The sequence below is a fragment of the Acipenser ruthenus genome, unplaced genomic scaffold, assembly GCF_902713425.1.
Source record: "Acipenser ruthenus unplaced genomic scaffold, fAciRut3.2 maternal haplotype, whole genome shotgun sequence".
In the NCBI taxonomy this organism is placed as follows: Eukaryota; Metazoa; Chordata; class Actinopteri; order Acipenseriformes; family Acipenseridae; genus Acipenser; species Acipenser ruthenus.
In genome coordinates this window covers 1-72089 of record NW_026708178.1, presented here as the reverse complement: position 1 = coordinate 72089, position 72089 = coordinate 1, and the positions used below count along the sequence as shown (strand labels likewise).

General features: G+C 38.3%; 2 protein-coding genes across 2 annotated transcripts; both read right to left on the bottom strand.

The window, feature by feature from the left end:
• Positions 1-20063: 20063 nt before the first annotated feature.
• Positions 20064-37356, bottom strand: LOC117409049 (cytochrome P450 4V2). Its single transcript, XM_059020184.1, has 11 exons — positions 36903-37356; positions 35461-35573; positions 34638-34723; positions 32560-32750; positions 31884-31953; positions 30875-31001; positions 30494-30685; positions 24333-24435; positions 23762-23896; positions 22657-22836; positions 20064-22071 (listed from the first exon to the last, which is right to left on the bottom strand). Exons 1-11 carry the CDS (start codon positions 37093-37095, stop codon positions 21899-21901), a joined length of 1563 nt encoding a protein of 520 aa, XP_058876167.1. The 5' UTR covers positions 37096-37356; the 3' UTR covers positions 20064-21898.
• Positions 37357-39176: 1820 nt separating this feature from the next.
• Positions 39177-71845, bottom strand: LOC117409048 (protein FAM149A). Its single transcript, XM_059020185.1, is given in 15 exon segments — positions 39177-44396; positions 44899-45051; positions 47743-47821; positions 51401-51529; positions 54934-55051; positions 55269-55496; positions 55819-55922; positions 56992-57146; positions 66643-66697; positions 66699-66825; positions 67158-67328; positions 68745-68867; positions 70702-70844; positions 70944-71076; positions 71715-71845. Coding segments are annotated over 13 exon segments (1602 nt in total). The 5' UTR covers positions 70788-70844; positions 70944-71076; positions 71715-71845; the 3' UTR covers positions 39177-44322.
• Positions 71846-72089: the final 244 nt, after the last annotated feature.

Here is a 72089-nt window from a genome sequence, read left to right as displayed (position 1 = left end):
GTACTGTAGTTAAATGGAAATGGTCTTGTTTCCTGCTATAATTACAAGTTGCTGTTGCCTGTCATCTTAAAATGGTATTCTCATTAATGCATTTACTGATTTCATTGAGAAACAAGCAGCAAATAAATGAACAGTTATTTAGTTACAGTATTCCAGTCTATTCCAACAGTAGTTACAATGAACGAAGGGAAAACAATTGGTATTTACCCAGTAAACTGGATTATTACTGGATTATTACCATAAAATTACACAGTAATTACATGGTTATTTGTGCACTGTAATCTAAATTGCTACCGAATGTTCTTCATTGGTGCTTCTTAGGAAGTGCTTGAAGCCCTTGGGGTTACAAGATTAACCAAAGACTAGACATAACCAATGGCAATTTTTAGTTTTTCAATTAATTTAAATGATCTTGATTGGGGCAGAACAGAGACAATTAAAATGAACATAGAAAATATTTCAGAAATACTACGTAGAAGAAAAAAGCTTGGTTTGGTATATGGCAAAATATTATTATTATTATTATTATTATTATTATTATTATTATTATTATTATTATTATTATTATTATTACCTGAGTGTTAGTATAGGCATATGTTTGAAAACTAACTGCAGCTACTGGGCTTGTGTGTGTTTCTGAAAGGCAACAAGTGCGTGTTGACTGTAAAAAGGGATAGACAGCATTGTAAAATAAAGCACTCACGATGACCAAGCCAAATCTCAATTAGATAATACAACCTTTACACAGTACCATATAGTAAACTGATATCTCTGAAACAGCAGCTCATAACTGCAATATTCAATATTTTAATATTGAAAATAAATATTAATGAAACTACAGCAGGGCTTGTCTGGAAATGTACAAGCAGCATGATAAAATAGTAATGGAATTCTTAAAGTTGTATATATTGATGTTGGCATTTGTACAAAAAAAAAAAAAGTTTTTTACAGACATTTCTTTGGTTGGCAAAAGCTTGCTGGGAAGGTTAAAGTATGTTCTGTAAAATAGTTAACTCTAAGTTCATGAGCTGTTTAATTCAATTGATGTGTGCAACAAAATCACCCCGCCAAACCTGCATCCTTTTAAAGAACTTGGCACAACCACAATTAGCTGCATGTTATGCATGCAGTGCACGTGCACAACAGCTTGTGGCATTGCCTGCACTTGGAATAGTCACCTAAACTATAATCAAAGGCCAACTGCCTTGCCTTACACTTACTAATGGTAGGAATCTGGAAATACTTACATCATGGAACAAAGTGTCTATATGCATTTCATATTACTGTCAGATGGTTGACATCTTGGATAATTAGGTTTCTGATAGAAGAACAATCTTTCATTGGCAAGGACAGCTATGATCTGAGTGAAAGCTATAGTCTGGGATGTGTCTTGAGTGACAGCTGCTAAATAACAAGCTTCTCTGTCAACATAGCTTCTTTCCCTGCTATTTCTTATTGCACCCTAAGAGGCCTGCTGCAGTAGAACTTGACTTATTGCTAACCTCACATCTATTTTAAACCTGTTGTTAAATGTGTTTTCTTTCCCAGACTAAGATAAAAGCAAACCTTGAAGCTAGCATTGTTTACTCTTATTGATTTGTAGAAGGAGGACAATATGTGGGAAATAAAACATATTAATGAATAATTCAAAACATTGTAGTGTCTTGGTAAAAACCAAGTATAAACAAAATAATTAAATGTCAATCATAAATAAATAGCACAGTATTTATTCTACTGTATATAATATTTAGCAAGCTTGCTTTTTTATATGATCCCAATACCAATAAATGTTGGACTCTCACCTAATGGCCAGAATGGGCTATTTGGCACCAATCAGCATCAGTATTTTGTCCAATAGTAGCTTTTTTCTCAACCCAGATTGTGGAACAAAGTACAAATTTGCAGCATTGCCTGCTTGCTGAAAAAAAGGACCCTTATAAAGGCTTACTATACTGTAGTGAATTGCCATGTTATTTTTGCAGTTTGGCCATGCTTTTCCCATGGTTATACTATACATTTAACATAGGTTACCATGGTTTGCCATGGTTTTTAATATGCTTTACAATACCTCCCAGGGCTTTACTATGCTATCACTGTGCTTTATTCCACTTTCCTATGCTTTTATTATGGGAAACTTATAAGGGGAGATTTAAGTGGGAACCATAAACAAGGTGACTGTGATGCATCACACCTGCATGTGGAATTTGGAAAATCAATTAACTGCAATTACCTCCCCATTAAACACCAGCAGGGGAAGATTACCTGCTGTTCCCACTATCACCAGCAAGGGAAAATTACCGTTTGGTTTTGCAATAATTACACACAGAAAAAAAGTGGTGAAAGAAAGAAAGAACCAGAAATCAAAAGAAATTATATCTCAGGTACAAAAACAATGTCACATTATATAAGATACCATAATACCAAGTGAGACAGAAAAGAAAAATGTGAAGCAATTTCTAAAAGATGATAAGAAGCAGTATTAATTGGTAGTAAATTTGAATTCAGAAACGGTAAGCCATAAGCTGTATTTTGTTTTCTATTTTTTCAAGTATTCCATTTTTTCTTTGCGTTTTATACAAAAAAAACAAACAAGACATTTTTTTTTTTTTTAAATATTCATGGAACCAACCAGTCCTTACATTTATTTTTAGTCCTCCTATATCTTCTACTTTCCCATGTCACCGTTTATCAGTAGCTACTGAGTCCGAAAATGCGCAAGTGCATTAATAAATAAATAAATAATATATTTAAATATATTTGCTTGCTACAACTTCGATTTCGAACACTGTTGATTTTTCGTTTCTGTCACATTTTCTGTAAATATTAAATCGATTTCTACAGTAAGTTAGATTTTTTCTTTCGTTTTTAATAGTTTTTTAATTCTGTTAACTGTTGCTTTATTAAAATAAATGCAAATAACAATACTTAATGTATTGGCATTTACTTGAACAACATATCTTGACATTTGGCATTTTCTTTTTTGTATTTATTACAGTTACTTTTTTACTTTTACGATTAATTTAGGAAAGCCGCAAATCATGTCAGAGGTCATCATTCACATGAATGTTTGGAGTGATACTACACTGTAGATTTTTAAAAAATAGCTAATAGGTAATATTTTCTGAGTTAATTTTAGGTACATTGAAGGGTTACAGAAAGCAGGAAGAATCCATAACCTTCTTTGAAGGCTGGGATATTCATTTGTTTTGGGGAAATGAATAGCGCTGCCAAATTCCTTCCACTTCCTTGGACACAGTGATATGGAGAACCAACGTACTGCAGCTGCATTTCTCTTGTCCACATTCCATCAGTGGTGGTAAGAAGCATTTTCTAAAAGTACAGGGGCCGGTTGCACAAAAAAAGTCTTAACTTAAGTCTAAGACTTAGTTCAAGTCCAGCGAAATTGGTTTAACGTAAGACCTTGAGATAAGTCTGTTGCACAAAGCAATACTTAGCAGGTCTTACGAAGACCGGACTTATTTTTTCGAGTCTGTTTGAAAAAAAAAAATGGCTGGCGAAGGCAAAGTGAAAATTAATTTTGGCAAAGAAGAACAATTGGCAATTGTAGAAGAAGTAATTATTAAAAAAGAAATAATATTGGGGAGGTTAGGGGTGTCATTAAAAAATTCGGACAAAAATAAAGCCTGACAAGAAATTATTGGACGGGTAAATGCCATCAACCCAGCCGTAAATCGCACTGTAAATGAAATTTAAAAAAATTGAAAAACCTGCTGGCTGAGGCCAAAAAAGAATATTAAAAAAAGAAAAAAAAACTGGAGGTGGCCCTTTTGAAAAACGTTCCCAGTTAACATCTTTAATACTTGATATTTATGGGGAAACATTTCACATTTTCAAAGGAATTGAAGGGGGTGCAGAGACGGGAATAGAGGATGCTATGGTGATGGTAACAGCAGGTAAATTAAAAATAAGTTAGTTAGTGTCTATATTTTCAAATACCATTTAGTATTCCTATATTCAAAATCCCACTCTGTTCTAGTGGAGGTCTTGTGAAAAAAAAACCTGGTAATCACTCACAAGACAGTATAAATCTTGTTTAGGTAAATACAATAAATACATAAATAAACCAACGTTTTTTATAGAACCGTGCAGTAAAATCATATATACATTACCGTGGCATCCTAACGATTCAGTGGAACTGCAGCAGGAGTCCTTTGAGATCGACACTGTGCTAAGTAAGTTTTTGTACAATACAAAGCACACGTATCCCAAGAAACGAATTGCTAATTTTGACAAAATGAATATTACAACAACAAAAAAAATACCGCAACATATTGGTACTCACGTTGCAGTGATGAAACCCATTCAGCCTTATGAATACTATAGCTTGTGGATTAAAAAAAAATACTTTGTATTTTTTCTTAATTGGTAAAGTTTTTTAAATACACTTTGCCGATGCGTCCCCTTGTTTATCAACAGTTAAACATTTCCATAATACAGGCTTTATGTTTCAGTTACTCGGCACCCATTTACAAAATAAACAAATCACATGAAATATACATACAAAAAACAAAATATTTAAAAATAAGTTATTTATTGATTTGTTTATTTACAGATTTTGAAGATGACAGCCCTGTTCCCACCAAAAAAAGAAAAACCAAAGTACAAAAAGAAAACATTTTTATTGAAGTGCTGGAATTGCAAAAGGGAACTCTTTTGTTGGAAAGGGAAAAACTCGATTTGCTTATTTCAGGCCTATGGACCCTACACAACAAGTAATACAGTATATGAACAATTAAAAGAAAGTCTTTGCAGTCCATTGCAAGATTCACAATGTGAGGGCTTAACCTTCACATATCCCCCTCCTTAAACGTTCACGTGTTCTACAGGGACACGAGAAAGAAAGTCTGCAATTTGGTTCTGGACTACTGCCCTGTACTTTACTGTATAATGGAAAGTTTGCATTGCCAGGTACCACCGAGTGATACGAGCACTGGAGTCTCTCATCTTCCCAAACTACTGCAATGCTCGCTGATCTGTCTCCAACGTAAACTCATGGCCGATCAGATCCTTCTCAACTACTGAATACTGAGTTTCTGTGGGAAACAATTTACAGCTAATGTACACCACTGGCCTCAAGTTTTCTGGCTCCCTTTGCAGCAATACAGCTCCAGTCCTGCATTGGAAGCATCTGTTTGGACAACAAAGGGTTTAGAAAAGTCCGGGCTCTGTAACACAGGTTCAATACACAGAGCTTCCTTTAGATCTTGGAATGCTCTGTCACAGGCCTCAGTCCAATTCACTTTGTTCGGTTCACTCTTCCGGGTCTGCTCTAGTAGAGAAGTCAGGGATGAACCTGCGGTACCATCCTATTAAGCCAAGAAAGGATCTCACTTCCTTCTTGGTCTTGGGTGGACCACAGTTCTGAACCGCCTCCACCTTCACCACTTGTGGTTTGATGACCCTATTACCCAGATGGTATCCAAGATACATGACTTCCCTCTAGGCAATGTCACACTTTGCAGGATTGATGGTAAGTCCAGCTTATCTGATGCTCTTAAACACAGCTCTTAAGTGTGTCAAGTGATCTTCCCAGGATGTACTGTAAACAACCACATCGTCTAGATAGGCTGCTGCAAAGTCTTGAGTGCCTTGAAGAACTCGATCCATGAGCCTTTAAAAAGTTGCTGGGGCCCCACGGAGCCCAAACGGCATAACCGTAAATTGATCTAAGGGAACCTGCCAATATCCCTTGCACAAGTCCAAAGTGGTAATGAACTTGGCTCTCCCAAGCTTCTCAATCATTTCATCAATTCATGGCATAGGATAAGGGTCAAATTTAGACATTGCATTCACTTTCCGAAAATCGATGCAAAATCGGAGGCTTCCATCTTTCTTTGGAACTAGTACAATGGGACTGCTCCACTCACTGCTGGTAGCTTCCGTAACACCAGAATCAGCCTTTCAGACACCCGATAAAACTGCTGTTTGAAGGGGTTGAAGTCCTTCAGTGGGATCCAATGTTCCACAAATTTAGTGCAACCTGGTCTTTCTTGGAACAAGCCAGGCATTCAACAACTCGATATCTCTCTCTGTTGATCTGCTGTTAGATGGCTCTGGTCTGGGCCATGTGATTGATCATCTGTAGGAAAGTATTGCTCAGCCCGGTCTTCCTTCTCCTCTACAGCTCATCTTCTGCAAGACCTTATATGGACCTTGCCATTTAGCTAGCAGCTTGTTTTCTTGAGATGGAAGAAGCAGCAACACATCTTGACCATGCTGGAACTCTCTGGTACGTGCAGATTTGTCATACCAGGCCTTCTGGGTTTGTTGTGCTTGCGCCATGTTTTCTTGTGCCAATGATGTCATCTTTTGCAGCTGGTCGCGCATTTGAAGAACATAGCTGACAACAGTTTGGTCTTCCAAAGGGCTTGACTCCCAGGTCTCTTTTAGAATATCCAATGGCCCTCGCAACTGTCTGCGATACAAGAGTTCAAAAGGTGAAAACCAATTGACACCTGAGGGACTTCCCTATAGACGAAGAGAGGGTATGGTATCCACTGATCCCAATCTCCTCTCTTGGACACAAAGTTCCCCAGCATCGCCTTCAGGGTTCGATTTAAATGCTCTACCAGGCCATCTGTCTAAGGGTGGTAAGGTGTGGTCCTAATACTTTTAATACCCATCAGCCTGTAAACCTGGTGTAATAGTTTCAAACTAAAATTTGTGTCCTGATCCATAAGAATTTCTCTTAGGATCCCTACCCTTGAAAACAACTGCATCAATACACTAGCTATCGGCCTGGCTTTGACATTCCTCAAAGGAAACACCTCAGGATAACGAGTTGCATAATCACATATGACCAGTATATATTTATGTCCTGATCTAGTCCTCTCCAAGGGGCCGACCACATCCATTGATATGTGTTCAAATGGTGTACTGATTATAGGCAGAGGTGAGAGATGGGCCTTAGTCATTTTTCCTCCTGCACATGACAACTGACACTCAGGACAAGACTTAATAAAATCCCCAACTTCTGTATATAGGCCTGGCCAATAAAAGCAACTTGCTATACGGGCAAGTGTTTTCTGCTTCCCCAAATGACCTGCCCATGGGATTGTATGCCCCAATGTCAAAGTCTTCCCTCTCTGTGCTTTGAGCATGACCAATTGCTCTCCCTTCTTACTCTGATGGTACAGTAGGCCTTTAATTAAAACAAACCAAGCATCGTTTAAATTATGGCCTCCCTGCTCTCCCTCAATACTAGACAATCTAGTATAAAGAGACTTCAGTCACATCAGCTCTCTGTAACTGTTCTAGGTTGTCCAGAACTTCCCACTCCACAGACACAGGAGGTTGGTTCTGACTCAACTTTTCACTCTGAGTTAGCCAATTGCCAATAGTCAATTGTCTCATCGGGATGCATAGCCACAAAGGCACTTCTGGCCTTCCCTGTTAGAAGTGTAACCAGCCTCACGGCCCAATTAGTCTTCTCCCATGTGCAAGTCACAGCCATACACTCAAAGGTGGTTAGGAAGTGCTCTATGTCATCTAAATCTTCTAGTTTCTGCAGTTTGGGCTCTCTACAGCCCCTGGACTAACCTTGTTTAACATCAACAGAAGTGTCCTCTGCTCCCCTGCCATCACTGCTGCTCTCAGGGTATCCTGCTTGAAGGCTGTGATGTACTTCTCCTTGAAGCTGAGGAAACTGCTGTTGTAAACATTTATATCGTTCATTTTGTTTGGCACTTTCTCTATACATTCTTCTCTGGCTGTCTGGACTTCTAGATAGCTTTTGAACATAGAGACTAGTTCAGTCACCACTCGATCACTGCAGATACTAGTTGCACTGCAGCTTGGGAAGTTGCAATCCCACTTGCCATGGCTCCTTCGTCAGACTCCTCTGGTCTCTCCCTTCTTTGTTTTGCAGGCATGTTGCAGACTTCTTTCCACTGCTTTTCAACTTTTCTTCTGCTCTGATGGAATTGAGAGTGCCTCCTGCTGGCCACTGATGCATCTCCCCCCGCCACCAAATGTTGGAAAGTGCAGCCAGTGGCTGGTGTTGTTGTGCAGGGAAACACTCAGGAACAGGTGAAGTCTCGTGCAAAACCAAAGTATATTTATTTAAAAACTAAGAGAAAAAAAAATAATTGTAATTTTTTGATTTTTTGATTAAAAGAACAAGGCGCAAACAAACAAAAAAAATATTTACATTTAAATAGAATTCACCTAAAGCAGGTGCTATACTCAGCTCCAACACTGAGGTTATTACTGGGCTTCAAACAATCCCCAGGTCTAAACAAAGAGAAGGCAGCCCCTGAATGAAACCAAACTGCCAATATATATATATATATATATATATATATATATATATATATATATATATATATATATCTGTGCAGGCAGGCAAAACCCCTCCCCTAGACTGAACCAACTACATAGGTGGTTATAGAAAAATAAACCAAACATTTTATAATCATAAATAAATACAAACGTATTCAATAAATCAGTGAATACCTAAATAAACATTAGCAACCATGTGCATTAAAAACTACAACTTTAACCCTTTGCGGTCCATTTATTCAGCGCGTCTCAGGAGAAGAAAGGACTAGAGACCTGTTTTTTTACGTCTTTTTGATGATGTCGGACAGGGTCCGACATTGGACCGGAAAAGGAAAATTGCAATGTCGGTCAAGGTCCGACATAGGACTGCAAAGGGTTTAAACAAGCAGAGGGATACTTAATTAAAATCAGCTACCCCCTCTCTACATTCTCAATAGTACTGCCCTGACTACAGGAAGTCATTACCCAGGGAAGTTTAACCTTTAATACTGCAGGAGTTCTGAATTTCTCTTAAAAGTGGGTCAATAGCTAAAACATATAAAAAGAGGACTAACGGACACTCCTGCTTTGACATAAAATGGTTATCCACAAAGCCATTAATGAATAATCTACTAAAAAAGAGCTTAAGAAGAGCTTAAAAAGAGAGTGTAACATTTTCAGCCAATTGATAAAAACTAGGGGTGGGCATCGATATGAAAATTGTATATCGATATCTTACACATATTCTGATATCGATAATATCAAAGTCTTCCAAAACACAGACAAATATAATAACACAAATGCAATATGAAACATATATACATAGTGGTGCTTTGCTTCACAATATCCATGGAGAATCATTATATTGTTTTACTATTCCATGCCATCATCAGCTACCTCAAAACTGAACTATTTCTATACTTCACTGCACAGGCCGGCCAATCTGAAAGTAATTTAATGTTCTCTGAATATAAATGCACGACACATCTAAAAAGTATGAAGTACGGCTGTAACGATCCACCCCCTGATAAGCAGGTGTTACTGGTCACAAGTGAATCAAAATAAGATTATTACAATGACCAGGTTATCAAAGTGAACTGCACAGTGAAAAAAGAACAAAGGACTTATGCCAATAACAAAGAAAATACAGTTTACTGCAAAATATGGTTTAAAGGTTGGAAATGTCAGAATAAATAACAAAAAAAAACAGAAGAAAAATAAACAACTAGAATCATTAATCTGGCGAATAAATAATACAAAACACTGAATTTATAAAGAAAAATGAAGTTAAAAAAAGTATCAAAAGAAAATTAAACAGTCCCAGAAAAAGTATCAAATGAAAAGAAAAAATGCAACAATGTCCAATTTAGAAGATCAGATGAAAAATCCAAATGGAACTGGTGAGAGAGAATTACTGTCAGGAACTTGTGAGCATTTAAATAATTGTAATCCAGTTATAGAAAGTTGATTTAAAAAATCCAAACAGACACTAATAAACTGAAAACAACAAACTCTCGGGCCATGAAACTATTCTGTAAATCAAACCAACAAACAATAAATTAACTTAAAAAGCTTAGGAATACAGAAAAATAAAAAAGCCTCTGTACTTAATGAATAAATCAAAAAAAGCAAAGACAAAGGCCTGATATAAATTGTAAACCAAATAAAAAGTTGCACTGGTTTTAAACAAAAAATAGCCATGTGCTCCCCCTTCTTCTTCATCTTCTTCTTCTTCTTCTTCTTCCTCTTCTTCTTCTTCTTCGTTAATGGCCACCAAGCTTCTTCCGAAGCTTATTGTCGCCACCTACTGTTTGTTTTGATTATCGTTATTGTGAGACCAACATTTTTTGATTCCTGATTTTTTTTTTTTGACTGGTTAAATCTCCCTGTTTTCCTAATGAATTTCCCTATATACCTGACTATAACCCTACCTATTCTAGAACCGATACCGATACAGTCGCTAAAGAAATTATTCTGAATATTCAAAGCCCTCAACTATTCCCCTACCTCTAATCTCACTTCCCTATGTCTAGCACATTCAATCATCAGGTGTTCCACAGTTTCCATAACACCATATCTCATACATAACCCATTCTCATGCGCTCCAATTCTATATAAATGTTCATTTAAAGCTGAAAGTCGTATAAACAGCCTTATTAGATTCCTCCTGTCTATTCCCTCCATACCATCCTTCCCGCAAACTGACTTTACTTTGTGATATATATAATTTTCGACCTTTTTTTCCCTATTCCACATATTCTGCCATTCATTCACTATAATGTTTTCTATTATTTTATAATACTCCCTTAGCCCATAATGAACATCCATCCTCACACTCACTTTCTTCACTGCCATCTTTGCTAACCCATCCGCCCTCTCATTCCCCTCTATTCCTATATGCGCTGGAATCCACACAAAAACCACATATTTGTGTCCTTTGGGTCGATTTTAAATCATTCTAAAGTATGCAATTTACATTTTAGAAGTTTTTAAATACATTTGGCAGATCCAGCAATCTTCCTCTAAGGGAAATTTTTTTGCTCAACACATTTTTGAGAATCTAAGTTTGTTTCTTTATGCACAAGCCGCTACCTACACTCTATGAAAAAAGGCTGTACCAAATATAAAAAAATGGTAGCACATACTTTTTTTTGATCAATGTGCAGTCCCTCACATGACTGAATAAATTGGTATGTAAATGGTACCCCTGACATGTACTCTGTAATATAGCTGATAATGATCTACAGATTTTTAACTTCTTGCAGACTCATTATGTCAAATCTGCAGGTGTTTCTGTTTCTCAGTTCAGGCTGTGTATGTTCTGAATAGAGAACAAGGGTTGTTTGAAACAAGAAGCCCTTACAAAAAATGCATGGATCATGCTAGGGTCAAGAAAACATGCAATACCATAAATATATGTTTAAAGCAAGAATTGTGCAAGATCGACACAGGAAATGCTTGCTTTTTCCAATGAGAGTCCAAGGTTATGCCTTCTTAGAAAAAATACAACTTAACTGGAAGGATTGTGTAAGTTTAATGTAAGGTATGCATGAAAATCATTCCTTATGCTTGTATCATAGTTGAACAGTTCTTGCTTTCAACTTGCTTTATATGGTCTTGCATGTCTTGCTTCATCCTTGCATTTTTTTGTATGGGAGATCATGGAAAGTGACATCTTAATGAAACTAAACTATGAATGAGAGATGTAATTAATCTTATTTCCTTTAAGTAAACACCCCAGGCATGAATAATAAATAGAAATTTCTAGTAACCTTATTGGTAGCAAATTTCACAAGCTCCGGGGCAGCTCAAGCTGTTCCATGGATGGATGGCGTGTTAAGAATAAATTAAGATTCAAGAGGAAAGCTGGTGGTTTAAATGCCTGAAGTAACTTCTGTGAAGTAGAAGTACAGAAATGTATGTGTTATTTCTAGTCTAATTATTTACTTTTTATATCATTGCAGTTACTAGAAATTGAGCACAGTCGCTTTAAGAAGTGTCACCTGAGCCTTTGAGTTATCTAACCTCGCACTGCCTGTTGTTAGCTTGGTTCAAAAGTATGTAATGGCTGCATGCTAAAATGGACATTATGACTTTAAGATCCAGACAAGTAAATACAAAAGAATGTTTAAAAGCCTGTGTTGTGTTGAATGCTTTAAATATGTTACACTTATTAACTGTCACTTTAATATGACGATTTTTGAAACAAGAACATTGTTTTGTTAAAAATAAATAAATAAATAAATAAATAAAATAAAATAGTTCTGCTTTTCAGGGCAGCAGTGTGGAGTAGTGGTTAGGGATCTGGACTCTTGACCAGAAGGTTGTGGGTTCAATCCCAGGTGGGGGATACTGCTGCTGTACCCTTGAGCAAGGTACTTTACCTAGATTGCTCCAGTAAAAAACCCAACTGTATAAATGGGTAATTGTATGTAAAAATAATGTAATTGTATGTAATAATGTGATATCTTGTAACAGTTGTAAGTTACCCTGGATAAGGGTACCTGCTAAGTAATAATAATAACAAAGAAACTATCAAGATTTTTTTTAATTAGTTTTCATTACTCAAACACAAAGAACTGGAGTTCACCCATAATGTGATTGAATGGGGGAGAAACAACACACAGTACTGCATCAACTAATGCAGTTAGAACATGGCTGCATTTTTCTTACACCGCTAGTGCAAAAAGCCTGTATCTCAGGCCCCCCCCCCCCCCCCCCCGTCATTTTGTTTACAGTACATTGAAGGGAACTGTGTTTAGAAAACAGCACCAAACCCTTAGCATTTATATTAAGAAGAAAAACATCAGTGGCAGATGTGCTCCAAGATACCGCAACAGAAATGAGAAAGTGGAAAATAAGGTTGTTGTCAAACTGGATTATAATTGCTTGAGTAGTGTGTATTGCGTGCAGAGCTCTTGCTCAGTGTGGTACAAATTCCTATGTTTCTGCTCAATTGAGCTACCCAAGATGCCTTACTTACAAAAACTTTTGGTAATACTGAAGTTAAAAAAGGTTTTATCTTGTATTTTGTGTTCATTGAGGTATTTGTATTATAAGACAGCTCCAGAGAGCTAGAAATAAAATGCTTTCAAGGCCCAACTATCTGTCCTAATGCATCTCAAATCCAAGTTCCTTAGGGAACCATCTGGTGTGACTTTATATTTAGGCTGCCCAGTTTCTCTGTCAGATACTGCTCCAACAGAAATAAAAGGAAACTAGAATCATGTATTCCAGTATCTGCAGACATTACTATTTGAAAACCAGTGCATAAGTGAAAGATTATAATGAAATGCAACCAGAAACACTAGGATTGGTGAAGATTGGTGCGTAATCAAGGCAGTTATAGTGTTCATCATGTAGAGTGTGACAGACAGATAGATGTGGGTCAGGTAAACAGTTAAATTAAATGCATAATGTACATTATAGTAATACTAAACATAAGTCATACTAGCCGACTGTACTTTATAGAACACTGATTCTCTCCACATAATACCTTCAATTTAGATACATTTTATTGTTCATTTGTAATGTTTAAATATTCTTTTCCACATTTAAATATATTTTGCTGTACATTATTATTACACCATGACAGATAATAAAGTACTTATAACAGTTCAGGTCAGAATTGAAAGAAAGGCTTAATGTAGAAAATATATAATTCTGATTTCCATGTTATGCATTGGCCATAGTGCTTTAAAAAAATGTAACTAACCCAAATGTCGGAAAAAGAAACCATTACGATGTAATCCGATAATATGTTACATGTAATGTGTTACTCCCCAACATTGGAAATAACCATTACAATTGTATTATTATTTGTGAAAACATGTATTTATGTATTGTAACAGGGCAGTGAGGGGGTTAAAATCCTCCCTGCCAAACACACATGCAAATGTGTGTGATTTAATTGGTTAATTGTTTTGGCAGTTGGCCCTGCCAATTGTAAATGGGCGCCAGCTGCCTATATCTGTTTCTGTGGGGAATATAAATCCTACAGCCAAATCATTCGGACATCGTAGGACTAAGCGAAGTACAGCAAAAAGACGAAGGACTACTAGAACTCAAGAGTGGACATCTTCTCTTCTACCGAGGCACTACAGATGGATAAACAGGAGGCATTGGATTCAGTCCACAAGAAAATCAAGAATAACATAATAGAGATTGACAGTGCGTCAGAGAGGTTCACAAGACTGATAATGAAAGTTTCAAGGAAGTATGAACTTCAGGTCATCCAAGTATATGCACCAACAACAAGCTATTCAGATGAAGAAGTCAAAGATTTTTATGAAGAAGTACAAGAACTACACGAAAATGGGAAGAGCCATCATCGGTGAGTTCAACACCAAAATAGGTCAGCAAATTTGGATATGGCGACAGGAACGAGAAGGGTGACAAATTTGCAGGAAACTTATTCATCATGAACACCTTCTTCCAGAAGAAACCCATCAGGAAATGTACATGGAGAAGACCCAACGGAGTGAAGAATGAAATTGACTACATATTCTCCAACAAGAAGCACACCGAACAAAATGTCTTACTAAACAATTTTAACACAGGAAGTGACCACAGACTTTTAAGATGCAAGTCTTGGAGAGAGCAAAACTCGTGATGACGAAATCCAACACAATTGAATCTAGAAGCAAAGCCTGTTGTTTCAACTGAACCTGAAGCATATATTCAGCGCTCTTCAAGATCTGCAAAAAGATGAGGTAAACAAAATCTATGAGGAAGTGACACAAGAAATTGCAGAAACAGCAAAAAACATTGCTGGAACACAGTACAAAATGCGACCAGAAGATCACGCAAGAGAAAAGAAGGGAAATGAAACAAACAGTAGCTCTGAAGTCAAAGATTGAATACATTGAGCTCTGCAAGACAGTAAGAAAGCACATTACTGAGGATATATGGTAATTCAACTGTAGGTTGGTAGACGGATAGAAGGATATTACCACCTCCATGCTTGACAGTAAGTATGGTGTTCTTTTCTTTGTACACCTCACCAGACTTTCTCCAAATATAACGACTATCAGCGTGACCAAATAGCTCGATTTTTATTTAATCTCGCCACAGAACCTTTGACCAGAACTCATATCCATCATTCAAATGCCGTTTTGCAAACTTTAAGCGATTGTCCTCGTGACGTTTTCCTAAGAGTGGCTTTTTCCTTGGTCTGCGACCATTGAGACCTTCACCTTGCAATACTCGAGCTATGGTTGAAATGGAAACCCCAGTCTCACTTGCAGCCAGTTCACTTTGAATATATTTGGCAGTCAATCTTGGATTGTTATTAACCTTCCTCACAATTCTTCTACTTGTTCTTGGTGAAAGAACCTTCTTTTTTCCAGACCGAGGGAGAGTTGTGACAGTACCATGAGTCTTGTACTTCTTGATAATAGAAACAATAGTTGAAATTGGGATACTCCAATGCTTGGAAATCTTCTTGTATCCTTCTCCAGCTTTATGACAATAAATAATTTTCTGCCTAAGGTCTTCAGATAACTCTTTACTTTTTCCCATATTGACTTACGGGTAATGATAGCAATCATCCTATGCCTAACGCTTTTATACTCTCTAAGAATGTTCACCTACAATCCAGCATTTTCTAGACTTTTCTAGAATCAGGTTCTGCATTATCATATTGAAATTGATAGCACCTTGTAGACAATACTATCATAGCATCAAAGGGTATGATTACTTTTGAATTAGCATTTTTTTTATGTAAATATCTGTTTCATATGTAAAATATAGGTCAAGTATATGGATTTGTGGTTATGAATAGTTCAGTTACATAAAAGTTGTCAATACATTTGGGATTTTTCACATTTGTTCCAGTTAGTATGGTACTATAAATCTTTAGTCTATAGAAATTGTTAGACTAAGTTAGTCCTGTGCTTTAGTATCCTCTAGAGGGCAGCAGCAGTTACTTTGGGTTTGTTGTATTTGAGGACATTTTTAGTATGCAGCTGGGGACTATCGTGAGCTGCACGTTCGTTGCAATTGGTATTTAACTTGCGTACTAGTTTAGTACGGCCCTCCATACTAACCATGGGATCATCCCCAGTTAGTACACTGCTTTCAGTTCGTTGCAATTGACCCAGAGTGTCCAACTGTATTCAAACTGGCCAGGAGGACTCTGAAAATGTTATGAATGCTAAGGTCTGCTTAAAAGTAAACTCAGCAGGAACTAAAACATTTAATCTGTTTTCCCCATTTTTCTAATATATTATTCATTAATGAAACAAGTAGGTAAGATCTGCAGAGTTGAAAGTTCACATAGCATTTAAAGGTATTCATGGCACCATTTCATTTTATAATGTGAGTTATATGCGAGTCTCAAACAAGACGATTAAAACATTTCATAGTAATTTGTTTTGTACGTCACCTGGTTTGTACAGCATTTTATTTCATTTTTATTTATATATATATTTTTTAATTATTTTACCGAACATGATAGATTTTTAAGAAGAAACTACAGAAAAGGGGCAAGAGTATATCCCAGTTGAGAAAAGTCATTTTTCGCACTTCCTTTATGTTTCACAGTTCTTTTATCACAGGAACATTTTAAATGTAATTCAATGGCACTTTTCTCATGTGGGATATGACTTGTAGCCAATGTTTTTTTGCTGTATATTGATTAAGCAATATAATCTGCAGGGTTTTTTCACAAGTCCAAAAACAATGGGAGTTTGGTCACACAACATACATGTCTAAGTGGTTCCTACTTTTTATGAGTCAAATGGCAATAATTTGAAACGCTGAATCAATCACATAAAAAACAAAACAATGGAGAGGTCTCTAAACCCCTTGTACTGTATGTTTTGCTATTTTCCTAAAATTTAGTGATGGGTACAAAGCCTCACCCGCTTCGACTCGTCTCGAACCATTAGAAGCAAACAGTGTTGTGAATCAAAGGTTCAATTGGTTCGCATGAAGCAATACATCACGTGACACAAACGGCAACAGTTCTACGGATCCTCTGAAGCTGCAGACGCTCAGGGTATTCAGTCACGCCGCTCACGGAGTAAAATCTTGCTGACGGTGTTGTAGGTGCACTATCGAAACGTTTTAATGGTATATTTACAAAAGAAGACACAAACCACTAATACAACGCTTTACTTTGAATCAATAATGCTTTGTTGACATAGGTTAGAACTGGAAGGAAGAATATACCGTTTGTCAAATTACATTTTAAAATATATATGCTGGCTACTACTATATGAAATTGGGGGAGTTTAATTATTGTTAATTATTATAAAAATAAATGTAATGATTATTTGAGATGTTTTCCAGAAATAATTGTTAATAAAATGTCTTTTCAAACCTTTGTCAAAGAAGTCTTTTATTCAATATTATTTCATTGTGATACATCAACAAAATAAATATAATTTATAAATATCAAATTGCTATACTATTGAAAAAACACCATTACACCTTAAAGCACCATATGTTGTTGAATGTTTGTGTTATTAATGTGGGATCCGTGGAGGCTCTATGAGATTAGTGAGATGAAGTAATCAACCTCAGTTCAGAGGTCTGGGTTCACGTCTGCCAAGTCATATATGTAATATGCTTTTTTTTTTTTTATAAAAATATATATGGATGTATATGTAGAAATCTTTGCGTTCAAGTATGTTTTACTGAAATGTAATAAAATAAACATTATTATTATGTTATGTTTCTATATATTATGCACTTTAAAAACACTTTTTTTTAAAATGTCCATTAGGCTTTAATTGACTTGGGGTTACACCTCAAGTATGTTGTATGCTTAATAATAATCTAGCCATCCGAGAGACACCGATGTGACACTGAACTAATGACCCATTAATGCTATGCCTAATACTAGAATGCCTATGAGTTTTGGAGAGGGTCTTCAACTGATTCAACTACGTTAGTGCGGAGCTTCAAATCATTCACGAGGTTCATTGCTTCATTGAGGCTTCAAATCATTCATGAGGTTCATTGCCTCATGAGGCTTCAAATCGCTCACAGGAGCTCATTGAGGCTTCAGATCAGTCACATGATTCAGTGATTCACTACTTCAGGTGATTCAAATGACCACTGCTTCATGTGAAGCAAACAAATGACGTAACCCGCTTCGAACCATCTGAAGCAAACAGTGTTCCGCATGAAGCAACAGACCACGTGATCTGACTGAACCAGAATCAATACAATGCTTCGTTGAAATATAGCCTAGATTACTCCTGGAAGGAAGCATTTATTATTTCTTTCTCTTTTTTTTCAATTTGTTTATTTAAAAAAATATCAGCAAATATGATTCTTTTAGTTTTGCATTTTGGAAAATGTAATTATTATTATTTTTTAAAATCTAAAACAAGTTCTCTACACGCACACTTCCTCACAGGAGCAGGGATTCGATCCTGCGCTTGACAAGCATTTCTAATTATATGACTTACTAACTTGTTGCGCCACCGGCAAACTTGCTAACAAATAAAATATCAAATATCTTACTCGTTTCAACACTAATTTTCCAGCCGAGTACATCTGAGGTCAGATATGCCTGCCTTTCTAAAGCAACATTATCGTGTTTTCGATTGTACAACAATTTTACATTTCAAGTATGATAATGCATATGCGTGACTGGCTTTTTTTGGGGTAATCACATGTGTGGTTGATATATAACCAGATAACAGAGAAATTATAAAATGTAACTTTATTTTGTAAGTCACAAATAACACTGACAGAGCCTGTAAAAAGCGTGCTTTACGGTGTCTTTCGTGTACATTAGGCTACAGATCATTATTTCTAAATGCCAAGTTCCAGGCAATAGCAGCCTGTGTGTAACTCATATGTTCAAGTTCAAGTATGTTCAATGACGCGGCTCTACCAATAGATGTCACTATGGAGCACGAAGCGCTTCAAGTGATTCGGCTCAGTGAATCTTTTATGAAGCAAATGGTTCAGAGGGTTCAGTGGTTCAAGAGGCTTCATTTTTCCCACCACTACTAAAATTGCAAAACAGTACAAAATCACAGCACAAACACTCACCCCCAAACTCATCCTTCAAACAAAGGATTTCTAACTATTTTTATACATGTGGCCACTCCCCAATTAGCACTCAGTTACCTAAATGAGGAAAGGCCACACCTGTGATTGTTGGCAGGGACAGCATTAACCCCATCCCTGCCAACTTTACATTCCCTCACACACACACTATTTACAATTGAGGGCCTTCGCCCTGCCACAGTGAGGAATGTGCACAGTATGTGCATGCTACTTCACAGCTATGACGGTGGAGAGAAAGACTTTCTAAGATGCGTGGAATCACCACCAATGATGCAGTGAACAGCTTTATGTTTTAACATACAGCTGAATGTGAGGAAAAATTACGTTTGTTTTTTTTACTAAAGACATTTTTATCTTTTATCTGTTATTTCACTTAACAGAAATTATGGAATAATGGAAGTTCAGAAACGAAAAGTAAACTTTCGGCAATAACATTTCAAACACATCTTCAGAGTGGTAGAAAATGTTGGGATACAAAGGGGAGTTTTATTGTAATTTTACAAAATCATACACATACTTTAAATTACTTTTGGTACATAGATAAATATGCTTTTTTATCTTACCCTATTTTACAAAGTGGTTCTGAATTATGTTGATCCAGTAGAAGTGTATTTCTCTTAGCTGCAGCTGTATTTTGCTGTCTTTAGTGGCATTGAATTGCTTGTAGCAATGCGTTTGGCCATACATACTCTGACACTGTGACCTTTCACCTCTGTTGTCTCCATCTGCTTCTGTACTGGGAGCCAACAGAGTGTAAAGTCCAAAGCATACTGCTTGTCAAAGTTGGCATATGCCTACTACCAAAGTCAGCTGGTTAATATAATAAAACTAACAAACTGAAGTTTGATACTCTATGGCAATTTCAAGTAGGCTTTAACAGTAGAATGGAGATGTAGTATGGTGCAACTTATCCTAGTTCTCTATTACAATTAGGGCAAAGATTTTGCTTCAGCTGTAGAGATCTACTGACATGTGAAATACTGCATTCAGCCTTGGGCTCTCGTTTCAGCAATACTGTCCAAGAGTAAAATACAAAATCATTTAAGTGGGCTCATAAATCACCCAATGCCACTTTAAATGTGCTCGGAGGCTACGGACGAGTGCAGTTCTGTACAATGATTGTACCTGTACCTGCTCTGTATTGTACATGCTGCTATAGCGTAATTATACTGCCCAGCAAACCAAACATATACATCATATTATTACCATGTTTTCCCTTCGGTCCAAAAATTAAAACAATCTGAAGGCACTGATAACTCAGGCAATATTTATTTTTCTCACACATAGCAAGCTGACACAAATTATTATTATTATTTAGTTATTAGCAGACGCCCTTATCCAGGGCAACTTACAATTGTTACAAGATATCACATTATTTTTACATACAATTACCCATTTATACAGTTGGGTTTTTACTGGTGCAATCTAGGTAAAGCACCTTGCAGAAAACAGAGGTTTTCTCCACAAGTTCAGGGACAGGCTAGGCCTTGGAAAGTGTGATGTGCATCACGCTGAGCTCCGAAAGCCAAGGATTATCAAAAGATAAGGGAGCTGTCGCCGAGAACTGGTTCAATCCATTTGAAAGTCAGCAAGAAATGGTCAGTTTGTGAACTGCAATAGCTGTGTCTGAAGATATAACTGATGATCTTCTCAATGTAAAGGCGGTTGGAAAGAGTAAATATCAGAAGTTCCGAGAAGAACGACTGGAGAGTGTGACTCCAAAGTACACATTTCATGACAAGCTGACAAAACAGGAGTTGAAGACATTCTCAGATATGACAAAAAAAGAAAATGAAAATGAAAGCAAAAGGGCAAGGATCTTATTCTCAAAGCAGACAGGAAACTCTTTGGCCAAATGATCCTGATAGCCCAGACCAGGAAAGAGCTACACATGAAGAATGTCTTGTTAGCAGCCCTCAGAGAAAATGCCCAAAGTTCAAGAATTGACATTGTATTTGACAGACTAAACCGATGTCAGGACTTAGGAATTTAGTACAAGAACATAATTGGGGGCCAAATGGTTCGCAGAGATGTTATAAAATTACAAAGGACACCAGTGAGGAGATGCCTGATTTAGAGTCGCACCAAGAAGAAGCAGATAGAAGACTTCTACTCCATGCTTCTCATGCTGCAAAATCTGGAAGCAGAGCAGTTGTCATTACTTCTGAGGACACGGATGTGTTTCTGCTCTGCCTTGCCTTCAATTATGTAATTCATGCACCTCTCTTTGTGAAATGTGGAACTTGCACTCGCACAAAATTCACCAGTAAAGTCTGCAGTGCCTGTTCTCCAAACTGGACAAGTTTACCTGTCAGTTGTATGGATCTAATTCTGAAGACATCAAGGTAAATGACTTTCGGTATCAGCTATTCTGCAGCAGTGAGATTGAGTCGCATCAGTTACCCCCATGTGCTGATTGTTTAAACATGCACAGACAGCCAATTATCAAACAGCCATATGGAAGAGGTGCTTGGAAAACAGGCCTGACATTCCAAGTCCCATTGGATTTGGGTGGAAGCTTGAGTCTGGATGGCCAAGATGACCTTACTATCGACTGGATGGATGGTCCTCCAGCACCTGAAGCAGTGTTGGAACTTCTGGCCTGCAAATGTGCAAGATCCTGTCAGCTACCAGACTCCCCATACATGAGCAATAGAATGAAGTGCTCAGACATGTGCAAACTCAAGACTTGTTGGTCTCTCAAGTGACAATGAACTTGATGAATTAGAGTTCTAATACAAATACAAAGCAAAAAAACAGGATGTATCTAGTTAAAAGTGTTCATTTTGATATAAAAAATAGTTATTGTAATTAACTTTGTCATAATTGTTTATTAAAACTGATTTACAATGATTCTCTGTTCATATAATGAAGAGTATTTGTGTAGTATTGCTTTTTCATCAGTATTAGGGGGGTGATTGTAAGTGATGGATTTTTATATAAGCTGCTATAATACCTTTTTATCATCCACAGGTATAGGGCTTTCAAAAATGCATTGTTAGAATTTGCCCCTCTGGGTGGTACCAATGAGTCAAAATTTAGGTACCGGGCTCATGGACTAAAAGGCATGTGTGTGGTAATCGAATGATTACATGAGTTTCTGTGTTCTCTTTGTTAGCTGAATCAAGATGCCACTCTCTGGACGAAGGATGAGCTCCCCGACGAGGCGCAGCTCATCTCGTTGCTGTTTGGCCTCTACTTGGAAATGGCGCAGTATCTTGGAGAGAATAACTTTCTCCTCCATCAGTGCAAAGCGTTGACCTGCAGCCGGGCAAAAAAGAACACCATAACAATTACTTGTCTTTTTCCTTCAATGCAGGTAATTAACAAGTTCACAGAGCAGTCTTTATGCCTAATAATCCAGACTCAATTAGAGAAGCAGACATATGAAAGTTAATACTCAACTCAGTTAACTGCCAGAGAGAGTTCATTCCATTATGTCAATAGTTTAAACAGTAAACATGATCTATATTTGAATAGATTCCAGTGTGCTCCAGTCTAAAGAAGAGTTTTGATACATGGTATGTTATGCTTAATGGAGATTGTGCTGTAGTGTAGGGGATTTTTAAGAGTTTTGAGAAAGCTCGTAGCTCTGAGTAAGGGTGAAGAAAAAAATACTAAAGAAAAAAAAGAAAACTCATAAAGACCTGCTGTTGCCTGATACTATATTGCCGCTAAATAAAACTAATAATATTCTTAACAGCATCAAAAATAATATATTAGTGCAATGGTGCCCCCTTAAGGAAATTGAGGATTAATGTATTTTTAAGGGACCAGTTCAAAGTGGAAAGTTGCAGATGAAAATGTGATCCAGTTCTACCTCATACAGTATTTCACTGTACATACCTATGCAGTTTCTTAGCCCTGCTGAAAATGGAACAAATGCAAAAGGGTGTCTCTTGGAGGAATTCTCTGGGAGGAAGCGCTCTGGTCTGAACTCCTCAGGGTCTGGGAAGTGCCTGGGGTCACGGTGCAGAGCATATGGGATAATGATAGCATTGGCTCCTTTCGGCACTTTAAAACCATCTGCATCGAAACAGCAAGAGGTTCATAATTACAAACGTAGAAACAGAGCTAGGTGATGTAGTCTTCTAACTCACTAGCCATTTCACATCATACCCAGAGTCCCGGGGCTGAATCTGTCTTAGGTTACAAATAAAATATGTTTAGGTTTCACAACTCTCTGCACTGCTCTGTCATATTCCGTAGAGCAGGGATGCTCAATTCCAGCCTTGAGGTCCACAGTCCACTTGGTATTTGCTTCACCTGTACCCTAATTTACTTTACTGAACCAAATGAACCTTCACCAAGAGGACTCTGGACCTTTAGGACTATATTTGCACACCCCTGCCATAGAGTGTACTGCTTTTATCATTCAGTTAACTCCCCTTACTATTAAACACAAGTGAGAAGTATAATGTTTTTGTATTATTATTATTATTATTATTATTATTAATTCAACTATTTTCCAAGAAAACACAATCATATATTTTTTGTGCTTTGTACAGTTTAAACCTTACATCTACATCTAACTCTGTGATCTGGGATACAGTTTGAAATTTTAGATAGAACTGACTTCTTGAAACCAAAGTCTGTTCCATTCCTATCACACATCTTGTGACTATCCTAACTGCCTCAACCTTAAAGTTGTGCTCTTGCAAAGGAAAGTAATAACATGTGCATGTTAGCAGTGGCTACATTTTACATTGGTACCTTGTTTACAATTCTGTTTCACATATATTTTTCATTCAACTGAATTGAGAGTCAACTGAATTGATAATTACTTCTCCAAAGCAACTTGAGGTGGGGGATCATTAATGAATATTTATGCATCCCATCACAATTAAAACACCTCCCTGTCTGCCCATAGTGGCCCAATACCTTAGTGACAGTGTTTTGGCAGGTACTTCCATATTTTTGTATATCTATATGTACTTGTACTGTTACTTACTTATGTTACAGTCTTCACAAAAGGTACGTCCAAAAAAAGGAACTGATGGGAATAAGCGGAGAGACTCCTTAATAACACACTCGAGGTATCGCAGCCTCTTCAGATCTTCCATGGATACAGGGCGGTCAGAGGTACCTGATACAAAACATAAAAATATATTAATCAATTTTCCTGAAATGACATTACGAAAACAAATGGAAATGCAGAATTCGGCAAGTATAATTTGGTCTTTAATATTAAACAGACCAGTCTAAAAATCCATACACAGAAAATTTCATGAGTGTCCCCAGTATCGTAAATGTAAATACCCAGATATAACTTGGGCATATCGTGCAATATGTGCTGATGGAATATTGGACTAGATTCGCAAACTTTTTACTCCAAATCACTGTTAGCATCAGCAAAGTAAAACACCAGTTATAGTTCTAAAACAATTTAAGACTAAAACCAAGTCACTAAATTTATTCCTGCGTTAGTTTATTTCTGATTTGGTATCTTTATTGTGTGTGTTCTTTTTTAAGTAACGTGCAAAGATAACCTAACTAGCACACTGTGGTATACAGAAACTTACCAAACACTTCGTCAAGTTCTTTATGAACTTTTCTCTGTTCCTCTGGATGAGAGCCTAACAAATGAATTGCCCAATTCATAGCAGCGGCTGTGGTATCGTGTCCCTAATGCGAAAACAGAAACAAATAAAAAAAACACATACACCTTACAATTAAAAGCCGATTCAAATCATAACTAGATATTCACATACATTTGTCACACTATAGTGCACTGTCTCATTGTGACCTATTCTGAAGCCAGTGTAAAAGCATAAGGACATTTTCTGAGAAAAATAAGACTTCATTAAAATCAACGCTGTATTTAAAAAAAAAAAAAAAAAAAAAAAAAGGTAACATTCCCACTCGTGGATCATTTTAATTAGTAGTTTTTAAACTATAAATAGCCTGGCTAAACGGCAGTTGGGAATTCAATTCGAAGCGACAGAAGAGGGATTGGGCTCGCCCCAGGTTCGGCTGCCGGAGCGGGGCTGAAGCGTCTCATCTCCCGGAGAAAGCTGCAGCTCCTCTCGCGCAAAAAAGTAAATATATTAAGAAAGATAACCACGTAATAGGCCTAATATTTATTTAGTTATAAAACAAATGCTGAATAAGATGTCTGTGTTATAAAGTGCCAGCGCAGCTTTTCTTCAGTTCAGATACTGTATCAAAAGGGAGAGACAGAAACAGAAGTTAGACTGAGAAGTTGTTTACAGTTTGAACACCGGTACTGTACTTACTGTAGAAATATTGCATGAATCACTAGTATAGGGAATTGGGGGACATGCTGTAGGAGCGTTATATGTGAGGCGCATTATAACCGAGAGCCTTATAGCCAGGGTGCACTATATATATATATATATATATAATGTCAAAAATACATAGCTGAGTTTTAAAATAAGTAGGCTTCCATTTAGATGTACTGTAGTTTTTGTTGGTACAGTACAATATTTTTGACAGAAGTATTTTAATTCAGAACAATATTACTCTGAAAATGTCACTTGCCAAGAGATGTCTGTGGACACGTGAACTGTAATACAGTGCATACTTTTAAATCCGGTACGTATTGTGGCAGTATGTAAAATTGCGCATTAACAACCAAACAGCAAAATGAAATTAATGTGACCCATGCACAGAACTGCGTAAAATGTAAAAGGCAATGCAATTTAGCAAAAGATTAAAAAAAACACAACACCAGTTCCCAGAATTAAAACTGTATCCAAAGTCAGAATTCTAAATTGCGTAAGTTGATAAGTCTCGATAAGGCCCCAATGTCACAGTTCACTTGCAAATGAAAATGCACAAAAGCAACTAAAGATCACAGATTAAAATGCATCACTGTATCTAAAACTGTTTAATGGTTAACTTTTATATTATCATAGCTTATCTAGTTCGCTTTGTTTTTGCTGCATTTTTGTCATGTGGAATTGGAGGAAGCGCTGTGTAACTGCACAATAAAGACAGACTGATTTGGCTTGAGAGAAAGAAAAACTCAGGCTATGACAGATACACAAGTACATTTGTAACATTGAAGAGATGGGCTTTGTATCAGAAAAGTGGTGACAGAGTCGCAAATCGCGTGTGATGGGTTAATTTTTTACATTATATATATATATAAATAATGGGGATTGATTTTATTGTTAATACAAGGGCGGTAAAACGCGACTGACATGTAACAGGTAACGGTTATCCGAGTGCTCTGTGTGTGTGTGTGTGTGCGTTTTAGAACAACCCAATTTTTCCAGTTTTTATTGAAATTTAAGCAGTTCAAGTCCAGTGAATAATCTGAAATGGTACAAAGGTAAGCGGTAAACTGCCAGAGGTTAAAAAAAAAAGTTTAGGTTACCAAAAACTGAAAAATAATGTACATTTCAGAGTTATACAAAAAGGCCTTTTTCAGGGAACAAGTAATGGGTTAACAACTTACAGCTGTTCTGCAGCAATGGAAGTAAATTAAGCCTTGAAAGTTGATGCTAACAATTCCTACAGGTGTCCCAACTTTTGTTGATTACTTACAAACCCTCTGTCTGTATAAAAGCAGTGTTGGAACAGACTGTGTTATCACACCCTCTTAAGCATTATTTGGACAGTATTGTACTGCAGGAAGTAATATATTGCTCTCATAATGGCGAGAAAAAGGCAATTAACAAAGGAAGACAGACAGACTATTATAACCCTTAAAAGTGTAGGTCTTTCCTTTAGAGAAATTGCAAAGAAAGCCAAGGTGTCAGTGAGTACAGTTTCCTACACCATCAAAAGTCACTTGGAAACTGGAGGAAACTCTGACAGGAAGAGGTCTGGCATACCCAAAGCCACAACAGAATCAGAAGACAAGTTTCTGAGAGTCAAAAGCTTGCGTGATAGGCGGCTCACAGGACAACAGCTTCAAGCACAGCTTAACACTGGTCGAAGTAAGCAAGTCTCAGTTTCAACTGTGAAGAGAAGACTTCGAGCTGCAGGTTTGACAGGTCGAGTGGCAGTAAGAAAGCCATTGCTAAGATGGCAAAATAAGAAAAAGAGGCTTGCCTGGGCCATGAAGCACTGCCAGTGGACTACTGAAGACTGGAAGGTGGTCTTATGGAACGATGAATCAAAATTTGAAATCTTCGGTTCATCACGCAGGGTTTTTGTACGCTGTCGAGTAGGCGAAAGGATGGTTCCTCGGTGTGTGACACCAACTGTCAAACATGGAGGAGGAAGCGTGATGTTCTGGGGCTCTTTTGCTGGATCCAGAGTCGGCGACTTGCACAGAGTGAGTGGCACCCTGAACCAAAACTGCTACCACAGCATTTTGCAGCGCCATGCAATACCCTCTGGTATACGCCTAGTTGGTCAGGGGTTCATCTACAGCAAGATAATGACCCAAAACATACCTCCAGGCTATGTCAGAACTACCTTAGAAGAAAAGAACAAGACGGTAGGCTTCAAATCATGGAATGGCCAGCACAGTCTCCAGACTTAAACCCCATCGAGCTGGTTTGGGATGAACTGGATAGAAGGGTGAAAGCAAAGCAACCTACAAGTGCAACACATTTGTGGGAACTTCTGCAACAGTGTTGGGAAGAACTTTCCGAACAATATTTGATTTCCATTGTAGAAAGAATGCCACGAGTGTGTTCGGCTGTTATATCTGCAAAAGGTGGCTACTTTGAGGAATCAAAAATTTAGATTAAATTTTGTTAAACAAAACGATTCCATGATTTCTTTTTTATCTACAATTGTTTATTTGTTCTATGCTTTAATTTCAGAGTGCATTGAGACATTAAACTGCGTAAATTTCAATAAAAACTGGAAAAATGGAGGTGTTCTAAAACTTTTGACCGGTAGTCTGTAATATATATATATATATATATATATATATATATATATATATATATATATATATATATATATATATATATATGTATATATTGTAGTTTGCGTAAGTATTTACCCCCCTGCAAAGTTTTCACATTTTGTTGGCACCTGATCGTACTCCATGACGCTTTCAAATTAGACTTTACATGTAGAATCTACACAAACTACTCCACATTGATAAAGTTAAAAAAATGCATATAGAATATAAATAAGTAAGATTTACAGAGAAAAACAGATTAATCTCAGTTGCATAAATATTCAACCCCTTTGCTACTGCAGCCCTAAGTCAGCTCTGGTGCAAATGATTTGTTTGAAAGGTCACAAGATTAGTGAAATGGTTTCAGCCTGTGTACTCAAACTCACATAGTGATCCAATCACAAAGTGATCCAACAACCATGAAGACCAAGGAGCTTTCGAAACAAGTCAGAGATAAAGTGGTGGAGAGGCACAGAGCAGGAGAAGGGTACAAGAACATTTCAAAGGCGCTGATTATCCCTCTCAGCACAGTAAAGTCCATCATTAAGTGGAAGATGCATCATACTACCCAGACACTACGCAGATCAAGTCGCCCTCCCAAACTGAGCAGCCAGGCAAGCAGGAAACTGGTTTGGGATGTCACTCTGAAGCCAACAAGGACCTTGAGAGATCTGCAAAGTTCTGTGTCTGAGATGGGAGTCATTGTTCACACATCAACACTAAGCCGATCCCTACACAAAGCTGGCCTGTAAGGACGGGTGGCAAGAAAGAAGCCATAACTCAAAAAGCCTCATCTTAAAGCACTATGGAGTTTGCGAAAAAGCATGTAGATGATACTGCGGACATGTGGAAAAAGGTTTTGTGGTCAGACAAAACAAAAATTGAACTTTTCGGTCTAAATTCCAAGCGTCTGCTGCAAGCCCAACACTGCACATTACCCAGTCAACACCATCCCAACTGTCAAGCATGGTGGTGGCAGCATCATGTTATGGGGATGCTTCTCTTCAGCAGGGACTGGGAAGCTTGTCAGGATAGAGGGGAGAATGGATGGCGCAAAGTACAGACGAATCCTTGAGGAAAACCTGTTTGAGTAAAAGGAAATTCACATTTTAGCAGGACAATGACCCGAAGCACAAAGCCAAAGCCATACTGGAGTGGTTGAACAAGAAGACAATTAATGTTCTTGAGTGGACCAGTCAAAGTCCTGACTTGAAACCAATCAAATTTATGGCGAGACTTGAAGATTGCAGTCCATCGACGTTCCCCAACAAACTTATCAGAACTGGAGCAATTTTCCCATGAAAAACTTCACCCTACCATTCAAAGCTAGTAGAGACCTATCCAAAAAGACATAGCAGTTATTGCTGCAAAAAGGTGCTTCTACCAAGTACTGACTTAAGGGGCTGAATACTTATGCAACCAGTAAATTTAATTTTGTACATTTTCTTTGCAAGTTTTGCTGACATTTAACGTCCTCCTCATATAACAGTGTTCAGTTTAACCACTACAGCTTTGAATAAAAAAAGTTAGTTTGAAAAACTGTGCATACATTATTTGTAATTCAACAAAATGTGACATTATTGGTAGGGGGTGAATACTTCTCCAAACCACTGCATATATATATATATATATATATATATATATATATATATATATATATATATATATATATATACACATACAGTACTGTGCAAAAGTTTTAGGCAGGTGTGAAAAAATGCTGTAAAGTAAGAATGCTTTCAAAAATAGACATGTTAATAGATTACATTTATCAATTAACTAAATGCAAAGTGAGTGAACAGAAGAAAAATCTAAATCAAATCCATATTTGGTGTGACCACCCTTTGCCTTCAAAACAGCATCAATTCTTCTAGGTACACTTATACACGTTATATTGCTTTCACAGCAATATAACAGAAGACCACTGGCACCAATTCCCAGCTAAGCTAATTTAATACATTTTGTGGTACAAACGTAACTTTTTTTTGTTCTTGGTAGGTACCCATGATACTGTAGATGCTACTTAAGGCTAGTGTACAATGAATTTAATCTTATTGCTAAAGGACAGACAAGTCTAGGCTTAAAGCAATCATCTATCTGACAACCAAACACATAAAAAAATAAGGTCAAATAAGCTTGCCAGGGCTACTTCCAGCAGATTTCAGTTGTTAATAAAGAATTGATTGGTACAGCCTTTATAGTAGAAAGTTGGCAAGGTTATGTCACAAACAGGCTCTTCACTGCTAAAGTCTTGTGAACAAAAGGTACTGCTTTCAGACATGTTTCCATGCAACCCCCCCACCCTCTCAAAATCAAAAACAACAAAACAACAAACTTGCTTTTGGTCAATTTGTGCAACATTGTAGTGTGAGATGGCGACTTACTTTTAACCTTTGCCTGAACAATATTTTAAATTTCAAACCGCATATTCGTATTTGTACAGCATGCTTTTGTACAGTGTAAGCTTCAATACTTTTTTGCATGAATGTACAACCTCATATATATAGGTTTTACCTGAGTGTTTAAAAAGTCATGAAAGAATTACATCGGACATCGAAGGATTCGCTCATCTTGAGTAGAAAACCGATACAACTGGTCAATCTTTTTTTCTAAATTTATTTAACTGGTTTTCATAAAATGTTATCTTTTTGCTTTCAACCTATTTTGATCAATATTGCCGTTTCCTCCTGTTTAGCAGAATATGAATAGCTGACTGTGAGCTCTGGAGCAAAACCAGGCAGGGACTCATTGAAAAATGAAAATGTTTTTGCACGAAAGCAAGAGAGGAGCATTATTAGCGTACAAAAACTGGAGCAGAGCAAAATCACTGAACGTCAGCCAGTAATAGTTTACCTCAAACATAAAGGTGTCCACTTCCTCCCGGATATTCTCCTGGCTTAGGCAATTGCCTTGCTCATCCGTGGCATTCAGGAGCATGTCAAGAAAAGCTTTTCTTTTCTTTTTGACAGTGTGGTCTGTGTCACTATCAGAGCTCAAAGAATCCCTTTCAGGATTGGCCATATTTCGTGCCCTCTCAGCAATGACCTGGGCAAACACATTTTTTTAAAAAGTGGTTATGTATTTATTTTGTTGTTGTAATCTGCCTATATATTTAAAATTATAAATGGCATGAAGTGTTCGATTTTAATGATTTAAATTTTGACTGACTGAAGAGAACCCTAGTATTTTATACCATAATCAGTGACGCAGCCTAATAACAAAATTATTACTTACACTCTCAGTGAAGGAGTGCAGAATTTTCAAGTTTCTGTTATGCTTCCTTCCTTCACCGAACACATAATATACAAGATCTGACCAAAACCATGGCATCTTCTGTCTACGATGTATTATATCACTCATCCTGTAAAAACAATTAAAAACAAGCCGGGTAGTAAAAGCAACACATGCAATACAAGTACATTATACATCGTTGGAGTACAAATGACTACTGTAGTACACAAAGTCAACTCACATGCTCATCTATGTCTACTTCTTACTCTACTAGTCACATGGACCTTTTTCATGTCCTTTTGGTCTGCCCCTACAAATGTACAGCACATCTGCAGCAAATTAACCTTCTTGATAACTCTTCCCCTCCAATTTATTTTATATACTTAGTTTAGAAAAACAGATAAATATACATATTTACAATTTGACCGTAGATTACTTACTATTCTGTTTTCTTTTTTAATGAATAGTGTGTTTATTTCTGGTTTGGTAGCTTTATTTTGTGTGCTTTTATTTTGTGTGCTTTATTTTGGGTGAGTTTTGAGATTACTGTAATCATACTGTATAAGAATAATGCATCTTCAACCCCCACCCCCGGGCTGTACAGTAGGTAGCACAGTGGGCTAATTCTAGTCTTTCATATTCTAACCCTCTGGAGATCTGGCCTTGAATCTGGCTCAAGTCACACAGGTACTGAGTTTGGTGGTCACAAGATTTCACCCAGTATTCATTACAAAACCACCATACATTTTACAATTGGCAGTCCTTGCTTGAGAGAGGCCCATGACAAACGTCTGGACTGAAGTTTGCTTGCAGTGCTCCAGTGCAAGAGAGAGCTCTCATGGGGCAAGACGGTGTATTACATTCACAGAAAAATTCTATTTTAAAAGAATGCTACGAGCTGCTAAATTTAGTTGATAACATGCATTTATTTATTTTTATTTCATTGAATTCACATGGGTGGGACGTCCTTTAAAACTGTAACCATGCCATTGATATTTTATACTGCACTTACCTATAAACAGCCTTAACATATTCAGAATCAGAGTTACTCTGAGCATAGATGTTCTTTCCCATCGCAGTTTCTAATGGAAACAATTCACAATATTAGGACCCTATCTCATTTTCATCCTATCTCAGTTTCATCCAATGACACATATTAAAATGAACAGTGCATTATCTTTACTAATTTTAATCTATTCTTTAGTGGTGTCTGTGAATCATTAAAATGCATGGTAAAATTAAACTGTTTAAAAGGAGGCAGATTTTTTTTTACAGGATGTTGATGGAAAGGCAATGAAAATAGCATGTATTGTTTTGTTAAACTGTAGAACATCAGTCAACTATTAAAGTTTGTTTTAAAAAATAAATGTCTTGGTGGGGGGTCCCAGAGTGGCTCATCTGGTAGAAGCGCAGCCGTGTGGTGCGCACGGTGAGTCACACAGCTGATTCAACGCTCTTTTCTTTACTTGAATACAATTCAATATAAATTTAAATGGATTAATGATGGCAAAGTGCTATTTTTGATAGCGGGTTCACAACGCTAGGTGAAAACCATTCTTTACATACGCAGCATTTTTAGTGACAGGTAAAGTTCCACTTTACGGCAGCTAAACACATTTTTGGCAGCAACATGGGTGTTTTGCAGCTGCAAATCATTATTTATAAAAAAATACTGTAAATTTACTTGCCACAGATAATATCCAAGGCACAGAGAGTGATGTGACTGAAGCAGTTGAAGGTTTCCTTATCAGAGTGCTTTTCCAGTTTCTGGACCAATATATCTGACTGCTCATTCATAACCTCCAAGAATTCAGTCAAGATTGAAAAATGAAATGTTGGCGTTAACATCTTTCTTCGTGAACGCCATTTTTCACCAGTGCTAGAACAAAAACAAATCGTTATTTTAGCCTTTTGGAGATACTTTCTATCCAATTTAATTTCCTAAAGTATAACTGAAAATATGTTACACATTTGAGTACTTGTAACACATTTTATAGCATAAACATTAGAGGAGTATAATTAGGGCTCCTGTCTTTCGGTTTTTATTAATTTCATTTTTGGGGGCTTATTTTTAGCTATTTTCAAGTTTTATGTAAATGTTTTTTTTTGTTTTATTTTTAGGGTTTTTGCTTTTTATTTACTGTATGAAATTATTGTTTTCAGTTACTTTCCAAAATGCTTGGGCATTTTTTTCTGTCACAATAGTAGTAACTCGACAGTACTTGCACACGTAGTTGTACCTTTTTTCCTTTACTGTCTTCCATACTAAATCCTTGTGGTCACGGGCACATCTTCTGGGGTTTTTGTGTGTCTAGACTTTTTTTTTTCTGGGGTTTTTGTGTGTCTAGGCAGTTTTTGTGTGTCTAGGCATTTCGCCACAATTTGCAATCCTGTTTTAAATTCTCACTATCAAACTAATATAGCTTTAAATCAAGTGAGCAAGCCATCTACTGAATTGTAATCTCATTTTAAATCTCGTAAACGGAGTCCAATAGAAATGTTGAATTTGCTGCCACTCAGTAGTTGGGGTGGGTTTAAAGTAATCAGAATTAATCGATGATACATACAAGTGGGAAGGAGGGTCATTGTCCAACTGCACGAAAGGTAGTTATTTTTGTTTTTTTAAGTCGTTTTTTTATTTTGTTTTTAAATGGGAAAGCGGTGAAGTCAATGTGAATTGAGTAACCGCTTCCAGTGTTTATTGGCTATACACCAATTCATTTATTATTTTTTTTTGTTTCAGGGGTGTTTTATCGTTTATCAGTTAAAAATGAAAATCAGAAGCCCCAAGTATAATATTGGAAATCATTTTGGCATATTCTAATTCTAAAGATATTTAAAGTTGTTAGCTTTCATACTGACTTGGATAATAACACACAATATAACAGAAGATTAAGAGTAATTGTGTGCCACAGGTGGACATCACTTCACAGCAAAAGATCAGCAAAAGACAGAGAGAAGTCTGGCCTCCAGGTAAAAGCTGAGCAAGGGATGCATTCCAATATTACAGTACTGTTCAAAAACACTGTCCTTTCATTAACATTGACTGGAACTTAGTAGAATACACTTGTTTTTTTGGGGGGGGGGGTTTTGGTTTTTTTTAAAAAAAAATTAGTCGTTGCCAATTATTTTTATTATTTTCTCCCAATTTGGAATGGCCAATTATTTATTACGGTCGGCTCACCGCTACCACCCCTGCGCTGACTCGGGAGGGCGAAGATGAACACACGCTGTCCTCCGAAGCGTGTGCCGACCGCTTTTTTCACACTGCAGACTCACCATGCAGCCACCCAAGAGCTACAGCGTCGGAGGACAACGCAGCTCTCGGGCAGCTACAGGCAAGCCCGCAGGCGCCCGGCCAGACTACAGGGGTTGCTGGTGCGCGGTGAGCCGAGGACGCCCTGACAGACCTAACCCTCCCTCCCCCTGGGCGACGCTCGGCCAATTGTGCGCCGCCCCTTGGGAGCTCCCGTCCTCGATCGGCAAAGGAATAGCCTGGATTCGAACACGCGACTTGCAGGCTATAGAGCGCATCCTGCACTCACGTGGAGCACCTTTACTGGATGCGCCACTCGGGAGCCCCTCACACTTGTTTTTTTAAGATTAATTGGTCGGAAGGAATGATAAGCACTAGAAGTCAGACATTTATGACTGAATTGGTTTATTTATTTCCATTAAAGACACTGGATCTTTTTAATTAATTATAGCAGGGCTGTCTTTTTGCAAAGTGTCTTAGTGCTGAAAGAGTTCTACAATATGTAAATACCTTGTCAACAGGCCTGTGCCCAGCCATGGATGTAAAAATATGTATGCATATGATTTTTCGATATGCCTGGAGCTGCTCAGCATCACCTAAAAAGAAATTGTGTTTATTGGAAACACCTGCACTATATAGTAGGCTACATACTTGTTGTGAAAGATTTTGATAGTGTGCTGATAATACAATAGGCACTATAGTAATTATTCTCAAAAGTGATTTGTTTCTGGGTAATTCTAAAGAACAGACTTTGTTGCAGATTTCTCTTAAGAAATTAACACTGATAATCTTCATAAGTGATACCAATCATATAAAAAACCCACCTTATTTTACTTTTTCATGCAAAATCAAAAAGATGTGCAGTAAACTTCATAATGTAGGAGTCATTGTGATTCACTCCAAATTCCATTTGTTTTTAGAATGAATTGTACAGTAACATGATTGCTACGTTGTAAGACGCAGTGTTGTTTATGGTAATTATACCAACAATATATTAGAAGTCATAGTGTAATAGACTGCATATCATCATTTACCAATCCAGCATCCTTATCACTAAATGTTTTCCTTTCCATAAATAGATCTGTGCCTGACTTGTTATTCATGAGTTGTTGTTATGTAACAGCACAAAGTGCTCGAGATAGAGATATACAATGGTTAATGATTACACAAATTAGTATACATTCACCTTGCACACTTTCCAAACAATGTATTATTATTATTATTATTATTATTATTAGTCGTAGTATTCTTATTATTATATTCATTTACAGTTTGTATTAATTATGCACAGTCAGGCATCTTAATTCAAAAATGGAAAAAAGGTATTCCTTACCTCAACGTTTTCTGCATGATACAGCAGCACAAATGGCAATGTGCCCAACCATATCTTCAATAGTGGTGCATTCCTGTGTTCAGCAGTTATCTCTGCCATTTGACTAAAGAAATCTTAAATATAAATCATACAGTTGTTAAATATCTGTATTCTGAAATAACTGTCACCCAAAGAAATGGCTGCATTGACTATATCACCCTCAAGGGTTTATTTAATATACACAGTACCACAATGGTAATAATCTCAACGCTCAAAAATAAAATAAAGAACAGTGTTTAATGAAAGAAAACGGTTTGTGTTTAAAGTGATTGTACCCAACAATATAGTCTTACTTGCAGTGCACGTCCATGTATTATATGTGTCAAATGTGCAGTTTTGAAAGAAACGCATATTAGAGGAACCAGTATTTTTATTTTAAAATATGGTATCTGGTTCTGCACAGTTGAAGAAATCTCAGTTTTCAAGCCATGCTTTCAGTTGCACTTGCTTGATCATTTCACCTGGAGCAGATTCCCCAACTGACTTGCATGCTTTACGCTAGTAACATGCTTTTACCCAGAAGTTAATAGGCTTCGTTTTTTTCAAAATATATACCTGCCGACAAAACCTAAAGAGAAGTCCTCATGGAATTAAGAGTATCAGCACACCCCTACCATATAATATGTTTTAAATTGAAAGAAACAAGTGTGACTGCACCTTTGAGACCTAGCTACTTTTTTTTTCTCTTCCAAGGCCACAAGAATAATTTATCTATGTTTTAACACAGTACTAAGACAGAAATAAGAAGCAACTGCGTGTGTAAAATATTTATAAACTACTTAGTTTACACACACTTTGTTATCCTGGTAAAGCAGCTTGCACTAAATCCATTTCAAATAAAAATGTTTTTCATATACAATAATGAACAATGTCCAATTTGTATATGTCCCTTACCTTCTCTACTGGGTTTAGAATAAAAAGCATTGCCCAGAATTTTATAAATAGGGATATGTAGAGTACAGGCGTGTTTCATTTGCTCCACTAATGCACGTAGATGCTGAGGAACTGGAGAATTGTTACCAGGGCTAACAATCTGACTGCCGTATCTGTCTTCCACCTCCTTGTATTGCTTATTGTTTCTTTTGGGGTTTGTATTTATATAGTTAAACAAGAAAATGCAATATAAAACTTTTACTTGGCATCTACCTGTGGCACACTTAGTTTTACTTTTGTACAGATATTTGCCGGTCCAGAGGACAGACAATTGGAATGTAACCCATTATAAATAAATTGCAACATTCAACATAAAAAGCAACGTGCGCTTTGCATACATTATTAAACCTACTATAGTTTAAACACCCATATTACTTTTAAATAAATAATCATGTGGCTTTTCCCTCTCCGGTCTGCGTAACAGTACTCCGCAAAATATTATTCCTATCCTTAATGTATGTATCCCTTACCTCCTCCATCAGCTTTAAAATGAAGAGCATTGCCGAAAATTGGATAGGTAGGGCTAAGTCCGGGTATGGGTTTCATTTGAATCCATTTGTGCACGTATGAACTCAGGAACTTGAAAGTGACAATTGTTATCACGGCAATGAAAATGGCAACTCCTGTTGCGCCGATCAACAACATCCCAATCTCTATAGACATCTTCGTAAGGGGTGCGATTTCAGTGGGGTTTTTTTTATTATTCAGCACTGTAATTATTTTTTTTCCTTGTTTTATGTAAAGGAATAAGTAACGATAGATGAAACGAAAGAGGACTATGTTGTGTTTGTGAAAGGAGAATCCACCCTCTAATCACATATGTAATCAAACTGTTCCAGTAAGAAATGAATATAACTGAAGTTCCTTTCAAAACACAAGACGTGAGGAAAGCGAAATTGATTCCAGCCTTATTTTTCACTTGTCACGTGATAGGGGTGTGACGTTTCAGCGATGACGTATTTTTAAACTGCGCGCGCATAGGCCACCACGAACAAGGTCTCAATAGTGTACGCCTCCTTGTCGTTTTTTTTGTTTGGTCCTCCTCCACTGCGTCAACCTTTCAGCCGGTTGCCAAGTCCGCTTATAATAAACGGGATTGGGCTTGTTTTTTTGAGAGTCGCGGTTGGAATTTGATTCGCGTGTTTAAATTTGCATAAACGCCCACTCTACATGGGCTGCGCTTATTTTGGTCTTGTTTTGAAGAACGAGGTCGTTATTTTTCGGTCAGAAATCTGGCAACCCTGCCCAGCGTGTCTTGTCTAGGGCGGTGCGCAAACGTTTTATATGCCGCCCCTTTTTCTTAGCATACATGTAACTTAAATTTTTTTATGGCCATTAAACAATTAAATCTGATAAAAAATATTCTGTAAAAAAATATATATATATCTGGGTTTTCATAATTTTATTTTATTTTATTTTGCCAGCTAAACCTTAAGCTAACATGCAAATGAGCCCCCGCCCACTGACGTGTTTGATTTGGCGTTGATTTATGGCATTGTTATTTATGCATTTATGCATTTATTAAAAATGTTATATGTTTACAAACAATGCACGTGATATACATTAAACAGTTTTTTTCCAAATGAAATTAATAGATGTGTGCACAGAAAATCATTTCTGTATTCTGGGAATCACCAGTTATGGAATGTTGCATTTGAATTCTGAGAATTCTGTGAGCAGCAGTGTGTCAGTTGTAGATGTTTTCTGTTCTTGAGAGCTAAAGAAAAAGCAACACTAAACTATGGATGAAGGTAGTCCATTGAAGCTTCTTCCAGCCAGAAAGTGGCTGCGTTTTACCACAGATTGGCCCAGGCCCAATATAATATGTCAGTCCAACACCAATGGACATTTAAGACAGACTAAGTCAGAAGGTGTAAAGACATTTTGCGAAGGAGGAGGTGCTTTATCTGTCAAAAGTCACAAAGGAAACAAGCATTTCATAGCAGTCCAAAGTAAAAATAGTGAAACCTCTCTTAGAAATGCAGCAAAGAACCTAAAAGACCATGCCATGCTTTTGAACCTGTCTTCTATGTCTTATTGCTGCTAATGCAAACTATCATAGTCTTGTCGTGACAATTACAACTGCAGAGCAAAGCATGCTTGGCAGAAGGAAGACACACATGTGTCAATATATATATGCAGGCATTTGAGGAGCTAGTAAAACCTATTCACTTTGAGCTTGTGAAGGGTCATCCCTTTGAATTAGCTGCATTGCTTAGGCAATATAAGGAACTGCTTGGTAATAGGGTTCCTGACATTCATGTACCGCAAAATTATGGTGGTGATACAAGTGGTGACCAAATTTTATTTCTGCAAGCCCACAACAGGAGGTGGTGTAGTCCAGTGGTTAAAGAAAAGGGCTTGTAACCACGAGGTCCCCAGTTCAAATCCCAGCTCAGCCACTGACTTACTGTGTGACCCTGAGCAAGTCACTTAACCTCCTTGTGCTCCGTCTTTTGGGTGAGATGTTGTTGTAAGTGACTCTGCAGCTGATGCATAGTTCACACACCCTAGTCTCTGTAAATTGCCTTGGATAAAGGCATCTGCTAAATAAACAAATAATAATAAGTCACTAATTGTTAGCAGTGCCATCACACTAAATCATGCCATAGACGAAGTTGATCATTTGAAACAAAAGTTTAATGAAAGCCTGTACATGGATGTTGCAGATGTGCAACCTAGTTGTACACTCTATCATGCAGCTCAGATTATAAAAAACATCTTTTTTTAATATAAAAGATGGGTTTAAAATGAGTTTAAGACAGATTATAAAAGCTGGGTTTAAACCATCCTGTATGGAAAATATATCCTTTGGTTTGGGTTTTAATTATAGTATGCTGAACTGTTGAGAGTGGGTAAATAAGGTTTAAACCAAGGGAAATTACCCTAACATTTTAATAAGTGTGAATCAGTTAATGCAGATACTGTAACATTTATAAGACTATACTTTAATGAACGTGTAGTGGATTAGCCCTGGGGAGGGGCTAGTGATACGGGAGGGTATAAGTATCTGTGTAGAGCTCATTTGAAGAACTATTTGAGACTCCAGTGAGGCTGGAGTGACTGAGTATCTGTGTATAATATCTGTGTTAAATACAGGCTTGTGGATTTGATTTTGTTAATAATCAGTGTTTTGTACTGCCAATTTTCACTTGAGGCTTAAATAAAAGCTTATAGCATTTTAATCTCGACTTTTGACTGTTTCCTGCCACCTGCAATAGCCACTTGACCACGATACTTTACACTGACTGTGAGTTATTTGGCCAGAGTGATTGACCTAAAGGAGGTATTTAAGTATGAGCTCACAAGTGTCCCTGTGTCACTCATTTAAATGGTACCTAAAAAAAATGTGGAAACAAAGCAAATCTGATGATCAAATTGACACACCTACATGCTGGTTGGTAGACGGCATTTGACTATTGCAGATGATAAAGGGAACCATTGGGATTACATTTGGCGAGCTTGCAAAGAGACTTTTAGACACCCTACTGGCCAAGTTGCAAGCTGTGTTCGATTGGATGTAGTTTTTGATCGATACGATCATGAGGACTCAATAAAAGCAGGGTAACGAAATCGAAAGTAAGGTTAAGACAGCAGTTGAGTAAAAATCCACAGTCTGTGCAGCAAGCTACCCATGACCCTACACAAATTCTACAGCAATCCATGCAACAAGGAGTACTTTGCAGCTTTTCTATCACACCTATGGTGTGATGTAGCAAGTAAAACCCTGGACCCTGGGAAGGAGTTAGTCATTGCAGGTGGTTTTAATGACAAAGTGATGGCAAAGTCTGTGTTAAGAGAAAGTGTTACAGAAGTTCCAGCACTTTACACATGAGGAAGCAGATACACGTCTCTTCTTACATGCCCATGACTAGCCATGTTGTCACCAGATTCAGATGTAGGAATTCTTTGTGTGCATTTTGCATCACAACTGGCTAGCCAGGAACTTTGGCTAAGGACTGGCATAAAGGACAATCAGTGCTTGATTTCCTCACATACCATTGCAAAAACATGTGGTTCAAACCTGTGTGATATGTTCCCTGCACCGTATGCTATCACAGGTTGTGACTCAATAAGTGCACTGGCAGGAATTCGGAAAGTAAAGCCACTGAGAACTGTTTCTAAAAATCTTGCTAATTTTGTTGGACTACAAAACTTGGGCAAAACTATGGTGTTATCATTGGATGCTTTCAGTGCTGTGGAGAGACCTCTGTATGGTGACGAACCTGATGGTGATGAGTATCTGTTGCGCTACAAGAACCAAAATAATGTCACTTGTATAATGGTGGCAATACTAATGACACAGCAAGCAGCTCCTGGTACACTTTTACAGTTAGTTGCATGTGGGTGTAGGAAATCTGAGTGCAAAAGTTACTGCAGTTGTACTAGGAACCGACTTGCCTGCACTTAAGCCTGTGGATGCATGAATGAAGATTGCTGCCAAAATCCTTACAAAGTTCAAATTATTGTAAATGATTCTGAATTTGATGAAGAACAAGATTCCAACTCTGATCAGTAACTGATGTAAATTCACATCAGCTCAATATATTCAATAAAACTGACATACTGGTTCTATTAACTGACCCCGTTTTAAAAAATATTTTGACTTTTACACAGCTCATTTTCAAACAAAAAATATTATAAATTATGAACAAAAGAGGACTGGCTTATTTATATTGGCCTATTGTCCTATTAAATGAGCGGAATTTTGGAAAAATGTAGGAAGTACCTACTTCTATAAAAAGGGTCCTAGCTCAGCCCTGCCTCATGTTATTATTATTATTATTATTTATTTCTTAGCAGATGACCTTATCCAGGGCGACTTACAATTGTTACAAGATATCACATTATTTTACATACAATTACATTATTTTATTTTTTTACACATTATTTTTAAATACAATTACCCATTTATACAGTTGGGTTTTTACTGGAGCAATCTAGGTAAAGTACCTTGCTCAAGGGTACAGCAGCAGTGTCCCCCACCTGGGATTGAACCCACAACCCTCCGGGTCAAGAGTCCAGAGCCCTAACCACTACTCCACACTGCTCCACAATGTTGACCCCCAGGAGTCCCTCAATCAGGCTGACACAGGTATAATTTTATTCCTCTCGGGGGCAAAAATAACTAAATAAGCCTCTTTTCTTGTTTCAGTCAATGTTCATTACATCATAGTTCGGCCAGCGTATAGGGGTGGCTCGAGCTCCAATGGACAAAGCCATGGGCCAACGTATATTACGTTTCATCATGGGCATGTCATTTCAAATCTTTGTGCATGTCTCCTTTCTCAATGTCTTATCAATTTACTGCTGTTGCTGGGACTTGTTTAGTATAATCCGCGGCAGACAATTAACTTGACCTTTGGATGGAATACAGTGTGACGATGCCAGGGGTTATAAGCTGCACTTCAGAATGCAATTTGATATTTGGACATGAACTAATATACTGGGTATTTATTTACTAAATTGATATATTGTTTAAAACATTTCTATGACGTCCTTTTAATTTGTTAATTTTACAATTAAACTAAAAACCAACATATATTTCTTTCTTTCGTCACTTCAGCTCTAAATGTACTCATATTTATTGTGTGAAGGGTTCTGCAGCTTCCTACATGATCAATACATGGGTCATTCTACCATTGGGGTGCCTTTTTGCATCCAGAGGCCATATTTTGGATAAAACAACTGATTTTGCTTGATACATCATAAAGCATTATGTAATTCATATTCACATGCTCTAGAAAAAAAAAGATGGATCTCAAGAATATTATATAAAAAATACAAAGCATACAAAACATTGAATTCACACTTCAAAATATTTAAAAAAGACAATTACGTTTACAATATTATATGTATTGTTTACAGTATGTTCATTTATAAGTAGTTATTATTAACAGCAACTAATAACTAATTTCTCATCATCTTCATCAGCTGATATCTATGACACCTCCTTTTTATCAAGTGCTCTTGAACTAAAACTGGGATCACTAAAATCAGAACAGGACATTTTGAAATGCATTCCCCTTTGTCTGCTTCTCCTGATGATTTGGGTCTGTAGTGTCTGTTAATTTGAGTCTGGCTGTTATCCCATGAACGTGCACACCAACCCCGAGTGTCTTCACTGCTGCATAAAAGAGTCAGACTAGAACTTTTTAACATCATCTAAGTAGCAGGGGTCAATTTGCAATGGCAGTACATCACACAACACTGCCTGTTAACATGCAAAAACATTATTGTTGTATTGCATTTCATTTCTCCTTGGTTGATAAATGTTAATATTGTTTTTCTCCCTGCAGAACAAATGGGGTCAAACTTTACAGTCGTTAATACAGTATGAAACTGGGCCTGGTTTCAGATGATTTACATGACTGACACAGTGGGGCTTTGTTTAGTACTTTCAAATGGCCAAAAACAAGCACTTTTTAAAACTCTGACACTATTGCTTGTGTATGTTACACGTACAATATCCATTTAAAAACCACATGGAAAAACAAATGTCATTTTTATTGGGGACATAATACAATAGTTGTACTTTATTCTTTAAAACACCCTTTTTATGGCTACCGCCTGCTCTTTGTGAAGGGAAAAACAAAAGATAACTGTGAAAGATATGACTAGGTATAACTTAAATATTTGTATTAGGTCTCAACAAAAGCTTGTGTAACATCTTCACAAGCTACAAAAGACATGCATACAGTACTTGAATAAACAATATCAAACGTTTTGAATATAAAACTATTCTTTTAAATTAACTTCATGGTTCAGAATATGAAAACGTATTTCTTATTTTCAATGAGTGCAAGAATGGGCTAAAAGGGTTTTCTTGGCACAGAAAAATACATTTATATATACAGCATACACCATTAACTTTTTATGGAGTACTATAGTTTTAGGATGTAAATCTACTAATAATGTTGCACAATGTAGTTGTTTAACATGTTATCCAATGCTAGCTCTCTCAAGAGGTGTAGCATAAACACATATACACAATTTGAAATGTTTTTCCATAGACATCAGGTCAAATAAAGATGTAAAATCAAATGTCACGATGTACAGGAAAGCAGTACAATTGACTGCAGTTTGAAAGTAAATTAAATTCTAAAAGTGCTTCCACAACATTGATTGTTCTGCATAGTTCTAAAAAAAAAAAAAAAATTAAATATGAGAATATATGACTATAAATTAAAACAAATGGCAGGGCATGAGCCAAATGTAATAAAATAATAATAAAAACAGATACAAACACTGTACATAAATATATAATATTCTTATAATATATTAATTTTGAATAATAAAAAAAAATAACTTGATCCTGAAAATAAAGTGCTAAAATCAGAAAAGGAGCACATACATATATATATAGTAGCAATCTGTACTAAGTGTTATGTGTTGTATCGTTTTGTGTCACTGTTTTGTCTATGTCCTAAGTGCCTGTGCAAGTGAGTGAGTGAGCCTGTCAGTACAGCTGGGGGGATGAGACCCAGGCCCCCCCTAAAGTAGCAAACCAAGCACATTATATATATATGACAAAGGTATGTTAAAATACTGAAACATTGGGAAGTTGGCTCTTTGAGCAAAATATATATATAACAGCAGGACTTGTGTGTGCGTGTGTGTGTGTGTATAGTGTAGTCATGACATGCAACATAGGGTTACATATTATAATCCTGTTATATTCCCATATTGCAAATACACACCCACCCAATTAATGTATGTTATACACAAAAGCATTTACAAAATAAAATCAAAAGTGCGCTTTCAATACTGTATAAAAAAGTACAATATGTATATATACACACATCAGCTGTCATGTGCTGTTTATTTTTTTATTTGAGTAAATAAAATTGGTGTTCTTGTGTTCCCTGTCCCTGTTTAGGTGAATACAGTTCATGACGAGACCATCTGAAATTTCTTTTTTCCATATGTTAGATTCCGATTTAAAGCTCTTGGCTGATGAGGACCTTAAGGTAAAAGTAAAAATATATATAAATGCAATATATATATGTTAGCGTTACATACTATAATGAACAAATATAATAAAGGCTAATAACCACAAACAACATACAATGAGGAATAAAAATATGTTTTCATTAAACTGAAGAACCACACATTAAAATGTGTTAATAAGGTGTATCGTTGAAAATTACTACTAAATTAAAAGCGACAAACTGCACAAATTGCAAAAAAAAAGGAACTACCATTTCAATATATAACACAAGCCAAACTTTCTTACTTTTAAAAACAGCAGTGTTATCCATAAAACAAAGGGTTTTAATCATAATTGTTGCAGAAAGTGGTCCCTACTGTTTGAAGGTGTAAAGAGCTATGCTATGTAACCTGCCAGAGTCTGAATGGCTGTGGGACCCCTATGTCTTTACACAATCTATCAGTTCAGGCTCCACATCTTCATTGGTTATATACTAATCATTATTCTTACAACAGTGTTATACATGAAAAGCTTACCCCATGGTGGTTGGCACTTCTCTTCTTCACCCTCAATGAAGGTGTGATTTAAAAGCTGCCGTTGTTGATGATGCAGAGGTTCAGAGAAGTTACTGGAACCGGAACAAGAAATTCCAACGCTGACTCCAGTCACACCGATACACGCATGGTCAGCTAAAAGTTTAAAAAATATAGATCACATTGTAGTTATTTACATACTGTAATGGGTTCATCCTACCATTTAATACAATCAGCTGAGATGCCGAGTCAGTATTATTATTTATTTCTTAGCAGACGCCCTTATCCAGGGCGACTTACAATTGTTACAACATATCACATTATACATTATTTCACATTATACAGATATCACATTATTTTTACATACAATTACCCATTTATACAGTTGGGTTTTTACTGGAGCAATCTAGGTAAAGTACCTTGCTCAAGGGTACAACAGCAGTGTCCCCCACTGGGGATTGAACCCACAACCCTCCGGGTCAAGAGTCCAGAGCCCTAACCACTACACCACACTGAGTCTTTACATTGATGCCGGTGACAGGGTAGCGTCACAGCCCAGGCTGGCTACCAGCAGGAATTTGACCCAGAGACAGAAAGCTGCAGTTTAAGCACTGGTGTGCATGTTTATTTAAAGAAATAAATAAAAGGTTTAAACAAAAGATTAAACAGTTGTAAACACAATTACCTCCAAACTCCTCCCTCTACCAGACAAAGGATTTCCCATTCCTTGTATGGCCACTCCCCAGTTAGCACCAATTACCTAACTGGGGAATGGCCACACCTGAGAATACTGGTAGGGACAGATTTAACCCCATCCCTGCCAACCTTACATTCCCACACACACTATGTACAGCAGCAGGGCTTCTGTCCTGCCATAATGCCATATGACAGGGGTCTACAATCCTGACTCAGCAAGGGGAGAATGTAATGGGTTCCCCTAGCACAGTGGTGGGCAATTCTGGTCCTGGAGGGCCAGTGTCCCTACTGGTTTTTGTTCCAACTGTTCCCTAATTACTTAATTGGACCAATTAAGTGTTTATTAGAAGCTTAATTGGACAGTTGGAACAAACACCAGGAGGGACATCAGCCCTCCAGGACCGGAATTGCCCACCTCTGCCCTAGCAGCTGATCATCAACATAAGATTACTTTCCTGTGCAGCTAGCTCTTTAGTGCATAGTTCTCTTTCAGTACCTAGTTGTATTTATCTTTTTAATTTAATGAACGGAGATGCCAATCCATTCTAATAAGCAAAGTTTAATTATATTTTGGGAAAATTTGCCCGACTGCAAATAAGTCAAAAGGACAAAGGAGGGCATTATACCTTGTTGCTATATGGAGTATGATGCTGCATTTACACTAACTTTATTCTGGTTACAAGAGAAAATAAGTCAAAAAGATTTTGCTTAGAATTTACAGATTTATAATTCCACTATCTAGTGGCTCAGATTAGAAATGCACTTTCTACAGAAGGGGTAGGCAACCCTGGTCCTGGAGTGCCACAGACACTTCTGGTTCGTAAAAGTGTGTCTTTAACTGTTTTTTAAAAGGAATGTCATTCCAAAGTTTGGGCGCATAGCAGCAAAAAGCCCTATTGCCCATTGAGCGAAGCTTAGTTTTGGGTATTGTCAATAAACCCGAGGATGAAGAACGTAGATTATGTATGGGTGTGTAACGTGTAAGCAATTCAACAATGTAACATGGAGCTAAACCGTTCAGAGCCTTATAGGTTAACAACAGTGTTTTAAAATCAGTCCCGCTCTCCACCAGCAAACAGTGCAGAGAAGCAAGAACCGGTGTAATATGGGCACCCAGTTTAGTGCCAGTTAAAATGCGATCAGTGGAGTTCTGAATATATTGTAGCCTGCTAATAGCAGCCTTGGAGACACCTGCAAACAACACGTTGCAATAATCAAGCCAGGAAGAAACAAAAGCATGAACTAGCCTTTCTGCATCAGGCACAGACAACATAGGGCGCAGACGAGCAATGTTACGAAGGTGAAAAAAGGACACCTTGGTGACATTGCGGATATGTGACTCGAAAGTAAGGCTAGGGTCAAAGACCACACCAAGATTCCTAACTACAGAGCTAGATTTAACTTCAAGCCAATCGTTCACTGTGCTAAAAGAGTCTAAATTTCTAAGTTGTCGAGGCGAGCCAGCAGGATTGTGGCACTCCAGGACCAGGGTTGCCTACCCCTGTTCTACAGTAGTAGTGGAGTTTATATAAATGTCATGAGGAAGGAGGCTTTATGAATGATCATTATGGGTGTGCAACTGTGATTTCCTAAAATATCATATAGTTTTATAGGGGCCCACAACTGACCCATATACAGTAAACCCCTCCACATAACAAAATCAACTAGCTTGATATTTTGGAGTTACTTGAGGCTGAAAATTACATTCCACACCTTTACTATCAACATAATGTATTGCATGATAATGCTGCAAACATATTTCAATTTGTGTCTTTTCTCCAGTGTACAGTTAATTCATTTAAACAAGCAAGCTATATCTTATCTTACATTCTTATGTAACAAAAGGTCAATGAGGCCAAACTTCATATGAGGATAACAACATACGCAGTTAAGCTTGTCTATACATAAAACAATGCCTTCATCACAACTCATGACTTTAGCAGCTTGTGGTGTCAAACCTGTGAATAAGCCCAAGCCAAGAGCTAATGACTCCTGTTCCATGTGCTGTAATCTACTTCTCAAAATGTGAATCAACTCTACCTGGCACCCATAACTTTAAAAACAGTCAATGGTGGTATATGTAGTAATACTAAAATAAATGTATCCAATGCAACGACAAGACCAGAAGTCTTTCAGTATCAGTGTCTTCACCTGTACAAGATCCTCTCCCGGTCCGAGTGCGGCAAGCAAAATCCAAAGGGGTGAAAGACCTTTTAAATGGCGTGTCCGACTGAAAGAGAAAATAAAGATGTATCTGTTTCAGCTATCTATCATTTTTGTACATGCATTGTACAGACAATAGTTTAAAAAAATGTGTATATGGTACATGCTAGAACTAGTAACCTTGCTCAGGGGTGAAATTCTCAACAAAAAAAGTGCAGGTATTCATATCCGCAGCCAGGTGTAAACATTAAAAAATAATTAGACAAATTGAGTGCCAGTGAATAAATACTTGTAAAATGTATAAATATCGGTACACAGTACATTTTTAATACAAAATAAACCTAAAAAATAACTGATAGAATATAACCAATTCATCATAAACAAAGAAGCTGAAAATACTGAAAGCTTTGTATCCTCTGCATGTATCACTCAGTCATGTACTGTAATATAACATCTAAGTTAAACCTTAAATGACAAGCATTAAGAAACATTACACTATGCAGCAATTGCTGAAGAGGGAGAGCTTTGTTTGAAGATGTCCTAAAATGCTGATGGTGATGTTATAAACAAAAAGTGTATAAAAAAAAACAACTGTGTTATAAAAATTATACAAAAAGGTCAAACATTACACAACAGGGGCTGAAATACCCCTCTCATTTTTTATGTAACAGACAAATTTGCAACATATATCCCTGTTATTTCTTTTACGTATTACTTAACCTACAATAATATATTCTAGGTGCTTCTCTGTTGTGTTTCTCTCTCGATTAATTATCATGAACTATTCCAAAAAAAAGGATACTCAAAGCTGAACGAGAGTAAATGTGATGGAATTATGTGAGTGTTACACATACTGTACACCTTCAATTGATTTTTTCATCATGGCGTGATCATCTTCCCCCACACACACTTCCTGGCAATCTTTTTTAAACAGATTTGCTAGTCAGCACGGCAAATACTTAAATGAACATTTTACCACTCTGCATTGTGAATCAGTATTAAACCTTTTAAAAATGCAACATGTTTCGTCTGTTAAGAGAAAGGGAGAATGCTGGGTGTGTTTACCTACAGTCAACATTTGGTTGGAGAAGTGATGCTTTCAGATATACAATCTATATCTTTATAAATCTAGATACACAAATATTTTTTTTAAAATTGTACATTATTGTTGTTATTTAACAGCTGCTCGTGATTAAAAAATATATATTTCACACTTGTAAAGAAAGTTTCAGCTAGACTTTTAGACTTTTATCAGATAATTATTATTCACTGGACATGAGGGCTGCATGGAAGAAGAGACCTCAGGAATTGGTAATATACTGTATATGTGCTTATAAATTAGAGAAGAGTAAGGAGATTCCCCTTGGCTCACGGAGAGCTGCCCTCGTGGAGGTGAGACCGAACCGATCAGTCTCCAAGACTGGGAAGAAACTGATACTTCCCTCAAGGGGAACCTAGAGGTGAGAGAATGGGAATTTGACAGTGATAGATACATTTGGCCAGGGGTCTCCCTTGATTCACGGAGAACCTTCCTTGAGGAGGACGAATCCAGCGGCGTCAGGGCTTCTAAGGTTGGGAAGTGAGGGGTTTAAATAGCGGATTAGCAGATGTTATTGGTAGGAAGGAAACGGGGAGGAGCCCTCGTTCATGCCACCCGATTAACACACAAATTTACAATAACTAGCATTTTTTTTCTCACAGAATGGTCAATCAACTTCCATTAATCAACTGGATTTATGAAGAGTTTAATTTAACACCGTAAAACTTTATGTAGCTAGCGTGGACACAAGCACGACTTGATTTTTTTTTATCTTCATGCGAGTAACATTCAAAAACTCAATAACTTGGTTTTTAAAGTCATTATGTACATTAAGAAAACAATGATATATTATTTTTCTCTGTAGAGCTGTTCCCAGAATGCATTGATACACATACTTTACTTTGAAATGGATTTTATTTCACAGAAAACAGCTATATTTTACAAATTCCATCATATTCATTGTTTTTAAGGTTTAAAGAAAAAAACTAAAATATGAAATCAGGAGTGTGATGGGGACCATTGCACACCCTGCCACACTATAACTTTTCTTTTGTTTAAAATAAGACCCTGATAAAGGAATTTCAGGAAACCGCCGACTTACCTGTATTCCAGTAACATATCTATCACTGTCCACATCATCACTAGCTGTTGTCCCGGAAGACACAGATAAATAAAAGACATTTGTTTTTGAAAAAGTTTTCCAAACGCTTGTTCTTCTTCTTCACTCTGTGTTGTTGGTCATTGTATGTCTTTGTGTATACTGCATCATGAAAACCCACCCTTGGGAACAGTTCTACAATGCCTGCAGGCATTATATTTTTATAAACAGGCACTGGACGACCACCGGTCTTGTGTATAGTTTAAGTCTGTAATTATTTCATGTTTTTATATTTATATATCTGAATTAGTTTCTTAATTGTTGTTTGTTATATGAATTGTTATTTCCTGTGTATTGCCTTCCTGTTATGGTTTAGGGTGCTTTACCTTTAAGGTAACAATCTCATTAAAGTGAATGAATTGCACCTGTAAAAGTGGGCAGGGTTAAGCAGGTATAAAGAGGGCTAATTACGACACAGATTTTTGCTGTGATTTCCCAAAGCTGGGGCTATAGGGAAGTATAGTACAATCTATACAAATTTATTTTATTTTGAAAGTTAGTTATTTTTGTTTATCTCTTGATTTATTGTTTTGCTATTTTTATTTATTTTTCACAGCAAATATTTGCAAAGTGGTTTGCTGCATTAGAAGGTGAACGTTGTTTCCTTTTATAAATAAACTGAACTCTTGTTATTAAAAAAGAAAGTTTGACTTCGGATGATTTTCTTTATTTAATCCCGGGGACTTGGCTAAAAGGGACCCTGTGACAAGCAGACTAAATTAAACATTTCAGAATAGTAAACTTACATCAGATGTCATTCATTTTATGAACAACCATCTTTTACTTTCCATTCCTGCAACAGAGAATTAGTAGTCGATATCAGGGAAGGGTACCGACAGCACATTATTTTGATAACGTTATTGACCAATCATATAAATCCTTAGGCAGATGAGACTGACCAATTGGTTTAATAATGATTGGCACCAAAGCTGCCAAATAACTTCTCATCATGATCTTGCTGCCAAGAACTAAGGTAAATAGGTCATCCACTGCCATTGGCATTAAAATAAATCCTGGTACTGAGTACTGGCAGAATTTCACCCCTGACCTTGTGTTCTCAAGAGCACCACTGCACAAACGGATACATGTACCTGGGTAAGCTCTTTTTTAAAGCACATATCCCATTTATAAAATACAGTTTTTGTATTATAGTTTAAATTAATCAAAATCTACACAATATGCAGTATGTTTTGTCAAAGTATGGCATGCAAAGTAATATGTGGGACCAGTAGCAAATGCTGGACCCATTTCTACACAGCTATACAAAGCTTACAGCAGCATACATTTTGTTTAGTAATTTATTTTTCTTGGAGGTTTCAATGTTGCATGCAGTTTTGACCCTACTGTTTTTAATTGAGTTGTTGTTATGAGTGGTTACATAGCTTTGTACTAGCATTTACTAGAATCCTCAACTTTGTACACACAAAGCTTGCAATAAACATGCCTACCCTGAAAGTGTGTGTTGTATTTGGCCTTGAGGAATGGTCCAAAGCAATGGGCCGTTCCCCGAGAGGCTGTTGACCTGTGCTTTCAGGAACGGCCCTGGACTCTCTGCTGTGTGGGTTCCTCCCTCTACGCTGGAATCAAAAAATAAGGTCAATGTTAATCAAAGTATTGTACATTAAATCAATAAAACTCTGTTTTATTAAAATGTAAATAAATGCTGGACTATTTCAAATGCAGATTTCGATTGCAGGTAGATGCCAATGTAACAGTATCTTCTAAAATCAATAACAAACCAGGATATCTGTTTTATTCATGGTATGAGATGACATAGTGAATTAAAGTGCTGGAGGCCTGGGTTTAAATCTGGTCACAAATGAATGGGGACTGGGTTGTTATCTCTCATTCCCAAAGAGGCTAGTACCTCCAGTGAAGGCTTGAGGGTAAAATGAAAGCTCACATTCCCATTGCTTATGCTGCCTTGCTTTGTGCAGAAACAGATGAATGATGGCAAGAGAGAAATCAATTTCATCAGAAAAAAATAGGAACAACAAAGCATCCCAGTATCATAACATATGGAGAATGGCACCTCTTTTGATGGAGGTAACAGTGTAGTGGTTATCATCCCACAATGGCCACACCGAATTACACTGTACCCAGGGTTGACCTTAGGCCTATGCAACCGTTTCTTACTGGACAAGTGCGTTGCTGTGTAACCAAACTCGGTGTGGTTCAGTAGCAGAACTTTGTAATCTACCTGGAATTTGTTATTGAGAGCCTGTTCATAAACAACCCATACTTTACGTTTTGGGAGACTGCACGCCTGTGCCCACTGATTGTACAGTAGATGCCGCTTATTATCAACCCCTCAGTTCCCAGCCAAAAGTTGTTAATAACCGAAGTTGTTAATAAGCGGAACGCCACAGTTTCAAGTTAATTTCCAGTTTCGAGCAACTATATACACAGTACTTTTAGGAAGCACATCACTGAAATATGTGTTTTAAGAGAACATCACTGAGATAGACGTTACAAAATACAAGAATAAACCATTGTAAACTCTAATGGGCAAATGTGTTTTGAAAAAAGTACAGTAGGCTAATATCTGTAACGTTAATCTGCTGTACTCTGCAACAACGTACTGTACTACCAATGTCCTTAGAGAAAAATAAACTGTTGATACTGTACTTACATTTAATAATCAAGCACAATTTTAAAAATAGCTGTCCAATGTTGCTTGCTTTTTAAGATTTGCCACCTCTAAATGTAAATCCCTCTCAATTTTCTGAGCAGCTTCATTGCCGTTTTCAAAGCCATGATTCTGGCATATCCTGTGAAAAGTGTCCACTGCCTGCAACTGTTCTTTCAGTGAAAGTTCTGGTGCAGTATCCGCTTCTATTTCTTCCACTTCTTCCACCTGTAGGTGCCTGTCAACTGTTACTGCCTCCAAAAGTTCTGCATCTGTGAGCTCACCTGCCGTCTCCTCCTGACTGTCAAACTCCTCAACACTCCTCAGCTGTGAGATTGTCAGGAATGGCAACATCAGCAAGCGCATCAATATCAATCTGCTCCTCGCTGTCTGTGGCACACACAAACCCCCCCTTTCTGAAGTCTCGGGGAGAACAGCGGCCCAAGACTCTTTAACTAGGTGAAGTGTATCAAGAAGCGTTATCTTTTTCACAGCATCCATCGCTCGCTGCTGTGGGTCAGTATCCAGACAGGCAATACTGCGTGCACTGAGACGAGAGCGGTGGTGGCCTTTTAAGTTTTTAATGACCCCCATGTCCATCGGTTGCATAACAGAGGTCGTGTTCGGTGGAAAAAAGTGCAACACAATGTGAGACAGTTCAATGTTGCGTGAATGAGCTGGGCAGTTGTCACTTAAAAGGCAAATGTGACGGTCTTGTAGCATTAGCTCCCTGTTGCAATTTTTCAGCCACTCTGTAAACAGTGAACTTGTCATCCAGGCATTTCCAGAATTCCTGTAGATCAACGGAAGGTGCGAGCGATCTTTTGGAAAACAGCGAGGGCTTTTACTTTTTCCAATCAAGAAAAGACGGCGCTTCTCTGTCCCATCCGTTTGTACAGCACATCAATGTAATGTGGTCCATGGCTTTTTATACCTCCTATAAACACTTCCCCCCTCAAACCAAGTCCCTTGTCTGGAAGGCCCCGGTAGAACAGAGCGGTTGTTCCATGGCTGGAACTCGTGTAAAATCCAGGGTAAGGTGTTTGTTATCCATTCAGCAGCCGCTGGAAGTTCAGCTTTGTGTTTCTCGTTGTGTTCTTTCCATTGAACCACGTTGTATCGGGTTTCCAACGACTGAGCCACCCATCTGACAGATTGAACTCCTTTCCCCGCTCTATTGCTAGCTGAGTCGCTTTTTGTTTCAGAATTGGTCCGGAGACCTTGCGCTAGTTTCTGACAGTACCAGAGTCATAAAGCATCGGCAATGTCTGCCTCCTTTCCGTCACGTTGGCGCTTAAGGCCTCAGTTTGTGCTGTTTTCATACTCCCTGATAATGTTGTCACTCACCTTTAGAATGCGGCAAACGGCAGATTTTGAAATGCCCGACTTTTCTGCTACGTGCACTTGCTTAGCTCCGGGTTCACGTAGAGCCCCCAGAATCTGAACTTTATCGGTTATAGACAGGTCTACACGTTTGGAAGCCATTAGGCCTACACATAAACAATCAGCAAATATAAAATGTACAGAGTGTCCTCGTCTACTAAATACTGTGTAGGCTATCTGCAGTTTTCATAATACAGGGGTAAATTCAGTATGTTATGATGTTATGATGTATACAGGGAAGCTGAAATGCGTGCCCGTTTTGCATTCCCGCTCATTCTGTAACCATGGAACTTTTGAAAAAGTTGTCATTAAGCGGGATACCGTTGTTAATATCCAAAATCCGTTAGCGTTAAAGTCTATGGGACGGGACTGGTTCCCACAAAAATGTTGATAATAACCGAAAGTTGTTTATATCAGGATTGCTAATGAGCGACATCTACTGTATTTCTAAAATGTACTTGTGTGTGGGTATTATAATTAGGGCTGTATTTTTTCAATGTAAAACATTGCTTATTTCACAGCATTTCACAGTCTAAAAATAGGTATTTCAAGATATTTCACGATTAAACAGCGTTGTCACATAACAAAATTGATAATCGCTCTAGTCATCTTAATAACTAAAAACAATCTACAATATTTATGGGTTCAGGCAGTGGCAGAGAGAGAGACTGGGGGCGTAAATACCTCTCTGGATCTCAAAAGAGAAAAAGGAGAGCAGAAGTTAATGAAATGCTCAAAAGCCAGGAAAACATAATAATTTAGTGGCACAAAAAGCAAAAGAAGTTCATTTGGGATCTTGAGAGTTACTGAATTTATAGCAAAGTTTTTAGGTGTGACATAAGGCCCATTGTCCACCGCATACTGCCCACAAAGAGGTAAGGCCAGCCCTAACTGTACCAATAATCTATGTTGTCTTTCCTGAAGCCTAGTATCCTTAAGGACAAGTATTACACATCCTTATATACCTACCAGCAGATTACGAGGCACTGACAGATTATTTTCCAATGTTTCTAAATGAATGGGTGGCAAATGTTTTTTCCTTGTAGTATGTACCGACGGGGAGGATAAGCAACCAGTACCAGTTTTCCTGTAATATTCAAGATTATAAAAAAAAATTATTTATATAAGCATATATCTATATATGGATTTTATATTTGCAGTTTACTAGCCACAATATTGTAGCACATTACAACTATAAATAGAGGCTATTTTCTTAACAAAGCTGCTAAAAAACAAATCTCAATGATCAGTAACAGATGACATTTTTGGTGTGCTCATCGAAAGTGTTCATTTTTTGATCTTACAGTTTTGTTCCTGTGAGAACTTCATCTCTGTAAGCGTTGCGGGTCTTGGACCGGAGTGCATCTGAGCTGAGCACTGTCAGCTTGCGCTGAGCTACTGGTTTGCATGAAGCTGTTTGCATCCTTTTGGATGAAGATAAAATACTGTGGTCTTGCAGTCGGCCCAGTCGGTTCCGAGCTGAGGTCAGAACACTGGGACCCATACTTAGGTGCTTCTCATCTTGGTTGCAACTACATAAAGTTAATACACAATTAATTACCAGCATATACAATAACATGTTTGTAAAAGAACAGCATTTGAAACTCATTTAGCTGTACAATATTAAAAGACAACTTATACAATTATTGTGTGTAAAAATCGTAAATGGTGGGGATCCCTGGTACAGACATGAAAAGGTGTATATTTATTTGTTGAGTCCATACAAAATGTTTCTAATGCTACATCACAAAACTTCCCTCACTCCTTTTTTTTTTTTTACTTTATCCACTTAGAACCATTATGTATCTTCTATATATTTGTTCTTGTCAATTTACAGAAAAAAAATGTACTTACAGTGTCTTCTCAGTTAATCCAGCATGCCTCTGTTGCAGGGGTTTGGCTTGTATAGTCATAACACCTTTCAAACTACTGTGGAACGAACTTGACATACGAGAGGTCTGAAGGAAAACATTTTTTTTCTAATGAGTAAGATGATTAGTGAACTACCTGGTTCTGGAATGCAATTTATTTTGATTGTGTATGCAGTTAATCTGTTTTATTTTATTACATCTTGCTGACTGTAATAAACTTGATTAGTGTGCATCTAGTTGCCCTGATCATACATCACATTTTTAACTTAATGTAAAGACTCAATTATAATAGCATAGAATAAGAATTAGAAATGAAATGTTTAATCGCAATTTGATAAGCAATATGTGTGTCATACAGATGTACAGAGAGATAGCTATCGTGAACCTGACATTCTCAATAATGTATGCACAATAATATTAACACCAAGTTTCATGATGACTGGACTAGCAGTTCACCTGAAATATGGAAACATGTACTCACGATCAGCTCCACTATATACCAGTGGGGAATAAAAACCTAATCTGATTTTGAAAAGTCTCTTTTTCAATACTTTCTCAAAACATCCAAGACCAGTCTAAGACATATCTTTAGTTTACTCAAATAACAAAACATTATTTTTATGTAAAGCCCTAGACACTGAATGCCGGTAAGGGGTAGCTCTGCTACACAAACTAGTGCTGCTGGTGTAAAAAAAAAGTGTCTAAAAAGCCAATAAAAGAAACACAAAATTGACTTAAAATCCACATCTTGCCTTTTAGTTTTGAATATTTAGATACAGGCTGCCTTAGCCATTCTTGACAGAAGTCACTAGAAGTATCATAAAGAGAATAAAGTCTTTATTCAAAGTTTGGCATTTCAATTTTCCCTGTGGAATGTATGTTACCTGTAAGCTAATGAATTGTATATTTATTACATTACTTTTATTGTATAGTTTCATTATGCTTTTGTGTACACTCTTCAATAGATTTATAGTGTAGTTCCCACTGATAAGTTGTAATGACTTATTATTCCACAGTATGGTTAAACTGCATATATAATCAAAAGATTCATTACACACAGTCCTACTCATTTTAAAAACTGTGTGTTTCTTTAAAACAGCTGGATCAGTGAATACCTTTTTCTTTCTGCCATTTTAGTAATACCAGAAATTCATACCTGTGATGGGGTAACATTTGACCAGAAGGATGTACTCCTTGACTCTGAGCCCCTTGAAGGTGGAATACTGAAGGTGTCGACTGTCACATGGGATGCAGGCACAGGTAACAATTTGCCACCTGGAGTTTCTAGGTTAACCATTTGTGTATCCTCATCTATAACCACAGACAACAAAAGGGAACATTTACACTTAATTTTTTTTTTTTGTTATTCACATTGTAGCAGATATTTACTACATAGGTTAGTATATAAATTATTTACAGCATCTCAAAAGACAATATTATCTAACTCTTACCAGTCAATGTAAATACCAAGATTAATATATATCTTCAATATATCATTTTTCTGTTAGTAGAATATGGCTAATTTAATATTTTAAATAATATTCCCCTTTAACATAATAGGTATCATATCTTAACAGTACTTTTAATATCCAAAAATAAAATCAGATAACAGTTCAAAAGTAAAATTACTTTTGTTTATTTCAATTTTACAAATGTTCTATGCACCAAGAAATTCAATAAATCGTCATATAGTTACCAAACTTTCATTTAGAATTAGGTTTAAAAGAGTCTTTTAACAAAGTTGTTCACTCCTAGTGGTTCCAAAGATTTTGCAAAGTCCAACAAATGATCTGGTTCCCAATGGTTTAAAAGATTTTTTTTTGTGATTTCCTCAAATAAATGAATTCTTGGTCATGGCCTTGTTAGATTGTTGATAGAAACGTCCAGCAGGATACAAGAATGAAGCTTTCTGTGGTTTAAAACAAGCAGCAGTGTGTTGCAGGATAAGTTACTTTTAGTTGGACACAAGCATGAAGATTTCTTTCAGCAGGTCAGATGGCAGGCTGGAAGCTTGTTGTCGTAGTTACTCAGATGGTAGGCTGTAGCTTTCAAAGGTCTCTCATCCTTATTGCTTGTAGGTGTGCAGAGTTAAGAGCCAGCTTTTTGAGATAATTGAAAAGAAGGGAAGCAGCAGCTCTCCTATCGCATAGCTACATCCAACTTACTTTGATCAACATCTGTTAGAATATCACTATAAATGTTAATGTCAACAGATATCATTGATCCACAAGTGGGCCAGTCTTGGAAGTATCCTCCAAAGACTAATTGTCATAAGCAGACTGTAGCAGGGTGATTGCCCTGCACGTGTGTAAATTAGTGTTTGTGTAATTTGTGTGGGGAAATGGGTTTATTGTGTGTCGTTTTGGAGTTGATTTGTTTAATTGAATTATTGTTTCCAGACGGGCGCTAGATTGAGACTTGCTGCCTGCTAGGTTTGGTTGAGGGGAAGGGCAGCAAGTGATTGGCTGTGCTGGACCTCAATCAGCAGGTGGGCGGGTCTTGACCGAGTGTCCGTCAGTTCAAAAGCATCCGCGGGAGATGGTTCGGGGTGACTGTAACGCCATGCCAGAGGGGAGCGGCGACTGCAACGCCATGCCAGAGGGGAGCGGCGTATACTCGGGAGGAGAGGGTCTGCTCTGCAGGAACGACAGCTACGCAACCCTGAGACTGCAAGCGGTGCTTGTGAAGGCAATGCCCAGCCAAGGCCGTATGAAGCAGCACGAGTCGTTGTATGAATACCGGCTCATGAGTAGGTTAGTTAGGGGATTGTGATCCCATGTGATGTATAGCGAGGGTTACGTAGTGTAGCCGGTTCCTGGAGCGGGACGCCTCGTTTTAAGGCTAGCGCTCGCCCTCTGGGGCACCTTTTATTTGTAGTTTTTGTACTGTGTTTTATTTTTGCCTTTTGTACAGCTTGCTGTATGTGTCCTCTGTGCATTACCATGGCTGGTAACGTCACATGACCACCTTTACTTTCATTTCTGTTTGTAGTAATAAATCCTGCGCGCCTGTGCCGGCGTTTCAAATCCACCCCCCAGTTGTCTCTCTGTATTGCTTAAACAGCGGTGACCCACGCATGTGACGTAAGACCCTGTCACAGACCATTTTTGTTTATTCAAAAAATAAAACTAGTTTGTGCTCCCAGCAGGGAGTCTTTGAAGCTAGCATAAGTGTGTGTGTGGGGGGGGTGGTCAGAGAACAGACAGACAGAATTCTCCAGTGCAATGGTTACATTTAGATTTGGACAAATCCTTATAACCAATATAATATACATTTAAACCTTAATAAATGGTATCATTTATCCATCATAACATTGGGGAACACAATGTGTCAGTTATAGTACAGGGTAACAGATGCTGAACATTGTTCTTACTTTAATACGTTTTAATTCTTGAAGCTGCAAAAAACACTTTTCATCCTCTCTTATTTGTGCGTTTGATTCCCCCTTGGATGTTTTTCTACATTAATAACATGATTAAATAGTAAAATTTTTATTACAGATACCAAATGTAACAGGGGCTTTTCTGCTTGCTCAAGAGATGCACTTTGAAATTCTGCTGGTCAATCTATAGGTGTTGCGAAAGACAGGTTATCAATACTGTTGTTTAAAATTGTCATTCAAACACTCTATGAGCAATAAAGGAATAAAGTGTTAAAAGTCATTGGATTAACTGATATCCAGTCAACATATCCTTCAATAGCCCAACTAATCAGAAGCCAGAACCAAAATAATTACATTATCTGTTCTGTTCTCAAGGTATAGCGTAACATTAATGAGTATTATACGGTGCATACAGACAGGTGCCTCCATTTTAGAAATACATTGAAGCCATGGGTGTGGATTGTTGCCTATTACGGTTGGTTTAAAAAAAAAAAAAACTATGCAGCATCTGAGTTTTATTTTTACCCTACTAATGAGGATAGTTTCTATGGAAATGTGATTTTAACAGCTTATGTGCTGGTGCTTATATACCAAAGACTTTGGGAGAGCATATATCCTGTTTTGGACGGAACAGTCTCCTTTTTAAGCCCTGTCCCGGACCTCACAGCTTTTTTGGCAAAACTGGGCATTTGTCCCATGTTCTCATTCCAACTGATGAGTTGTATTCTATTCTGAATAGACTATTCTGAATATACTATTCTACTTGTAATAAATCTGTTTTTATTATTCAGACCATCCAGGATACAGTAAAAAAAAGTATTTGGATCAATTTAGTGGTGACTTACCTCAACACTATAAGCTCTACCCTTCATACTGGCATTCATTCTGTTCATTAACTCATAGCACACATCTCCAGGGAAGTCATGAAAGATACACTAAAGATCATATGTTGCACACATGATGCGTGTGTCTTTTGTTTGGGCTTGTGCGTATCTGTGTAGTTAGAAGCATTAGTAGAGTGTGGTCATTTATTGTTATAAATATGTATTAGAAATGTCTGTGTAATTTTAATGAAGACCTCCAAAAACATATCATATAGATATGCCAGTAGAATTTCAGTATCATAAGAAAGACATTGAGGCATTGGAGAGTAGAGGAGAGCAACACGATTTATTCCTGTATAGCCTAGAAAGGAGAACCAGAGGCGAATTAATAGAGATATTTAAAATTGTCAAGGGGTTTAACAAAGTAACTGCTGATAATTATTTTTCACAGGCCACAGAGAACAGAACCAGGGGCCACAGGTTGAAGCTGAAGAAGGGCATATTCAGAACCGAGTGGAAAAGGAGCTTTTTCACGGAAAGGGTGGTGAACCATTGGAACAGGCTGCCGGACAGAGTTGTTGAAGCACAGACTATCGGATCCTTCAAGAATAGACTGGGTGCTGTCATGAACAATGCTGTGTAACCCTCTCTGTAGCCATAATACAACCTTTAGCTAGCCACCTGGAGGAAGAGCAGTCCGTTTATCACGGATTCCCAGAGGTTTCATTTCCCCTACTAACTAAATGGTTCGGGTTTTTAGTTTTTCCTCTCCTAAGTGTTAATGGACCATGCTTGCACTAAGCGAGCACAGGTGGGCCGAATGGCCTTTTCTCGTTCTAGAATTTCTTATGTTCTTATGTTTTTTAAAAAAAAAGACATTTCAACATCGGACAACAGGAAAGTTGTATGCGAGAAGTGTGGAGCACATTTCTGCATTGCCCACGGCGGCTGAAATGACATTACCCAGCACCTTCAAAAGCAAGAAACACAAGTGCTCAACGGCTAGTGTTTCAGGATTTTTTGTGAGACAAGACACAAAAGCTGAAAAAGCTTTTGCCAGTGAGGGAGTGTTTCCTTATCCCTCAGTGTGGCACAAACACAGTTTTCGGTCGAGTGACTGTACACAATTAACTAAGAAACTGTACCTAGTTTTCATCTGCTCGCACAAAATCTGAGGCAATCATTTGCAATGTCTTTATCCATTGAAGAAGTGCAGCTTGAGTTGGACAAGTGTTCCTTTATTACGCTTAGTGTGGACGTGTCGAACAAAAAGGAGCGAAAATTATTTCCTGTTCTTGTATGGTATTTTCTCCCACTGAGTGGAGTTTGTACAAAAATTATCAAGTTTTGGTCTCTACCCAGAAAAACATCTGATTTACAGTGTGCATTCATCCAGCAAGTCATTGAGAAGTACTCTCTTAGTGACAAGATTGTTGGAATTTGTGCAGACAACACCAACACTAACTTTACTGGTGCCAGACATGGTGGGAAAAATAATTTGTGGCGGAAGCGCCAGGCCAACTTAGGAAAAGAGATCTTCGGTATTGGGTGTGGGGAACTGTGGCAATGTGCCCCGCCCCTGTGTGCATATTATGTGTTGTATGTTGCGTGCATGTGTTAATGTTGGTGTATAGTCATTGGTACACGGGATATAAACGGGTCTGTGTTTCACGTGTGATTTAAAAATGTAGATTTGTATTTAGGCACGAGGAGGGCACAAATCACTTCACGTGCTGGTTAAATGTAATATGTGAGCACGGGGTTGCACAGAATTAATTCACGTGCTGGGATTCAAGTGAATAAGTAATTAGTAATTGAATCCCAGCACAACAGTATATATAGATGCACATTTTCATTCAGTCGGGGTTGGGTGTTCGAGAGTGGAGAACGGGTGTGGAGAAGGAGAAACTAAATAGTGAAAGAAAGCGTAAATATAAGTGTTGTACTCACCGTGTTTGTTTGTCTCTCCGTGCACCGTTTGTTAAGTGCTTAGTACGTTTTGTTTGTCTATTTATTTTGGCGCAAGTGCCGTGTCCTGTTTTGTGCTTGTGTTTTTGTGTTTAAAACCTTTTATTTTCTGTTCTGTTTATTAAATGCTGAGCATGATCACGCGCCCAGCTTGACCTGGAGGACCTCCTCGGGGGCCTCAAGGACCAAGGTTGGTGCATGGCCTGTGGGGTCTACAGACACACGGTGGCGCTCTCCCCCTTCCAAGGTGAGGAGGAGGAGGAGGAGAAGGGGGAAAGGAAAGCTGCAGCAGCAACCACAACACCAGCCGGAGGAACAGCAGCCCGGGTGTTACTGCTGCGCTGAGCCTGGGCATTCCAGCACCAACTGCCCCTGGTACCCCCTCGGACAGCTACCCCAACTATGCCCCATCTGCAGAGGTGAGCACTTCGTGGCCTGCTGCCCTGTCCATCAGGAGAGGGAGGAGCAGGGGTCGCCTCAGTATCCACCACCAGCAGGGGGAGGTAGACTGCTGCTCCCACCGCCCCAACCACACCTGCAACAGCGGCCAGAGGAGCCAGAGAACCTGTTCCTCTGGTGCACCTGGTGCGGAAAGGTGGATCACCGCTGGAGGGACTGCTCCGAGGTGCCACTGAGCTGGTGCGGGCGATGTGAGGAAGGGGGATACGACTGGTCGGGATGCCCCTATGCCAGCTCGCCAGTACCTGAGTTGGAGGAGCCAGAGCGTCCACAGCCCAAGCGGGAGGAGCCCGAACGTCCTACGCCTGAGTGGGGGGAGCCCGAACGTCCACAGCCCAAAAGGGAGGAGTCGGGGCGTCCACAGCCCAAAAGGGAGGAGGTCTGGGATGATGGCTGGGAGGTTTTTTTAAAGAACCTCGCGGCAGAGTCATGCCCTGGCTGTGGGGCTTATGGGCACACGTTAGCCATATGCCCCACCCAGTATGAAGAGGAGCGTCCAGTGCCCAGACGGGGGGACCGCGAGCGTCCAGCGCCCAGACGGGGGGACCGCGAGCGTCCAGCGCCCAGACGAGGGGACCGCGGGAATCCGAAGCCTGAGAGGCAGCTGTTCCCACCTTCACCAGCAGAGCAAGAATGCCTGCTGGTTTCCCCAGCACAACCAGCAGAGGAAGAATGCCTGCTGGTTTCCCCAGCACAACCAGCAGAGGAAGAATGCCTGCTGGTTTCCCCAGCACAACCAGCAGAGGAAGAATGCCTGCTGGTTTCCCCATCACAACCAGCAGAAGAAGAATGCCTGCTGGTTTCCCCTGCACAACCAGCAGAGGAAGAATGCCAGTCCCCTGCAAGAGAGGCAGAGCCGCACCAGTCCCCTGCAAGAGAGGCAGAGCAGCACCAGTCCCCTGCAAGAGAGGTAGAGCAGCACCAGTCCCCTGCAAAAGGGGGAGACTACACGCTGTTCCCACCTCCGTCGCCAGGAGACTACACGCTGCTCCCACCTTCGTCGCCAGGAGACTACACGCTGCTCCCACCTTCACCGGCAGGAGCAGAGCAGCAGGAGCTGCCTCTGCCTCCGCCACCTCCACCGGCAGGAGCAGAGCAGCAGGAGCTGCCACTGCCTCCACCACCGCTAGGAGCAGAGCAGCAGGAGCTGCCTCTGCCTCCGCCACTTCCAGGAGCAGAGGAGCAGGAGCTGCCTCTGCCTCCGCCACTTCCAGGAGCAGAGAAGCAGGAGCTGCCTCTGCTTCCACCACCATCAGGAGCAGAGGAGCAGGAGCTGCCTCCACCACCGCCAGGAGCAGAGGAGCAGGAGCTGCCTCTGCCACTTCCAGGAGCAGAGGAGCAGGAGCTGCCTCTGCCTCCGCCACTTCCAGAAGCAGAGGAGCAGGAGCTGCCTCTGCCTCCGCCACCACCAGGATCAGAGGAGCAGGAGCTGCCTCTGCCTCCACCACCACCAGGAGCAGAGGAGCAGGAGCTGCCTCTGCCTCCGCCACTGCCAGAAGCAGAACAGCAGGAGCTGTCTCTGCTTCCCGTACCTCCACCACAGGGAGTACGGTGGCCGGAGCCCCAGAAAGGGGAGCTGTCGGCCACGAAGAAGGGGGAGGAGGTCTGGAGACCACCAACCCCAGCAGCAGTTTCGCTGCCAGAGATCGTGGGGGAGGTCAGGAGACCTGCTCCCACTGCAGCAGTTTCGCTGCCGGAGATCGTGGGAGAGGTCAGGAGACCAGCATCCCCCGCAGCAATTTCGCTGCAGGCGTGGACCAGCAGGCTGTCAGCCGTGCCACTACCGGCAGGGGTGCTGACAGCATGGCCAGCCATGGGCCCACTGAAGCCTCCCTTCCCAGCCCGAGACTTTGTCCTGGACTGCTGGATTTTTAAGGGGGGAGGTGGCCGTTGAGGCCATCTGTGCTTTGCACAGGGGGGGGTATATGTGGCAATGTGCCCCGCCCCTGTGTGCATATTATGTGTTGTATGTTGCGTGCGTGTGTTAATGTTGGTGTATAGTCATTGGTACACGGGATATAAACGGGTCTGTGTTTCACGTGTGATTTAAAAATGTAGATTTGTATTTAGGCACGAGGAGGGCACAAATCACTTCACGTGCTGGTTAAATGTAATATGTGAGCACGGGGTTGCACAGAATTAATTCACGTGCTGGGTTTCAAGTGAATAAGTAATTAGTAATTGAATCCCAGCACAGTATATATAGATGCACATTTCATTCAGTCGGGGTTGGGTGTTCGAGAGTGGAGAACGGGTGTGGAGAAGGAGAAACTAAATAGTGAAAGAAAGCGTAAATATTAGCGTTGTACTCACCGTGTTTGTTTGTCTCTCCATGCACCGTTTGTTAAGTGTTTAGTACGTTTTGTTTGTCTATTTATTTTGGCGCAAGTGCCGTGTCCTGTTTTGTGCTTGTGTTTTTGTGTTTAAAACCTTTTATTTTCTGTTCTGTTTATTAAATGCTGAGCGCGATCACGCGCCCAGCTTCACCAAACCACATCTCTCTGTTTATTTATTTCCTGGCTCTGGTCTGACACCACCCACTCCGGCCGTCTTTGTGACAGGAACATATTGTGCATAAATGCCTCCAAACTGCAGTTGACTGTCTTCCTTTCGACATGGAGAGCTTCATTGTAAAGGTTTACAAATACTTTCATATCTACACGGTGCATGTTGAAGAGTTGAAAGGCTTCTGTCGATTTGTCGAAATCAAGTATTTCAAATTACTAGAGCATGGCAGCACACGATTACTCTCATTAGGACCAGCAATAGACAAGATGTAGTTGATTTTCGATGGGCTTTAAGCATATTTTCTTCAAATGCCCGACACTGCTAAAGAAGCTCTTTGATGATCCAGCCACTCAATTGTGGCCTTCCAAAAGATAACGATCGAGAAAAATGATTTGTCGGTGACAATTTGCGCTGCAAATACGTTCCCTGCATGTTCACTTATCGGAGAGGTTGGAGAAAGATTTGTCACACAGAAGAACCTACTGCACACACTTGTTGAATACGAACCAATGATGTAGTCGACAATTTTTACACAACATGCCTGTCCTACTTAGAGCGCTGGAGACCTGCCTTTGAGTGCACCAAAATGTTTGACTGGGCTCTGCTGAGGAATATGCCACAGTGGTCCAGTGCAAAATCAATTGTCTCCAGTTGTCTTTCAGACTGGAACCGTAAGAGAACGCCCGTCACCGAAAGGTGGCAGAAGACTTTGAGAGATGGGCCGTAATGCAGTACAATATGCAGATCTAGCCAAGGCTGTGGAATTTGTGCTGTGGCCTGGTACTAACGTGACTTTTCAATTATGAATGGTGTGTGGTCTCCTGAAAAATCACATTTCAATGTCTCCACCCTGAAGGCTGTCTTGTGCATCGGAGTTAACTTTTCTCTGGACTGTACTGCATTTGATGACAAGTTGCTGAAAAACAAGCAAACTCCCAGAAACATAGCACTGAGAATTACAACTGGTATCAAGCAGCTTCACACCCTGAATGAAAGCAGCAAGACAAGGAACAATGCCAGTAACTACTGAATTGTAAGTAAAATATATGAAACTATAACATATATTAACATATAAATATAATACATGAAACTGCCTTATCTGTTGTATTCCTTCTGCAAGTGAACTCCGCTGAGCACTGACCATCTCCTACCCAGTTTCCCGTTTTCAGTTTAGGGAAATATGGTCACCCTACAAAGACTGCATAAATTACTGGTGCTTTACTGTGAGCCATTATGAAAAACAGATGGTGTGCTGCAGATTTTCACAGCCAAGTTCCTAAGGAATTAGAGACCGTCCCGGCTGCTCATGTTGGCCTTTACTCTATGGACAGTGTATTTGACAAGTGTATAAATACTGATATTGTATTTTCATGAGGTAGCTATTTTGCATGTGGTCATTTATAGTTAAGAATTTTATATAAACTTTAATTTGTTAACTATAATGATATGTATGATACCATGCTTTCATTTCCTTAATATAAAGTAAATACTGAAGTAGATAAATAAAGTGAATATTTATTTTCCTTGTTACTGTATTTGTGGACTTGGAAGGGTTACTATTTTTGCATTATGTAGTGACATCAAATAATCCAAGTAACATGTTTCTTATTACCAAAAGCATCACTAAATCCAGAGAAAGACTACACATTTTATTAAAATAAAGTACCTGTGAGTTCATTCTCCCAGTGCTTCCTTATGAGCTCTCCTATAATTTCCACCACCATCCCTCCAGACATCATCAAACACTTCAGCTGTGACGGCATCTTTGATACAAGCCTTAGGCGAAACAGGAGGAACACCCCGGTTACATTTCTTTGGAATTTTTCTAAATTCCAAGCCCTCGTCATCACTAATCAGTACAAAAAAAAGAAATACAGACAGACAGACAGGTAGGTAGGTTAATGGTCACCACTATAGTTTCATTCGATATGAGTTGAAAAGTTTCTTCACTCAAGCTGTAGACTTCTGCATTAAGTGCTTCTATCTACTGTATTCTTCACGCTGCATTATATTACAGTGTATAATATATTTGGGTTGCCTATTACTACACAATACCAACAACTGATTATTGAAATGCCTTTATTTACTTAAATTATCATAATGGGTTGTCTATTTCGGTATTACACTTAAACTGATAAAATGATAGCTAGACAGGCAGACTGTAACTTAGTTGTAACTTACATTTCTTTAGTATCAAAAGCAAAGTACTCCTCTATTTTCCCATCCACTTCATAAATCTCTTCCTCTAGGAAGGAGTAGAGGGAAGGGTCTGAACATGAAGTCTCTCTGGAGCCCAATGCACTGTGCACTGGGGAGTGTGTTGCAACCAGCTTCTGACCCCAAAGGCACAGCCTGTAAAATAAAGTGTAACATCTCCTTGCAAACACATTACAAAGAAAACAGACATCAGTAGTACTAAAATCGTTTAGGAAAAAATACCCACATTTGGTACAGACCTGCTGCTTCAAACTGCTACATCAACTCCCATGGAGTACACATGGTATTATACTGTATGTTCCAGAACACTTATGCATCTCTGCAAATACTGGCCATGTGCTGGTTCAACACACTCTTGTTACCCTCATTCTACAACATATTTCTCAAATGGAGCAGTAGGTATGCCAAGCCAAGAAATTCTCCTGACAGCAACGTTGACAATCTGTTCAACAGTATTCAGACGAACTCAGAAAATCTGTTCACTGTTTACTTAAGTGCTAATACCCCATCAGCCATAGACTCATATGTGGTAACTACAGGGCAAGGAGATAACAATCTTCAGAGAGGATAACATCCAAGATAAGATTGAGAAAGGGAGACTGTTCTCTCCTAGAACAAGCACGCCTGGTAGTTATAGCTATGGTATGATAAGGGTTTTGGTCTTTCCTTGTTCAGGGTCCTGTTTTTTTTAATAAAAAAAGAAGTGCTGCTTTCGCATTAGTCATTCAGCTTAGAGAGGCTGCTGTTGCTATGCTGTCAATAGACTCTTTATAACATTTGTTTTTCCAATACAGTATTATGGTAAAGAAAACTTGATTTACAATGCTATTTACTCCAAATCATCATCATCTCTTTCTTTTTGTTTTTACAACGGAAAAAAGCAACCAATAAAGTTACCTAACCAGAAAGATTATTTTTCAGTAATCCATTCCAGGATACAGCAGTACATTATTCATCCATAAACATCAAGCACTTATGATGTAAATGAGTGGAGTTTATAAAGCAGACAGAATGTATTAAGACATTTTATTTGTATACTTTGGTGAAAACTGCTAGATAAATAATGTGTTCTCCAATGTGGTTTGGCATTTTTAAGTAACTAGCAAATGCTATCTAAATGTTGACAGTGATGTGTGATCTCCCTCTATTCCCCAGCCACACTCTAATACCTTCCTCTGCCATCTGTCCAATTTTGAACCTCTGCCCCTGTCATAGGTATAAGTACAGTCAAAGGTGCACGGGTGACACTTATGTCTATACATGAGTATAAATAATTAATTATCAAGATCTCAAGATGATTTACCTTTAACTGCATGACTCTGAATTTCTAGCTGCATTGTCTTCTCACAATAATTTCCCTTTCCTGTCTGACAAAGTGATGTGATGTACAGATAAAAGCTAATACTGTTGTTCTCTTTGAACCATTTCAGGTCTGTATCCTACACAACAGAATCAAGGTATTTTCTGAATAGTATGTGCTTACTGAGCAAACATCTTTAAGTTGTCCAAAATATTTTGTCAATGTAATAGCATAAAAGATATGGCATTTACTCTTTCATGTCATTGGTGCTGTCCAGGAAGCTTGGTGATGGAATTGTTTTAGAACTGGATGTTCTCTTCTGAACGTGCTGAAATCCTTCATCTCTTGGTAATACTAACTGGCTTCCCAAAATCCTACAGAGAGCCAAATGAAGAGACATTAGTATACTATTGCTGTTGACTTAGTAATCAACAATGATATACTTCTTACCTAGCAAATTGTTTAACGTTATGAATTTAATAGAAATATCCATCTGATGGTGGCACATTTTTCTGCTTTGACAATGTAGATTTGCAACATCATCTAAGGCTGTATCATGAGCATGGTACTATGGTTACAGTAATCACATTTGCCACTAAGCCAACCAAAGACAGAGCAGAGAAGATGGACGATTAAGCTGTTTTTTCTCTACCAAACGAACTATTCAAAAGCACAGACATCAAAAAAGAGCATTCAAAATGTGAATCTGAATGCAAGAAACATTTTTTTTTCAAATAACACATTTAAAAAAAAAAAAGGATCTTCTGAAAGGATTCACAATTTCAGTAAAAAAGGTATGTATTTTAATTTGAAAATAAACCATTAAACCCTAATGGCTACCCAATACTATATAGACCAAGCCCATCTTTCACTAAATGTTCTGCTAGTCTTTCTCTCCTGCTTCTCCAGTGCCTCCTTTGCAACTGTATCTTTCTCCTGAGGGTCGGTGGCCCTCCATTACCCGGCCTTGATTGATTCCTGACAGACGTCTGAGATCGCACCTCAATTGAGGACGGCTCCTGCTGGTCCAGGCGAAATTCTGGGCCAGTCTAATCATCCCACATTACAATATGAAAAAAATATAAATCTGTACAGTAGGCCTATACAGTATACAGTACAGTAGTAAAATCAAATGAACACCTAGCACCCTTTCTTTTTACTTTAGCCTGTAGGCTACCGGTATGGTAACACAAAATAAACCACACTGCTGCACTGTACACATTGGTGTACAATGCGAATATAAGATTGTTTAAAATTGAAACTAAATGATTTTAGCAAGATATTATTATTATTATTATTATTATTATTATTATTATTATTATTATTATTATTAACTTGGTAGCCTAGACAGTTAACACATAATAGATAATGGTGCCGCATTGACAAGTTATGATACTTACAGGAGAACAGTCAATTCTCGTTAACACGAATTTCAAGGGACCAGCAACAAATTTAGCATCATACCACTAATTCGTATTATCATGAGTAGTCTATAAGCCGAATGTACACTGTCAGTTTTTATTGAAGTTAGTCAGTGGTGCAGTGCTAAAAGATGCTTAGAATGAGCTGGAGGGATTAGTGGCACATGTGTGTAGTCTATTGCTCCAGCACGTTGGGGAAACCAGAAATGTCACAGAAATTTGTTTTCAAGGCTTGTAAGTACACCCTGCTTTCAGGGAAAAATAGGTATTTGGGTGTTCGCCTCAAAAATGCATTGCGCAAAACTGGCAACGCATGAGAAAAAGCAGACTGGGAAATGTCAGCAGCAGCTGTCACAGTCCCCTGAAAGCACCCAGAGGCAAAATAATTGAGGGTGGACAATAGTTTGACCACTGCAGGGATAGCATGGCTTCTCTGAGTGACAGGCTCCAGGTCATCTTTTAAATCAGACAGCAGCTCAAGAATTATATGGCTGCCGAGCCTGTACTTGTGCTTAATTTAGTCTTCATTTAAATCTAAGCGGGTATTGCAGGTACAAAATACCCTTTCTCTTCTCATCCTACAAATCACTTGTTCTTGCTGAAGATGATGTCTCCTTCTTGTTGCAATCACAGCAGCCATGGTTAGGTGATAGTGTTTTTCATACTGCCTTTTAAAGGTTTGCTAATTGCGACTGTTTAAAGCATGCTTTCAAAAGTTCTTAACAAATTGATGCAATTGTAAGTGCAGCAAATGCCGGCAGCTTTAGTACATCTCATTATATCTCACCTGAGATGGGGTGAATGCTTGGTCCACTCTTTACATTCCATCTGTAGGCCTTGTGTTCTGGAACTCACCTTGCCTTCAAATAACATCTCAGCAACATCCCATAACAGCTGGTGGACTTTTTGGGTGTTAACCCTATCAAACTCCTGAAATCAAAGGGGGGGGGGGGGGGGGGGGGATTAGAGACTTGAAAGAAAAATTGAAATCTGCAAAAATCTAATCATCAAAGTCGCACAATTGCTTACATCATCTCTCCAAGAGTAAACTGAGCTTCTTTCAGTAGACAGACCAGTTGCATAACTCTGGATTCCAGACCATGAGTTATTGAGACCTACTTGTGTAGTCTGACCACTTGATGACACAGAAGCTGAGCAGTCACTGAGGGGACAAGTATAAAAATAATCAAATTACATGGTAAATCAGTACTTTACATTGTACTTGAAAATGTTAAATGATTACCCCTTACTTCTCAGTGTCAGTGGCACTATTAATACAATTGATGCTTTTCTAATTTACTAGTTATAGTCCCATGGGGTGGATTTGCTTTCACATGTCATCTAACCATCTTTTGTGTTCTAATTTAGTGTATATGTTGGCAAACCCAAACACCTTGACTTATTTAATGCTCTGGCCTCATGTATTGCTGCACAAGGCCCTGTCACCAACATTACTGTTTTGTTTTCAGAGACTTTTCATTTGCAGTAGCAATACGATCTTCATAAGGCAAAATTACATTTTGAGTGCTAGGGATTGAAATAGGTTTGGAAGCAATCCCCCAGTGGATTTTTGACCCCGGACGTTGATCTTCATCGTGCTTTAGAAAATCTGTTTTTCTTTTGCAAACACCATAATTCAGAGCACTTCTAAGTAATAAGAAGTCGCAAAACAAACAGTATGTACAATACTAACTGATAAAGAGCTACACTAAGTGAATGTTTGGCAAGGCAAGGGGCGTTCTCAAATGCTTTATATATTATACTGCTCTAAAAACAAGTGGAAATAAAAAAATGAAATACCTATGGTAACTTTCAATAGCTCCCAGAACATGTTTTGTAAAGAGTGTAGGAAGAGAACCGACCGTCTTCCCATGAAAATGATGGTTTGGGATTCCTTTGTAGAGTCCCTTTCTGAAAAGAATAACGGCAGAGTTAAAATAATGTATGCTTGGAACTCATTTTTAATTTCAAAGATTTATCTAAAGCATTACCAAATTAGCTACATTTTGTTTAAGTGCATTTATTTGCAATGTCTATAATAAAATGTTAGGAAACTATTTTCTATAAATTTGATGAAATGGTGAGCAATTTTATAAATGAAAATAAGAAACAGCAAGTTCAGTTTGATTTTAGTTCTATTTTTTTCCAGTCAAGCTTTATAATAATAATAATAAT

Excerpts from the sequence above, each read along its gene's own strand:
- LOC117409049 (XM_059020184.1), bottom strand. The coding sequence starts at position 37,095 with ATGTCTATAGAGATTGGGATGTTGTTGATCGGCGCAACAGGAGTTGCC. Across the intron at positions 31,002-31,883 it reads TATGTTAAGGCTGTTTATAG|GATGAGTGATATAATACATC; the intron begins GTAAGTGCAGTA and ends TTGTTTTTACAG. Across the intron at positions 22,072-22,656 it reads AGGGCTAAGAAACTGCATAG|GTCAACGCTTTGCACTGATG; the intron begins GTATGTACAGTG and ends GCCCGGCTGCAG.